The 71,180-nt window shown below is 46.9% G+C and overlaps 2 protein-coding genes across 2 annotated transcripts; both read left to right on the top strand.

Annotated features, from left to right (window-relative positions):
• The first annotated feature begins 13,368 nt into the window (after positions 1-13,368).
• Positions 13,369-20,187, top strand: LOC116914341 (circumsporozoite protein-like). The gene is made up of 3 exons (XM_032918561.1): positions 13,369-13,446; positions 15,311-15,715; positions 20,055-20,187. Exons 1-3 carry the CDS (start codon positions 13,369-13,371, stop codon positions 20,166-20,168), a joined length of 597 nt encoding a protein of 198 aa, XP_032774452.1. The 3' UTR covers positions 20,169-20,187.
• On the top strand, positions 20,153-70,364 carry Prag1 (PEAK1 related, kinase-activating pseudokinase 1). Its single transcript, XM_032918771.1, has 5 exons — positions 20,153-20,476; positions 23,034-24,817; positions 50,829-50,986; positions 61,907-62,664; positions 68,869-70,364. The coding sequence occupies exons 1-5, from the start codon at positions 20,186-20,188 to the stop codon at positions 69,982-69,984; spliced, it is 4,107 nt and encodes a 1,368-aa protein (XP_032774662.1). The 5' UTR covers positions 20,153-20,185; the 3' UTR covers positions 69,985-70,364.
• The last annotated feature ends 816 nt before the right edge of the window (positions 70,365-71,180 follow it).

The following is a 71,180-nucleotide window of genomic DNA, read 5'->3' as shown; positions in this document are numbered from 1 at the left end:
AGGGCGATACCACAGCATGTTGCAACACTCTTATGCCTGAGGCAAATGTGTGTGAGGTAAATTCCTCTTGTAGGCACACACCATACCGTAACTCAGCACCTACTGATCTTGGCCCTTTGATGTCTTCATATGTATTTTTCTCCTTACTCTGGTGGGTAATTTTCAAAATGAACGAAGAGTTTAAAGCACTGAAGTTTGGCTCCCAATTTCCTATGGGAAAGATTTTAAAACCTTTTGCACACAATTATCTACAGAAGCTCTATTGTGAAAGAACCATGGAGCAGACACCTGGGGCTGCTGCAGTCTCTGTACCCAGAGCTGCCTCCGCTCTCTCCATTGTGTAGATGTGGATAGGGAGGGCTGTGCTCTTCTCCATGTAGAGAGACTCAGACCCAGAAGGGCAAATATAGAGACACTGCTGCCTGCTGGAACCTCTGTGACAAATTGCCATGACCAACCTGCACTGGTTAGAATCACATTTTAGAGTATATGTTTCACACAATAAGCAAAGGACAGTTCTTTTACTTCATCCAAACTAAAAGTAAATATGTTATAATTCACTGGGGTTGGGGCGAGGGAAGTCAAGCTTAAAAAGAAAAGGAAAATGATTTTTTAATCAGTATCAATTAAAACTACCCAATTCGAGAAACAGGCCAAATAGTCATCAACTTAAGAATGGATAAATGAATTTTAGTAATTTCTCCTGTAGAATACTACTTAGCAAAAAAAAAAAGAGCAAACATTTTTATGCAGGGCACAGTAAATAAGTCTCAGAAGTGTTAGTTAGACTTAATGTAAGAACCCTAGCTTGAAATGCTATATGCTGTACGGTCCTATTTGAATAACTTCTGGGAAAGGGCAAAATTATCAAGACAGAAGCAGAAGATGTTCACGGGTGTGGGAAGACAGAAGGAGTCTGACAAGAAAGGAGGGAAATTTGGGGGAATCTTTACTAGATAGGGTGGGCATATGACTGTCCCAACCTAAGAAGGGTGATTCCACTTAAAGTAAATCATAAAATGATAACACCTAATGGTTAATTTGGCGTCCATAAAATATCTTAGCACATGTGACCTAGAAATAGGGTGCCTAATAACACCAGAATCTCAGAGAGGCGATGAGTTTCCGAGTTTTGGAAAACAACCCAGGGTTGCTGGCAAAAAGGGAAGGCAACTGTGAGAATCTTGCTGACCTTTCTTCCCATCTTCCTCTCCCAGAGCTCCAAGCATCTATAAGCATCCAAGCCTTTAGGGGAGAAGAGAAAGGACAGGGCAAAAACCCTGTTCCCTAAGCAATTCTGCCAGGTGAGTTTTGCCAGCAGCCCTGGGTTGTTTCCGAAAACTCAGAAAACTGAAAACACGCAACTCAACTTAAACCTTCTAGGTAGCCGCCTGTGAGTATGGGCAGTTCCCTAGAGGAGCCTGAGGTGGTTAACTGGTTTACTATCCGCACAAAGTGGGCAGCACACAGTTTCTGTTTCTGCACATGCTACTGTTTAAGTGTGGCCTGTGGCTTGCAAACTCTTGTTGGAATTTAACCCCCATTGTGATGGAAATTTAACCTACTCTTGGTTATTAGAGATAGGGCCGCTGGGAGGTGATTAGGATTAGATAAGGACATTGGGGTGAAGCCTTGTTAATGATTCCTCCTGTTTGTAAGAGACAGAAACCAGGAAATAGACACACACGCATGTGCCCTGCTTTACCATGTGATATCCCACATCACTTTCTGACTCTGTCAGCTGGCAGGCTATCGCCAGGTGTGGTCTGTGAGTCTTGAACCGGAGCTGTGAGTCAAAATAGACTCTTCATAACTTACTCAGTCTTTAGCATTGCATTATAGCAACAGAACACAGACTAATAGAGCTACTTTCGGTGGTACGTCAAGACAACTAAAAAGACGGGATTTTTGTTTGCCTTCAAGGATTGAAACAAAGTGTATGTGTGAGAGTTCCTAGCGTAAAGCTATCAAACGTCAGGGCAGTGATATGCCACTTATAATGGCAGCCAAAATTTCATTTAAACTCAAGGAAGCATGGGTAGAGAAACAGTCGTAACAGGGTTGGGAAGAGACAGCTGAAAAAGATAAGCCAACCCTGACTGAAGTGAGTATGTCAAATCGCACCCAAGTGACCTGAACCATGAACCATCTCCAGAGTGTCATTAGCGCTAGGAAGTGTCCTTCCTTCTTCAGATTCACCAGGGCCTAAACCTATTTACTTCTTAGCTAAATGCACCATGCACTGCTACCTGGCATATACTACTGACTCACTGGCACTGTAGTCCTTCCCTTCCTGTGAGAGCTGCAGAAAAGCTCGTCGTTCATCACAAGCACCATGCTAACATCCACTCAGCCAAGCATCGGATATGCAGTGCTGAATTCCGCCTTCTCTGGGCCTCGTGTGTTCTTCTGAGCTGAGGTCACTCATCTGACACACCTCCCTGAACCAAGTCCTCTTTTCTGGATGATAGAGTTTCAAATAGCTTACTGTTTCTCAACAACATGCAGCCCCTGGGTTGAGTTGGACTTTCAGCTCTGATGGATGGAGTGCTTTGTTTTCTCTTTGTTTTCTAACTTATCACCTTGGTGTTGGCTTAACCTGTGATGATAAGGATTGCATAGGAAAAGATGAGGTCAGTCAGAACAGTCCTTTTCAGGGGTGTGTGTGTGTGTGTGTGTGTGTGTGTGTGTGTGTGTGTGTAATCCCTTCCTAGTTCTTCCTGCTGGAACTTCTTCTGTCTTATATTCACAGAAGTGTTTGTGTGCTTAGGCAGCAAATAAGTCACATAAGGCAGAAGATAAATTGTGCAGCAAGACCAAGTTAGAGTAAACCAAGTTCTTGTCAAAGGTTGGCAGGAAAACCTCCAGACTCTAAAACCACCTCTGAGTGGTTGCAAATCAGCATCTCTGACCTCTGGTTTTTTTGTTTGTTTGGGTTTTTGTTGTAGTTGATATTGTTGTTGTTGTTGTTGTTATTGTTTGATTGTCATTATCATCAAGACAGAAACAAGATGGAGGCCTGTAAAACATTTAAAGGCAACAAAGGGGGGTTGGGAAGTAGACCCTAAAGGAGTCTGATAGAGATGACTGAAGTTCAGGGTGGACTGGCTAAGAGGGTGAGGGTATGGGGAATGGAGGAGACAAAGGACCTCAGATGAGCATTGCCAAAACAAACGAACAAACAAAACCCGGCTAACAACATTAGGTGGGAGAGCAGAAAGGGAAAAGAGGGTTCTAGAACTGATTAAAATAGAAATCATGAAGGGAAAAGACTTCAGATCCACTTGCCAATGGTGACTCATGAAAAAGAGATGTCACCTAGGTGCCCTTGTCTGATAAAGCTCAAGGAAGACCTGGAGATAACCTGAGAAATAATTAGAGATTGTGAACTCCTTCCTAGAGTCCAAATGGGAGGACAGATTAACTGTTGGCTGTAGGAGACAGCAATTTTATTTTGAAAGAATAAAATTGAGCATCGCTTCACTAAACCACTAGAAACTTTAGAAGTGTTTCGTTTCATTTCGTTTTGTTGTTTGTTTTATTTAAGACAAGATCTCACTTTATAGCCCTGGTTGAATTAGGCCAATAGGCTTCAGATTCACAGAGGGTGGCCTGCCTCTGCTTCCTGAGTGCTGGGGTTAAAGACACGGACCACAGTGCTTCAGAGCACCTCAGTGGTAAGTCCTAGGTTTTCGTTATTGTTTGTTTGTTTGCTTGCTTGTTTGTTTGTTTTCTATACTACAGACAGCCCAAGAGCTGGGTATTCCTAGCAAGGACTTCAATCTTATGTCTAAATTCTCACACTCGTGGTGTTTCTATTCTCTAGAAAAAAGCAAGTTCCACGGTTTTGGTCATTTGTTTATAAAAGGAGAACTTTGGGAGTTCTTGTTTTGTTTTTGGTTAGGAGTGGCTATGTCTTAAGATTTATATGTAAAACGGCTAGAGAACGAGCACAGCAGCAGAAGCACCCATCACTAAAACTGAGGACATGAGCTCGATCTCCAACACATGCCCGCACACAAAACCACACGCGCACAAAGGCAAGCACCAAGAACAATGTCTGTGGTTGCCATGGCCTTGGGGATTGAGGAGATACTCAAAACACCTTCTGAGAAGGCATGCTGGTCTTACATCTAGAGTAGCCAAAAGAAGATCTGGTGTACACCCTAACAGGACAAGCTGGGTGGCCGTGGTGGCGCACACCTCTAATCCCATCCTTGGGTACACAGCCATCTTGAAGCCAGGTGTGGCTACGTGAGTTCGCATCTCAAGACTGCAAACAACAGAGAAAAGGTCACTGCATCGTCAGGAGAGCCTAACTTCCCCAGGTGAGATAACTTCCTGTTTTTACCTGTGGGTGCAGACCAGGGAGGTGATGAAGGGAGATGGTCGATCGTGGAGAAGCCTCCGGTGTTCTGAGAACTTGGGAGCAAATAATGAACCTGCTTGGACTCTCAGAGGGGTTTGTGTCTCTGCGGCTTGCCTTGAGCCTGACACACAGAACCACGCCCCAGCTGAAATAGTCCTTAGAGTAATGTGGAGATTGCCTGATTGGAGATCGCTGGTAGGATGGAAGGCAGGAGTCTCCGTCCCTGATGGGTGGGATGTGGATTTTAATCATCTGGAGGGCGATCAGATTCGGGTGGTCCAAAGTTAAAAACACAGAATTTAAGACCTTTTCCTTTCCTCTCTCACTGGACTTCTCTTTCTTTCTTCTCTCATCTTTTTTCTTCCTTCCTTTTCGATATTGAGAAGACTTCACATGCATCCTCATCCCTGAGAGACGGCGCCATAGTCAGGAGCCCTTACCGCTCTTCCAATGGACATGAGTTCAGCTCCCTTGATCTACATGGCAGCTTGCAACAGTCTGGAGCTCCAGCTCCAAGGGATCCGATGCCCTTTTCTAGCCTCTTCAGGTTCCAAACATGTGTGTGGTGAACAGATACACATGCAGGCCAGGTACCCATTATAAAATTAAAAAATAATATTTTTAAAAAATCAAAATCATCCCCCATTGGCATACACCAACACATTGGATAAGGAAGTGGAAGTCAACAGAAGCATCAAGGAGGGGCATCCCAGAGTCAGAGGGGTAACAGCCATATCATCCCTGTTTAAATCCTTCAAAGGCTTCCTGGAACTAAGTTTAAGAGCCCACTTATCTGAAAATCTAGCCATCTCTGTAGAGAGACTATATGTATAAATTGATATATATCATGATAAGGGGTAAATCTGGTCTATACTGATTGGTTATGGAAGGCATAGATTTTTTTTTCCCCATCCTCCCTCCACCATGCCACCCAAATGTAGCTTCCTTGGAAAACAAGAAATGGGGCCGATGGTCCCCATATCAGTTCCTCCCACTGGTTTGCCCAGCACAGGCTGCCCCATGTTAGAGATGTGACTCTCAGGCCACTCTCTGCAATACAATAGTATTATGGTGCGTGCTACTGGCCAATAGACAAAGCCAGTCTGTGCCCTGACCTGAAAGTCACATTTCTCTTCCTCTGGACACAAGCTCTGTAGGGCCCTGCAAGTGAAGGCTGCTGCCTTCCCAGCCCTAGTCAGCTGAGTCACAATAGATTTTTCTGTTTACTTTAATATTTTTGTCAAGAATCCATTTCTGTTTGAAAACGGATTCCTTTGTCATCAAAACCCTCCTCTCTGTCTTGTGTCTTGTGATGCTGACCCACGGATGAAAACACTAGATATTGGAATATTTGTTTAAAGAAGAATTAGAGATTAGATTCTTGAGTTTCTCGTGGCACGAGTACATTTTCCTCTGCTAGAATACTTCCGTGAGGCATCTTTCTGGAACCTGCTTTCTCATCCAACGCCCCAGACTCCCCTCCACCCCTTCATCCGCCTCCCAACTCCCACGCACCCCACCCGACCCTGAATCCCTCCTCGTCCCCCACAACACACCCGGCAAGCCTGTCTGGCAGCTCTGCGGGTGTCCCCTCAGCCTCTGCTCACAAAGCCTGCTTGTTAATCAGCCCATCACGTGTCTTTTGACCCCCTTACTACCCTGCTTTCTCCACATCTCTTCCAGCCAATCGCCGCTACCTCTTCCAAAGGAGAAAAAGCCAACTTTTCTTTTCAAAAGAGCTACTATCCTAGAGAGTCCTTAACAAGGCCTACAGCTTTTCCAGTAAACGAAGCCGAGCTGTTGTTCCCCTCCCCCTCCTAGACCAGCTGACCCTGCCCCACAAACGTTCTAGCCTTCCTGGGTCACTGCAAAGCTTTCTACCTCTCCATGCTGTGGCCACTGGGCATTCTGGGAAGCCTCTCAGCTACCATTCTTGTGCCCTCTCCTTCTGTACCGGCTGAGAACATCGATCTCCTTCTGATCATAGATGAAGGGCAGCAGTTGGAATGCTGTGCAGAGTTTCTGGGTTGTTTTAATAACCTTGGGATGTGGTAAGTTGAATGAAAATGGCTCTCATAGGTTCATGGGGTGTGCCACTATTAGGAGGTGTGGCTTTGTTAGAATAGGTGTGGCCTTGCTGAAGGAAGTGTGTCACTTAGGGTGGGCTTCGAGGTTTCAGACGCTCAAGCCAGACCCTGTGTCACTCTCTCTTTCTGCTGTTTGAGGAACTAGATAGAGAACTTTCAAGCTATGTCTCCAGCAACTCGTCTGCCTGTGTCTGGCTGTGTGCCATTATGCTTCCTTCAATGACAATAAAGGACTAAACCTCCGAACTGTAAGCCATCCCTAATTAAATGCTTTCCTTGCTATGGTCATGGTGTCTCTCTTCACAGCAATAAAAACCCAAGACTAGGAAGAAAGATCTGTTTTCTAGAACCTTCTGAGGTGAACTATTGACTGACTGGTCTGGCTATGAAAGTCTCCCACACCTCACGTGACTGAAATTCAAATGAGAAGAATACTAATTGTATGCATTATGACTTGGGAAGACACAGTTGTACTTGTAGAAGGCCCTGCCATTAACACAGTGAGGTTGGAGAGGACCTTGCCCACTGTGTAATGTCGACAGAAAGTAGAAGGAAGTCTTCACACACCCACAGGTCCTAAGAGTGGAGGTTTCACTTCCTACCCATCGTCCGCTCGCTCTGCCCCTCACGGAAATGAGATAACATCTGTCTCTGGGCCAAATTTATCTCACTAGAAACTCAAAAAGAGAGATGCTAAAATCCACTTTTTATTTGGACTGGTTTTATTTTGGGATGTACCGTGAAGAGAAATAAGGAATTTTCCCAGATAGGATTTTACCAGTCCTGGTTATGAACGGCAGAAGTGAGTGAGACTCGGTGGTGCCCACAGAACCTAATCCCTGACTGCTGTGGGAATGTAGAGAACGGACTCTAGGCCATTGAACATCAGCAAACTGTGTCCTGTTTCCTCACGAGGAGTTACTGAGCAGCAAACCAACCACAGGTTCTGTAATGTTATAGGATCAGAGATTAAGCTCTTTCCTTCACAGACTTTATAATGATGGTCTTTTCAGTGACCAAGACAATGGGTTTCTCTAACCTATTTCAACTACCAAAAACAGTTGAGAAGCAGATTCCTATGTCAATTGCTAGACATCATAAAGTTTCCTACTTTATTCATTTTAAATACACAAATTCAATGACCCTGAGTAAAATTCCTTACTGTTCTAACAGAACTGTTCATATGCAGAAGTGTACACCTGTTAAAACCATAGCTTCGTGCCCATTAAACTTGAAGTCTCCACTCACTCTCCCCCAGCTCTGACCACCCTTGCTTTCCGTCCTGCCTCTGTGAAGTTGACTGTTCCTCGTATCTCAAATAAACCGAACTGTGTGGTATCGTCATTTTATGACTGGCTTTTTGATTAGGCACCGATTCCCTCAGCACTCGTGAGTGTTGTAACAGGTATTAGAATGTCCCCATCTTTCTGGCCTGAATGTCAGTCCCTTGCCTTTCCTCCTATAAGGAACTTGTGTGACAATGGATCATTCCCAATAAAGGTCAATGATTTATAACAAATTGGTCATGTTTTTCAATCATGGTCAAAAAATCTTGCTTTTAGCTACCCCGGCCCTATCTCAGTCTAGAATCTGCTTCCTATCACCCCAGACTTGCCTTTTCTGGATATTCCATACCAATAGATACCACAAGCAATTGCCCATGTTTGGCCTCATTTACTTAGCTTCGGGCTGATAAGGTTCTAGAGTAGCAGTTCGCAACCCGTGGGTCTCCACCTCTTTGGGGGTTGAATAAGGCCAAAGACCATCCTGCATATCACATAGTTACATGACAATTCACGACAGTAGCAAATGACAGGTATGAAATAGCAATGAAAATAATGTTATGGTTCGAGGTCACCACAACCTGAGGAATTGTATTAAAGGGTCGCAACATTAGGAACACTGAGAACTACTAAAGGAACATCGAGTGTTATACTGTGACCAATAGTTTACTCTTCTTCTTTTGTTTGTTTGTTTTTTATTCCCAAATAGTAATTCCATTGTACCGAGTATATCATATCTTACTTACTCATTCTTGAACTGATGGCCAACATGGGCTCTTGCATGCTGGGTATTATTGCTTGTGGTATGCCTGTGCGTACAAGCCTTTGAATGAATATATTTTCATGTGTCCCGGGTAGGTCCCAAAGTGGGACTGCTCGATTATGCGACAAGTTTAAAGAAATTGTGAAAGTTTCCCGAAGGGTTTGTCCAGGAGGGAGGTTTCTTTAGGGAAGACTGGTGGGCCATTCAAAGGGGATAGGGTGTTTCTTCTTGTGATGGTTTGTATATGCTCAGCCCAGGTGATGGCACTATTAGAAGGTGTGGCCTTGTTGGAGTAGGCCTGGCACTGTGGGCGTGGCTTTAAGATCCTCATCCTAGCTGCCTGGAAGTCAGTCTTCCACTAACAGCCTTCAGATGAAGATGTAAAACTCTTAGCTCCTCCTGCACCATGCCTACCTGGATGCTGCCATGCTGCTTACTGCCTTCACGATACTGGACTGAACCTCTGAACCTGTAAGCCAGCCCCAATTAAAGGTTGTCCTTTATAAGACTTGCCATGGCCATGGTGTCTGTTCATAGCAGTGAAACCCTAACTAAAACACCTCTCCAGCTCTTCCTCCTGTGATGGACTCTGCTTCCCTTTGCTCTGACTACAGCATACAGACCACGTCAAGCAGTGAGAGTCATGATTGTCCCCTTGTGGCTTTGGTACATGTCACTTCACATTGCCTTAGAGAAGAGGTACACTTAACCCATACACGGGAAGGTTCAAATTGTGGAACCAAGACTTGCTCCCACCAACACCCCAAAACTAGAGAGCAGAGGAGCTATCAATGAAAACCGGGCATCCTCTTTTCAAGTCAGGCAAAGACTGAATGAAGGGACGCATAAACTTCCTGTTACAAGGTGCCTTTCGGGAATTTGGCTCCCAAATTATACTCTTACAAGGTGGGTCTTAGAAAACCCTTTGCCTTCTCAGCGGGAGTGTCTGCCACTCATTGGAACATTTTCATTTTAGAAACAATGTTTGTTTCCTACTGACTACTCTGAAAAGTATCCAAAACTGATAACAAAATTACACAGATGTTACTCTCTGAATTCCAAAATCTGCTGTATTAACAGAGTCAGGCTCTGGCTTTTGTTCAACGAGAGAGTCCTTTATTGTTTCCCCCTGGGTCTGATATTGGCAGTCTTTGCCTTCTGTGGTTCGTGGACGTCTGATACCCTCTTTCTCAAATGGCAATGGATGTTGCGGGGATATCCCTGGCATTCTCTGGCTCCTATGGATGGCACTACTTGTGCTATCTTTTCCCTGTATCTTCACCCTGCCCTCCTTTGTGTGTGCCTGCTTTTGTCCAAGTTTCCCTTTTCAGAAGAATATCAGCTACACTGGATGAGAACCCACCCTCATGAACTCATTTTTACCTTAGATTTTTAGAGAACCTCGTACCAAATAAGATCCTGCTCTGAGTTCTAGGGGATAGGGTTGCAACACATCTTTTGGTGGGAAAGGGGCACGAAATATTTTAAAAATGTTTCAGCAGCAACATTTTAAAAATGGCTTCTTTTCAAAACATATTAATGTGTCTGTTACCGATTTGTACATCTGATGAAAATTATATGTGGAAAAGAAAATGTGACACCCTCCCCCCAATACTGACATCTGGGCTCCATGTAGTGTGTGGGCAGAAAGAAAGATCATAAAGGCTGAGAAGTGAACTTCTAGTTCTCAGGTTCCTGTGGCTTGTGATTTAGTCATCCTACATATGTTATTTAAATACTTTCCAGTTTGGGCGGAAACAAGCAAACAACTATTGAGTGCTTAGTATATTAGAAATTTTTCAACTGTTTGGTCTTGAGTAGAACTATTACCTAGGACCAAAGCTAGAGAAGGATCAAGGGTTTGGCAAATTTTACTTATAAATTGAATTTGGGCTAGGCATGTCTTCAAACCCAGCACCAAGGAGGCAGAGGCCAGTGTATCTCTGAGTTCGAGACCAGCCTGGTCTACAGAGCGAGTTTCAGTACAGCATAGGACTACACAAAGAAATCCTGTTTTGAAAACCAGAAATTAATTTGGATTCTTTATGTAGGAATGGGGATAAACTTTATTTTGGGATGGGATTCTAGAGATCAACTCTAGGATCCTGCATGATTAAACAAGCCCTCTGCCACTCAGTGCACCCCAGCTCAACCCAGCCATTTAATGTAGTTTAGTTTTGTTCACTTTGTGGTGGGATGGGTGTCTTATTGCATTGCAAAGACTGGCCTCAAAATCCTGGGCTCACGTAACTCTCCTGCCCCAGCTTCCTTAACAGCTTTGGGTTAATATATATCCTTGTCCCCACTGAATGAATTTTTTTTAAATATTTTTTCTTTTTCTTTTTCTATTTTCTTTTCTCGACAAGGATATGACAAGGGATGAACCAGTAAGTCTTCCTCGGATGAGGAAGAAATAGTTCTGGATTGGTGACTATAAGACTCTGGGAGGAAATATGTGGAAGAATCAGGCTATAAATACTTGCCAGATCGCCCTTTCTCTAGTTTGTAAAGAATGTCACTTACAAGGGGGACAGAAAGAACCCAGGGTATTGTTATTGTTATTGTTGTTGTTGTTGTTGTGGTGGTGGTGGTGGTGATGGTGGTGATGGTGATGATGTGCATGACATATGTGTATGTATGCACAGTGTGTGCATAGTGCCATGTGAAGGTCGGAGAACAACTTTGTGGAGCTGGGTCTCTCCTTCCAATTTTCCCTGAGTTCCAGGGGTCAAACTCAGATCACCAGTCTTGTGCAAGTGTCTTACCTGCTATGCAAACTTGGTGCCAGCACCATCCCCTCCAGGAGAGTTCGCCACAGCAACTTTGGGGAAGACCTTTTTCTTCCCCTCTCCCTTACTCTCAGTCTCTTCTATGGTGATCTCGGGACCCTGAATACCACCAGCTGGGGCCTGACATCAGGACCAGTTCTCAGAGTGTACCTGCTCATGGCTGGCTCTCTTAGTTAGGGTTTTAATGCTGTGAACGGACACCATGCCCAAGCATATTCAAACCACCACACTTGATAGCATTCTCCTGGTGTGCGTGAGAGACTCCTTTTCTCCATGTGGATCCCTGTCTAGGCCAAGGTTTATAGCCCTCATGTCTACTTGGGTTCTTCCTACTGCAATGTCATTTGCAGCTTTCTACTGTTATCCATAAAATGACTGAGAGTTGAAGCTTATCCCAAACTATCCCCACCCACAAGTAACCCGGGACAACTCTTCTTCCCTGATTCTCTATTCTTCAAAGAGTTCTATTCAGACAGGACTGTAGTTGGGATTTTCAAAGTTTAGAGGAATAGGGGCTAACATTATTTTTTCATGGTCTCTTCTAGGTAACCGTATCCCCCAACCCTCCACGTCTCTGTGCTGTTTTTTGTTCCTTATCGATGATATGGTTCCTAGTTCCCCTGTCAGGTCTTCAATGCCATCCTTTCCTCTGCCAGATGGCTACTGGGGATTACATGTGAGCTCTCTGGCTTGCCAGACGAGCTTTCTACCCCTGAGCGATATCCACTGACTTTTTTTTTCTCTCCCCGGAGCTGGGGACCGAACCCAGGGCCTTGCGCTTGCTAGGCAAGCGCTCTACCACTGAGCTAAATCCCCAACCCCTCCACTGACTTCTTATTGGTACTAAGGATACTACCATCCTGTCCGTACACAGAGATCAGAATTCTGCTGGGAATCTTTAATTCCTTGTCTTCCGCTACACAGTGGTTCTGTGAGGTTTAAATGAGAGACCCCACATACATAACTGTGCACTTTTTGGCTTGACACAGCCAATGCTTCATTGTGTAAGTTAGTGAATATGGCACTCCATCCATCAATGCTGTAGTCATCTCCAAGTCCGAACCTCTCGAAAGAAGCCATCTTTGCCCTCTTCCTTGCTGTGCCCCTATCCAAGGCCACCGTCTCCCATCTGGACCTGGGGTAGGAACTCTATCATGCTTCTTGTTTCTAATCTCTTTCCCTACTTCCTAGTCAGTCTGGAATACAAGATCCAAGGAGTCCTGAAGAGAAAATACCTTAGATGACATCACACTCTGGCTTAGACATCTCTGTGCTTTCTGATTGACTCACCTGAAAACCAGCTCTTTCCACCCCGTGTCACCTTACAGTTGCACTGTGTCTCCTGTCATCCTGCTCCAGCTGGACTGCCATCGAAGTCTTGGGCCACTCCCATATCCATTCCTTTGTAGATACCATCCCTTCAGTCTGGAAAGTCCCCATTGTCCCTTTCTCACTGTGCAAAGGTCCCTTCCTCCATGAAAGGGCTACTGTGTCTCTTTCTCTGCCCCGCCCCAACTCACTCCATTCCCTTCTGAGAGCTTCCATTTGTCTCTTACTGTTTCCCCTGTAAAACCCCATCCATAGCTTCCTAGGGAGAAGCAACTTCAATAAATATTCATTGACTGAAATTGAACACCTTTCTGACATTAAGGTGAGAGGCATTTTTGTTTCAGCCAGATGGAAAAAGACCATGGATGAGAATTCTTTAGCCCAGTCTTCATGCTTTCTGAGCCTTCTCAGATATCCCGGCTGGTGTTTTCTTAACATAACTTAATGGTACACACTTCCTGATTCTGCCTCTTGGGATCTTCAGATATAAACTACTTTACCTTACCCCAAAGTACCCCCTGTCTCAATCTTGTCTCTCAATCTCCTAAAATTTAACTGCTCTCTTGTACAGAATGATGCCCAAGCACTAAAACACCCAAGAGAATTGCTCCTATAAAAGGTCTGATCTGTATCTAAGAACTCAGGTCCTGAGTAGAAAGCACCATGAAAACCAACCAGTAAGCCGCCAGATGCTGAGCACGCACAAATTGCACTGCATTGCAGGGTGCGGGGTGCAAGTCTGAGCGGAATGGCCATCACACGCATGAGCTTACCAGAAGACACAACCCACTTCAGAGCTGCAGGAGGAGCGCTGTGCAAGCCGGTGGTACTTCGTGCCCGTCTCAGTCACTTTTGAAGATTTGTTTTTCATTAGGCAGGCTGAAGACTTCCCTGCTACCGGCAGAAAAGAAAAGAAAAGTAAAAAAGCCACGCTATGGATCAGCAGCGGCAGTATTGTGTATTTATCTCTTATGAGTGCAGCAAACCATTTGGGAACAGTTTATGGAGCAGAAATTCCAAATTAACCCTTCCCTTGCTGTGTCATGATATAGAACCATGGCGGTCTCACTGTCCCGCCGTGTTGTAAAAACTTTGATTCTTTTAATTGGATTCTTTAGGTTGTTTGTGCATTAAGGATGCATTAGATAAAGGGAGTAAAAAGTGTGAAGGTGTCTTTTATGTGCTTGGCATGGCCTTATCGTGGGAAGTGTCTATGCCCCTTGGAGAGGACTTTGCAATGAAAGAAATGGACAATGTGGAGTCGGGCAGCTCTGAATCCTGAGAGCCATGAATAAGTCAACAACCCATGTGAGAGGGCCCAGTGTTACTGAACTGCAAGCCCCTCTTGGTCTGGACTGTTTGTCCAGTGCAGACCATTTTGTACCTGCCTACTCGTTGGCACCTTCCCCTCTGGTGTCTAAGTAAGTGGGTCCCTCGGGAGAACATAACGCTGCTGGCGCCGTTCCACCAGAGTTTTCCTACGTATTGGTTGATACGATTGGTGGGTAGGGCAACATGTCCGACTCCCAGTGGAGTCAGGCAGCTCTTGGCTTCCCATCTCAAAACTACAGCTTTTCACCCGGGGAGCCCTGGCAAAGGATAGGCCCCTTCCGGACCTGTTTCATGCTGTGTCGAATGTGCTAACCGCGCCCTGTGACGGTGCCTGGCACGATGTCGGTTCTTTGTAAATGTTAGTATTACTTCCATCCATCTGCATCTTCTTTTCCTTCTATCCACACTCATATGCGTAATGAGGAATGATGAGTAAACTCTCCTTGTGGTCTCTTTTCCCTTCCCACATAGAAGCTATCCAAAACATGTCTTCCCCTCTTGCAACTTCTATATAGCCCTGCCAGTGTTAACACCACATGAAGAAGAGGGCATGGGGTGGGGTGGGTGGCTGGGGTGGTACCTTCCTTCTCTCGGTAGAGTCATCCTGATTAAGGGTGTATCTCCAAGTAGGAGTTACACTGCCATGTCTCTGTAAAGCAGAGGTGCAGAGGGAAGCAACCAGATGTGCTGGGGGAGGGGGGGGGGAGAATTCCATTTTCACTCAGGCTTAGCCCTGAGAGGTAACTTCAATGCCTGGGTTCTCGGGGAACACCCAGGGCAAGGTGCAAGTCTGTCCTACTCAGGCAGCTGGAGGAAGGGAGGTGACTGGCTGGTTCTCCTGGGAGTTAAAAGATTTCTCGCCCGAGGAACAATATCTCGAACTCCTTGTATCTCAGCCAGTGACTCACGCACTGGAAACGGGTGTAAACACAGGTGGAGGAGCTGGGTGCCCCAGCATGACTGAAGGCCGGTCCTCCAGGCCAACACTTGCATTCCAATGTTTAACGCTAAAGTTCAAAGAGACGTGCTGAGCCATTTGATTTGAAATCTCAGTATTGCCAGCCCTGCTCCTAGGATAACAGTAAGTGGTAGTGACGACGCCCACGCCCCTTTCACAGCCCACCGCCCTTGATCTTATCATTGTACTCCCGACCCCCTCTCTTCCGTGTTTCGTTCTTTTTCTCCCTCCCCACCAGGGTCTCCCAGGGTCGTCCGGGTGAAGGGATGAGAATGAATCTACTCCGGCACACCTATCTGTGCATTGTAGTTAAGGAAAGCTGGGAGCATCCGAGATCTTCCTAGCAGAACTGCACTGAGCAGGGATTGAGCTGCGGACGCTCTTGGGGGCTCAGCTCTAGGTCCAGGGGCGCCAAGGCTCGGGCTGGGGGCGGAGCCTCGCGGTGGCAGGCGAGGGGGCGGGGCGCAGTGCGGAGTTCCTAGGGACCTGGGCAGGGGGCGATCTCCCGCCCTCCAGGGCTGGGGACGAGCAGAGTGGCGGGACGCGCAGGCCCGGTGGAAACGCGGGGCAGCGGCGAGGACTGCGGGGGTGCGGCGGGAGTCGGGCGGGCGGCGTCACCCGAGGCGGAGGGGGCGGAGCCGCGATAGCAGCTGCCACCCGGCCGCCGGGCCCAGGCAGAAGTCAGCCGCCCGCGGCTGGGCAAGCACTGCGCGCAGACACGCTACAGACAATGCTCCGGGACGCCCGGCGGGGCAGCGGACCGCTGGGCCACCGACGGCGAAGCTGCGGAACCGCAGCTCCCCAGGTGAGCCCACCACTCTCTCTCCAGATCCCGCCGCTTTTTGTCTGGCGAACGTGGCGGCCCAGGGGCTTTCGCAGAGTCTCTGTGGTGGCGGGGCGAACCAGCCCCTACTGGCGTCCCCCGGGGTGACAGGCGACCGATCGGAGCGTGTGGAGAGTCCGGACCTCGTGCTCCGGGTTGTGCCCTCGGTGCGGGCGCCGAGACGGGAAAGCTAGGGAGCCGGAGGGGGTATTTTCAATTCATTCGAGAAATGCCCGCTTTGAAATCGGGAAACTTTTCCTTGGAGTTCCGGGAAGGGTGATAGACTGCTGTAATGGTTTTACTGGTCTTGCTGGTCTGGCTGCTCTGTTTTGTGTGTTGGGAATTGCTTTCTGCCATGAGTATTGTCCAAGGAGCAGAGGGGCAGAGGCCGTTCGGGCTGCTCCGGCCAGACCCGGAGATGACGAATTGGGGGGTCCAAGGAAGCCACCTTCAGGCTGCAGCTGATCTCCGAAGGAAGGTGATATCCGTTTGATGAACCGTGGTGATCATTCCATACCTGGAGCTAGTTTTCAACCTTTGCTTGTGAAGCCTCTCTGCAGCCGGGCGCACACACCCACATGCACCCACAAGCACTCGCGAGCACGCTTGCACTTGGAAAATAGAATCTCCACTTGTGAGTCCTGGGAATGGGACTGGAGGCGGCTGAGCTTTCTCAGTCCACAGCGCTCGCTCACTGTTTCTGTCCTCCCAGGTAAAGCTCAACCGTGGTTTTGCACAGCCGGTGTGAGGAGTTTTGCAGGGCAGTCAGGCCAGACTCGGGTTGTGAAGGTTTGACTGATCACTGTTCTCGTCTCTCCTTTACAACCCCTTCTGAGGAGATTTGACAGGAAGCCCTGGGGAAAGCAAGTTGGCTTTCCTAGGGTCCCTCAGAACTTTACTCCCCTTATTGGTTCAGACTGTGCAGGCTTCACGTCCACACTCCTCCTGCTGAGTTAGGATTGCTCAGAAAGTAGGAAATAAAAAGATACGTAAATATCCTCAGTGCCGGGGCTGGGGTGGTGTGGGGGCGTTAGGGTAGTCACTTCCTGCTTTTTGCCTGGACTACTCTGGTCAGTGGAATATAATGCATTAATCTATATGCTGTTCTTCCATCCATCCATCCATTCATACTTACATACATACATACATACATACATACATACTATACCTTTTTGGGTTTTGCATCATGTTTTTGTAAAATATAAGAAACAATATTATTTAGATGGAAAATTTTTGGAATTCTATCGAGTAAAGCATGAGCAAATTTGGGTGCAAATATGAGGGGTATTTAGAGCCCAAACACTTAGGATCTGGCCAGTCTGATCCTTCAGATTCTTCTTGAGATGGGGTGGGAGTGTATCTGACAGCTCAGCTTTGTAAATCCTAGTGCAGAAGTTTGCAGAAGCAATGCTATGTTATCGTGACTAGGATCACAAAGAATGCTGAGCTCTTTTCCTGATCTTACACTGCAACCTCCCACAGAGAAACCGGAGAATCTGCATAATCCTGAGGGCCCACCTACCCCCTGAGGTAGGCATGTGAGCTAGGAAGGTGCCATTCCCAGGCTGCAGAGAGCTGGCACTACCCAGGGCTCTCTCTACTCCTGCTTTGAGTGTCATTTGCATGGTTCACCATCTTCTTTTCCTGAAAGCAAACGGGAGAGAGTTCCAGGCATAGAAGTGTTACTTCAGAGGCTGTTCTAGCTCCAAAGAGGAGATGGGGGAGACTAAGGAGCCAGTTTTAACAGGACTCAGTGAGTCAGGGCAGCCCGTGGTTTCCTTTGTTACTCTTATTCAGCCACTTCCCCTAAAAAATATCCTTTGTGTTTCTGGGCAGTTGTGTGTTCCGTGTTGTGATCAGCCAGCAGAAAATGTCAGAGTTGTGGGAGAGAGCAAAGACAGTGCTCATGAATGAATGAGTGGTCTCAAGGTAGCTTCTGGCAGGACAGTACAATAATCAAAACTCTCCAGGCTGTCAGAGGCTGATGGCTACAAAAGGGGGGAGCCTTAGAAAGTGGGGTATCTGGGTGTTCTGGGTTGCCTGCTGAAGAGGAAATGAGATGCGGCCACCCCGAACTGTGTCTGTGTGACTGTGCCGCAGCCTCTGAGGAAGTGGTTGGATGCCAGCCTCCCCAGCTTCCCAGGAAACTGCTCCACAGAGCTCCTGTCCAGGCTCTCTCCCCGAAGCACACTAAAGGGCGCTGGAGCCTTCCCTACAGTAGGCGTGGGCCTGAATGTGACTTTGCTGCGACCTGGTAGTTCTAATGGGGCTTTACACACAAACCCAACTTCTCCGAAGGCTAAAACAAAACGCCTTCCACCCATTCCCACCACTACCCCCTGCATCCCTCATAAAACTTAGCAGCAATCATTTAGCTCTCCGAGGCTGGTGACTACAGGAGAGAGACATAGCCTGGTTGTGATTCCTCTGCTTGTTGAGAGTCTGTGACCTCTTTTGGAAGATCTGGCAGAGAAGGAACGGGCTATTTGGGTGGACTGGAAGAAGAATCTAGAAGAATCATTAAAGACCCTGTACTGATGGTAGGAGCACTCAGATTTCAGACTGTGTGTGTTTTCATCTTGTTTATTGTGGAAGCTGTTTCCTCATTAACTGGCTGGAGCAGGGGTACATTTGGCTTCTGTACCCATTGGATAAGCACCTTGTCTGTGAGTGTGGGAGATGAGAGGGGGAGTGCTTCCCACAAGAAGTCTGGAATGATCTTCCGAGCCTTAGAGCCCCTGGTGATTCTCTCTGGTTAGCCCTGTTGATTGCTTAGAGAGAATTAACCTCGGGCAGATTCTCACCTGAGGAGGTGGAGTATAGCCCCCAAGGGCAGTGCTTTCCCAGTTCAAGGAGAACCTGTTTATCTCAGGACCTCCACAAGATTTCCTTCCTAGAGCAGTCTCCTGAAGGATGCTGGAGCATCCTCAGTTAAGAAACAGAGCAGTGAGCAGTAAGCAGACACTGAGCAAGGTGAAGGGGAGGTGGGCTGGCTTATTTTCGGAAAGCAGCAAACTTGGTGTAGATGGGCAGGCCTTTCTCTTTGCTCTAACACCTGCACCTGTAGAATGGAATTCATGGCTGCCTTCCGAGGTGCTGTTTGGATTATTTGGGTAATGCCGTAGCCCTTTGACCTCTTGCTGAGGAGTAAATTTACTGAGCTCTATGGGAGCAAATGGGGCTTTTATATTTATTTTCAGAAGCAGCGAGCTGTTTTGACACAGTGACTACCTGTCCCCAGGGGTATGATAGGGAAAACTTTTGGATAACCTCTTCTCTCATAGTCTGCCCAGTCTCTCTTAGCCCAGGACTGTGGAGTCAGGCATTTCTGTCTTCTGTTTCCAACTTGGCATGTGGCCCCCTGCTTTGTTTACCTCAGCGCAGAATTGAATGGTGTAGATTAAGCAAGGGAAGGGGGCAGAATTCCCGTGATGCCAAACATCCCTGACAAGGTGCCCCCGTGGGGCAAGCCAGCACCACACCTCACCCACTTTCATCAGGAGCATGGATAGCAGTTTCCATCTCAGAGTCCCTGCCTGCTTCTGTTCCTCTTTAGTTTTTTGTTCAAAACCTGCATGCTATTACCCATAAACCCTCGATTTTATATGTGGTGCTACTTTGTAGTCCCAGGCAGTGCGGCAGGCTTTGGAAACCCCAGATTCTGAAAGAATGTAGGGACAGGTTCAGGGCCCTTCTCCTCTCAAAATCTAAAACACTGTATTTTTTTGGGGGGGGGCACTGAAATGGTGTGTGTGCGCATGTGCACGCGTGTGTACACGTCCATGCCCATACTTGCATGTGTGGAGGCTAGACATGACAGCAGGTGTCTCCATCTATGGTTGTTCACGTATCGCTGTTAGACAGGATCACTCACCTGTAGCTCACTGATTGGCTAGACCGGCTTGCTGTCAAGCCGCTGGAATCTTCCTGTTTTCGTCTCCCCAGAGTGGATCACACATGCGTACGTCGTGTTCAGCTTTTCGGTGGGGGCTGGAGATCTGAACCCAGATCCCCACACTTGCATGGCAAACATTTTTCCTACTGAGCACTTTTTTGAGGCCCTGGGATGTCTTTTGTGCTCTCTATTTGAGAAAGGGGGCAAGGATTGTTTGTACAGTTTCTGATAGAGCTGCTTAAGGAATATCGAAGATATCAAAGTTTCTGACAGCTGAGCACCGGCCCCATAATAAAAGGACTGCCCTCTTTGGCCACCTTCCCTTCTTTCCTTCCTTCTTCCTGGTCTCCGTTTTCACAATGGGCTCTTATTGCTAATGCACACATCTCCAATTCGTCCCTAATTGGGCAATGATCTGCCTTCCAGGGAGTTGATCTGGAACTCATCTCTGCACCCCCTGTAAGACCGCAACAGAGAGCCGGGCCCAAGATGAACTCGCACCTTATCAGCCGCTCACAGTGCTCCAGACCGTTTGACTGAACCCCGAGAGCCCGAAAATGTCTGCGTGCAGTGACTTTGTGGAGCACATCTGGAAACCCGGATCCTGCAAGAACTGCTTCTGCTTGCGGAGTGACCATCAGCTCACAGCTGGCCACCCCAAAGCTAGAGCCAGCAGTCTACCCGCTGGAGCACGCCTGCCTGCCAGGCCTGAGATTTGCCGCCTAGAGGATGAAGGTGTGAATGGCTTGGCCTACTCGAAGCCCACCATTGCGGTAAAGCCCACCATGATGACTTCTGAGACCGCCGACCTGTGGACTGAGACCAGCCTGAGCGCTGAAGTTCCAAAGGTGAGGCTGACTAACCCAGCTGGTATTTTTACAGGGGCTGTTCCTATTCTAGCACATGGTGGCTGGCATGCAGCCACGCAGGGCTTTTGGAGCAAGAATTCCTGCAGGATAGTTGCCTACTTGCTCACCCTAAAAATGCTACTCCCTGACAGCTGCTGTTTGGCTACTCCAATCATCTACCTTTCTATGTCTTCCTTTAGGCTAACATGTATTCGTCTGCATACATCAGGATTTCCCCCTGATTTGGAGACTTATAAAAGGGAAAGCAAAAACAAAGACAAAGAAAAGCTTTAAACTATTGGCTGTAACATTAGATATTTATAGAAGCAACAGCCATTGTACAGTGACTGGCATCCACCCAGTACCTTTCCACATGAGTTTCTGTACCATCCACTGGTGACCAGTATTTTCACCGCACCCTCCACCCACTTCCCTTCCCCGTACATCGTAACGATCATAAGCACAGCTATTTAAAAGATAAAGCCTTAAAAAAATACAGCCACAATGCTCAGTCACATTTAAAATATTAGCAGCAATATTATTATTCCTTATAATAATGATTTTGCCACTCAGCCGGTGTTCACACTTGTAGCTTCTTCATTTGTATGTGCATGTGTGTGCACATGTGTATGGGGTGTGTGCATGCATGTACCCGTGTGTATGCCTGAGGTCCTCCAGGTTTTCTTCCTCACTTACTTTCTACCTTTCTCTTCATTTGGTTCTTTACCTTTAAAGATTTATTATTTCTATTGCATGGGTATGACTTGTTTGCTTGAATATGGGTATATTGTGTGCAAAGGCCAGAAGGAGGTTTCAGATCCCCTGGAACTGGAATTCCAGATGAGTGCTTAACACCACCAAAACCTAGGTCCTCTGCAAGAACAAGTACTTTTAACTGCTAAGCCATCACTCCATCCCCCTCTATTTTAGTTTTGAGAAACTCACTAGATTGACTGGCCAAGGAGCCCCCAGCATCTGCCTGTCTCTGCCCACCCCACCACGCCAATCCCTGAGGTTACAGGTGTTCTGGGGATCTATACCCAGGATCCCTTCTGGCATAGCAAGCCTTTTGCCCACTGAGCCACCTCTCCAGCCCCCATACTTCCAGTTTTGACTTGTAGATTTTGCCAGCTTTATCTCGGACCATAAAAACATTTATATCCTTAGAGGTTCAACCTTTCTTCTTCTCCCGAAAGAAAGCCTCAGAAAGGTATAATTACGGAGAGGGTGTGTGGGCCAGGGCTGCTGGAGGCTGCTGTCTGTGGACCTGTCTCTGAGACTATATGCCTGAGACATTCTAAGAACCCTTGTTCCACAATGACCTCTTCTAGTGTCGTGGATTTCCTCAGCCAATGTGATACATGAGCCAGGAAGGGTGTGTGAGTGCAAGAGAAAACAAAGGTCAGTTTTAATTCAAGGGAGGCTTATGTGAAGAGAGGCATTTCCTGGGGTGGCAGCAAACTCATGTCCTTCTTAGAGCTGTTCCGTTTTCCTCGAGCTGGCTACACCCATTCACTCAGCCGGTCTTGACACCTTCAACTTTCACCTATATAAGCCAGTGACTCTTTGTATTCTGCATCCCCCGGGGTAAGGAGCCCTAGCCAGCCTTGCAATGAAGCTCTCTGTACACATGGGAAAGGGCAAGAAGGAGAGGAAAACGGGAAAGTAGCTCTGTTGACGGGATGATTGACAGGACGGTGAGCTCACATCTTTGCCTTATTGCCCCGCTAATCCAGCCACTTAAGCAGTGGGAGCTGAGGTGACCCCCATAAACTGGAAGAAAGGACAGCTGTGTGACAAGGCTCAAAGGAGAGCCTAGCAAAGAGCCAGGAAGCCTGGACCCAGCCCAGAAGCGATCCCTTTGTCCCCTGGCCTGTACCAACTCATCAGGTGTTTAAAAAAACCATACGGGGCGGGGGTGGGGCGCTACAGAGATGGTTACACTCACGTGTGTGCTCACAACAGACTATGACTCTAATTCCAGGAAATCTGATGCCCTCTTCTGTCCTCCTTGGGTACCAGGCACGCATATGTAGCACTGAGAGATACATGTAGCAAACGCAGACTAATAAAAATAATTTTTTGAAAGGCAAAATATTGTTTCGACTTGTTTCTTCAAGAATGTGTCATAGCTGGATTTTCCAGTGACCAGATGGCACTAGGACGCATTAAACAAAATTTCAAAAATTTCCAATCCAGTGTAATTGTTTCACCCAGCGCTTGTGAATTCACTTTTTCTGGTTTGGGTGTTGATTTTTCTTACCAACAGACATGAGTTAAAAGCGTTACCATTCCTGAGTGGGATGCATAGCTCAACATCTGGAAAGACAGATGCTCTCTGCTGTGTGCCCAGTCATGATGATAGCTCCAGGGAGGCCAAAGGTGGGCATGGCGTTACTTGCTTACCCTCTGGGATAGACCTGAGTGCTGGGATGGACCTCTGTGCTGTCTGAGACAGGTGACAATGTTATCACTTGCCTCATACTTTGTTTCTCTTCTCCCTTCTCTGATAAAGTGTAACTTTTTTTTTTTTTTTAAACCCTTGGGGGCTGTGTAGGTCAACTGGAGACGAACCCCAGGCAAGCTCCTGCTCCAGAAACAGGAAGACGGGCCAATAGTTTACCTCGGCAGCTTCCGAGGAATGCAGAAGGCTGCAGGCCCTCTCGCCTGCACAGATAGCAACTCTCGTTGTCCCCCAGCCTACACCATGGTCGGACTGCATAACCTGGAGGCCCGAGTGGATAGGAACACCGCCCTCCAACCAGTGAATTTCCAGGAAGAGAAGGCTGGGAGGGAAGAGATGCCCTCGGCTCAGGAGAGCTTTCGTCAGAAGCTAGCTGCCTTTACAGGGATGACATCCAGCTGCCCCAAGGGCCCCAGACCCTGCACTTCTCCACAGCCCTTGCGGGAGTCCCTGCCCTCAGAGGATGACAGTGACCAAAGGTGCTCACCCTCAGGAGACAGCGAAGGTGGGGAGTACTGTTCCATTTTGGACTGTCGTCCAGAATCCAGAGATGCTGTGCATAGCACCGAGGGCTCTGGCCGACGGCGAGGGGACTGCTCACCCATATGCTGGGAGCAGGGAACATGTACAAGACCAACAGAAGAGGAAAAGCAGGCTCTGAACTTCCCCAGAGAGTGTTGTGGCCAGGGATCCACAGCAAACCCACCCCACCTGGGCCCCAAGAAGCTGTCCCTTAACTCAGAGGCTGCCAGCTCTTCAGATGGTCTGTCCTGTGGCAGCAGCCGCAGTGGTGCCAACAGCCCCTTTGCTCCACACCTGGAGAAGGACTACTGCTCTCTTGTGAAGGAGCCAACCTCGGTGAAGCAGCAGGACTCTGGCTGCCACTTAGTTAACTCTGGCAAATGTGTGGGTCAAGCTGTGGACCTCCAGCCCCCAGCCCTTCCTAGGGAGGCTGTGCAGCCCGAACCCATCTACGCCGAAAGTGCCAAGAGGAAGAAGGCAGCTCCGGTGCCTCAGAGGCCCGAGCCCAAGAAAGAGCAGGTAGAATCTGGCCAAGTATGGACAGGTGATACCTGGTCTCAGAAGACACCCTCTGGCTGGAGCCAGGAAAGGGAAGGCCCAAACACTGCTCCTCAGGTGGCAACCACTATTACTGTTATCGCTGCTCACCCAGAAGAGGACCATAGGACTATTTATCTGAGCAGCCCAGACTCTGCCGTGGGGGTGCAGTGGCCACGTGGGTCTTTGAACCAGGACTTACATGGTAGTGGAGAAGAGCCTTTGGTCGTGCAGGGACTAAGCTCAAGGGAGAGCCATCCACATAATATGACAGAAAACTCGTCCAAAGAGAAGCCTGCCATACCCCCCAAGCTGTCTAAAAGCAGCCCGGGAGGGTCCCCAGTGTCACCTGCAGCCCCCCCTCTGACTGACCACAGTGATGGGAACACCAGTGGCAGCAGTGTCGGACCTCAGCCTTTGTCTAGAGTCCCTACTAACCTAACTTCTTCCTGCCAGACCAATGGTGTTGCCGCCGGTGACCCTGCCAAGTGTCCCCCACAAGCCAACTCTTCAGTCTTGGACCAGAGGCGGCCAAGATACCAGACTGGTGCTTGGAGCCGCCAGTGCCGGATAGAGGAGGAGGAAGAGGTGGGGCAGGAGTTGTTGAGTCAAAGTTGGGGGAGAGAGTTGGAAAATGGTATTGCAGACCATTCAAACTCCTCTACCTGGCACCATCTCCATCCCATTGATGGCACCTCTGGGCAGAACGGCAAAACTAACTCTGGGATGAGCAAATCAGCTTCCTTTGCGTTTGAGTTCCCAAAGGACAGAGGCAGATTGGAGTCATTCTCACCCCCTCCCCCACCTCCAAAGTCAAGGTGAGTACCCTGGGGCCTGATGTGGAAAGAGTCATAAAAAAAAAAAAAAAGAAAGAAAGAAAGAAAAAAAGGAAAAAAACACTAGTCCTAGGGCCTTTCCCAGAAACCTTTGCTGTTGCTGCCTCCCAGGAAAGCCTCAGTTCCATCCTGGAGTGCTGCCTGCCAGGCACCAGTGTCTGCCCAGAGGCCATTGTGCATTATGTAAATTTCCCAGAGGCCCAGCTCAGCCTTGAGAGGGCTGGAGCTCACGCTTGGTGTGTGTGCTCTGCAAACAAACCTGGAAGCAGTGTGTGTGGACTGTCTGTTTGAAATGAATCTTACAAAGCAAAGAAGCGCCAGGGGGTTTGGGGGATATGGCTCTGTGACAGAGCACTTGCCTGGCAGAGGTAAGGCAACATGATTGGTCTCTAGCACTGGAGAGAGAGAGAGAGAGAGAGAGAGAGAGAGAGAGAGAGAGAGAGAGAGAGTGTGTTGCGGGGGAGACAGACAGACAGACAGTGAGAAAGAAAGAAAAAGGAAGAGGGGGAGGGGAGGGGAAGGCAAGGCAAGGCTGGGGTGGACACAAGTTTAGTACAGAGTCCATGCTTAGCCTGAGTGAGGCCTGGGTTGGATCCCAGCCTCCCAAAAGCAAACAAAACAACCCTAGCAAATGTTGCTCCTTTTGCTACATTCTTATAATAGGACCCCTCCCCAGATCCCTAAGTATCTCTTGCAGTGTTTTTGGAAAAAGTCTGAAACTTCATTTGTTGTAACATAGACAGCAGGGGTGGGGGGTGGGGGGAGTCACCCTACAGGAATTAGTCTAAAGCCAAGCATGTGCGCAATAAACACTTACTGTTGGATTGGCCTTAACGAGGTCAAGTTTTTTTAAAGGAAGCTTTGCACATGGTAAAGCACCTCTGATGTGGGTTTTTCAAGGGAACGAGAATACCCTTTGCTGTCAGCATGCTAAAGCTCACAGCTTTCTCCATTGCCCTTCCACACTATTGCTAGTTTCATACGCCTTTCAAAGGCTCCAGGAGACTAGAGGTCTTCGCTAAGCTATTGAACTGTGAATGAAATGTAAATTCTGAGGAATTTTTCCCCCCATTTTGGTGAAAGCAAAACTGATCTTGATCGAGAGAGGAGTGACCCGCTATGACAAAAAGCCCTCTCTCTACGCCTGCCGCCGCCGCCGGTGTTCTGTTTGAGTGGCAACCTCTGGGTTGCTGTCGGAAACAAGGGAATTGACCACAGAGAGAAGCCACTGTGACACTTGGCTTTGAACATCAAGGTGGTGTTTTAGGCTGTGATGTGATCTAACAGGGCCTTGTTCTCATGACCACTGCTCTGTTCTGCTGTTCCATTGGCCACCCACCATGCAGTATTGACACCTTCCAGAGTCTCGCTGATTGTAGACTCTGTCTGGTCCCTCAGCTACAGCTCTAACCACCTGAAGGAATGGATGATTCAGCAACCAAGTTCGTATTATAAGGTGTATATACGGACTTATTATAAGGGGAAAGCATGGATTTTTCAGGTGTTAGACATAATAGCTCATTTTATTCTTAGAATAGTCCCAGGAGACATGAATCATCATCTATTGTCCACAGATGACAGAATGCATTGAGACCTGACGGAATCTACCTGAGGTGAAAACTGTCCCTGGCAACTTAGCCAGAACACGTAGTGCAGCTCCTGACCTTCCAGCGCACGTAGAACAGAGCAGGGTATGAGAGCAAAACCCTCCAGTCTCGCCTGTGTGACTCAGTCCTAGGTGAACCAGATTCAACCTTACAAAGCCAACCTTCTATTCTGTCTCATATTTATGGGTTGAGGAAGCTGCATGTGGTCTCCTTGAGTCTCTTAGATGGGATGCTTATACTTGCCTAATTCTCTCTTTCAAAATTAATTTTTATGTTTATTTATGTGTGTGTGCTCATGCCCACTTGCACGGGGGTTGCAGTCAGAGGGCAATGTGCACGAGTCAGCTCTCACCTACCATATCCTGTGGGTGCTGAGGCTTCGCAGTGAGTTCCTTTCCTCACAGAGCCAGATGAGGCTCCAACCCCATTATTGAAATGAAATGACTAGAATTCACTGAGGAAATTAATTACTATCCAAGCAAAAGGCACTGAACGGTGTTCAGTGCGACAGTTGCACTCCTATCTTGTAGGAATCAGTCTTGGAAATACCACTGAAGTCTTAGAAAAGTAACTAAAACGTCTCACTGAAGAGTCATAGGACTTGGTGAAATCTTGGTAACCATAGCAACGTGACTCAGGAAGGATTTTAATTAGCATCTAGGATGACTCTAGAAACCCTTGGTCCAATATATTACAATATACCCTTTGGGTTATTTGTAGTTCAAGTAAGTGGGAACCTCAGAGATTATGAGTTCCATTCAAGAACAAATAAGCAGAAAGAACCTCAAAACCATGGCATTCAAGAATAAGAGAAGCTAGTTCACCTGGGGAAACATTCTCAGTGTCCCCGTGTTGCTGGAATTGTCTTTTGACTCTTACATGTCCCCTGTGAGTAGATGGAGGACAGGCTTGGGACCATAAACTGGCTTTGAGTTCTGGAACTCAGAATGTAGAATTCTTTTAAGGAAGAGACTGCCAAGAACCCCCAAGTACTCTGATCTCAGAAGTCAAGTTGTAGGCGAAAGAGAATGTTAGGGGCTGCACAGCCCCAGCTGAGTCAGGGCTGAGTCCCACCAATCATGGGACACATCAGTAATTATGGAAGATGATATCAGTTTTCCGAGATGGAAATTGTTGGAGCATCTTCAGGCAACATGGGAGAGTAATCTGATTTCCATGCTCAGGGTCAGACTGCTTCTAACGACCAGCTTCGTTGTGTGTGTTATGTATGCTTAGCACCTAGACGAAGGTTGCTTCACACATGACTGAGTCATGTTCTACTTACATAGTGTGGAGAAACAGAAATGGATTCTCTTGTTTTCTGACCCCTACCCTGAGGGGAGTGACTTGGCTTTGTAATGTCCGATATTGAGTATTCAGTGAGTAGCTCGTCTCTCTTATTTAACCTCGTACTGTAATGTCTTGCAAGACGGGCTCTCCGAGCTTATTTAATGTGCCTTCCTTGTGTCCTCCCCTCATGGGATGATAAGGCTGAATCTGGACTTGCTCTTACTCACTGCTACCAAGGCAACTGCCTACATCCACAAACTCACTCGGCTTTAGGGTGACGGACCTTATCTGGTTTCTGGGTCACCTTGTTCAGGGCAGGATTATAAGGGTTGACAAGGACTTCTGGTTGTTGGCGAGGAAACCGAAAACTGGTTCTTAAGAAGTGTGGGCTTCGTGTGTGCGTGCACACTTCACCTTCGGGAGGCAGCCCAAGGAGTGCAGCAGCATCTGGGAAAACAGTTAGCATGCCCAGGAATCCAGTTGCTTCCAACCTTTTGTTTCCAGGCAGATACAAATCTAGTTTGACATGACTTACAAGTTTTGAGCCACAAGGGGCGGTAGTACACAGCCATTTTTTTTTTTTTTTTTTCCGTTAGAGCAGCAGACAAGCGGTTCTCAAAGAGACCCCAAATAAGAATGCTAGGCCCAGGCTCAGAGGTGAACTTGACGGTGGAATCAGAAAACAAGTGGGTTTATGTTTCTGTAAGGTCCAGGTCCAGGAAAGGCCAAGAATCTAAGAAAAAGTTTCTCTACCAGAGTGGGAGTTTTTTTGTTATTGTTGTTCTGATATTACCACCTTTCAGTTTAACCCACTTCATGGTGTTATTCTTTCCTCTTTGGGGAACCGAGAGATGAGGCTGTTCCTTGTTCAGTCCCCTCCTGTGTTGGAGGGACAACATCACCAGGAGAGTTTTTCCTATGCATGAAGGCAGCCACTTTGTTAGGTGGAGAAATGAACATGTCTTCACTGTGTGGTCTCACCTGAAGCATGGTCACTCAGCATGACCCCAAGGATGGGAAGAGAGTGGCCGAGATGGCCACTTATCTTCAGTGTTCATATCCAATCTGATTAAAGCTCCTAACACTTTATATCAGCCCCACTCCATATTGTAGGGATTCGTGGGGATTGACACCAGGACATAGGAAGTCTCGACTTCATGGGCCTGTCTGGGTGGCAGTTTGAAGTCGTTTTGTGTTAGGAAACTCGGTGTATGGAGACTCTTCTCTAACGATCTGCAGCTTTTCTGGCTGTGTTTCAGTGAGAGGTGGAGTTGGGTTACGGAGAATGCGTGCTGGGCATATTCCATGGGAGAAACCGCACACCCTCCGCGCACAGCGTAACAGATGGAACAAGGCCATGTGTCAACAGTGAAGTTTATACTCTGCTACACCACAGGCAAGCCAGCAGTTGGCCTCTTCCCATGAGTTTGTAGAATCTGGAAACAGGGACTCACAGACATTATAAGCAGGAATTGTTAAAATTAATTCTTGTCTTTTTATCCTATAGTGTTTTAACAATTGCTGACTTGGTCTATGTATATCTTTGTGCATGTGTGTATAGAATACAATCTTTAAAGAGAACTCCTATGCAATTTTGAGCTCGTGCCCTTGACTATGCCTAGGAGTTAGAGATTCTTTGAATCACTGGGCATCTACTAATGACCTTGCTTTTTCTATTAGGCTGTGTACAAGATGCTAAAAGTCCAGCAATAGAAGGGTTTTTTCTTTTCTTTCTCTTGGGTTCTGAGGATTGCATCTGACTGAATTCAGTGATCAGGCATGCAGGGTGAATTTAATGAGGAGGTATACAGTGGGAGTTGAATTAGGTGTGCTATGTGAATTTGGTGAGCAGGTGTGCAGGGTGAATTTGGTGAGCAGGTACACAGTTGACTGCCTTTGATGAGACCAGTTCTTGTAGATCTGGGTTCTCCCCGTGGCCTGTACTCTCTGTTCAGTAACAGAAGCATAAACTCAGTTCAGTGTCCACGAGTTATAGGCCTCTCCTTCATGCCCTGTCGACTTCATTTTTTTTAATGCATAAAGAGAAGCACCGAATTTCTTACTTGACACATAGTAAATGCTCAAGAGAAGTTGACAGAAGAAGCAAATAACTTGGGATATGAAATGTTCTGAGCCTAGGTCCCTCGGTAGCCCAGCCCTGTTCTTGCCTCAGTTCACGAGGGCAGCACAGTATGCCCTGCATTACATCATAACTCCGGCCCATGTTTTAATCTCTTCAAGAGACTCCGTCCCGAGAGTGTGCAAGTTACTCTCATGAGCTCCTGCTTAGAATTTCTATCACAGTCTTTAGCAGAGAGCCATTTATACAGTTGATATTCGGTGAGGAATTTTTTAAAATTATTATTAGGGTGACGGGGAGATGACTTCATAGTTACCGCACTTGGGAGAGGCCTGGGGTCAGTTCCCAGCACCCACTCCAACACCCTCTTCTGAGCACCATGCACACGATGTGCATAGTACACTCGGGCACATATGTGTGCACGTAAGATAAAATAAATAAACATTCAAAAATCACGGCTGTGTGTGATGTGTGTGGGCACACGTGCCATGCTGTGTATGAAAAGGACAGAGAACAGCTTTGTGGAGTTAGTTCCACTTTCGAGTGTGTTCTGGGCGTTGAACTCAGGGCATTAAGATGCCCTTACAGGTTGACTCATCTTGCCAGCCCAGAATCAATCAATCAATCAATCAATCAATCAATCAATCTCTCTCTCTCTCCCTCCGTCCCTCTCTCCCTCTCCCCCCTTCCCTCTCCCCCCCCACCTTGAGACCGGTTTCTCTGTGTAGCCCTGGTTGTCCTGGAACTCACTCTGTAGACCAGGCTAGCCTCAAACTTAGAGATCCACTTGCCTCTGCCTCCCAAGTGCTGGGGATTGTGCCACCACGGCCCAGCCAGACGTTTTAGTTCATAAGAAGGCTGTGGCACACTATGGATTCAACAAGTTTCTATCTGGCTTTTCACTGAACACCCGTTGTGACTCCCTGACTGCCCCTGCCCAGTGGAACGTTGCCACCTCGACTTGAATAAGCTGAGGTTAATAATTGTCCATGCTTCAAGGTGGGCAAACACAGTGGGGCGCAGCGCATTCCTTCTTGGATTAATTACTCTCCGGTGCTTTTACCTTGCAGTCTTGCACGTGACCTCTGCTACTTACTGGGCTCCTTAACTTTTTGGTCTTTTGGTTTTTGTTTTTAAGGTGAGCAGGTATATGCAACCAACTCCTCCTTACCATCGAATGCTCCTTTCAAATAGTAATCATCTAGAAATTTCCCGCCAGCAGCGAACTACAAGAATTCTAGGGTGACGTTGCTTCTCCGAGTATAACTTTTTCATACTTTCTGAGAGAAGTCTGGAAGCACAGACTGAAGCCGTTTGACGGCCCTCTGTCTGCATTTAGTAGCCAAAGGAACTCGGTTACGGAGATGGCCTGACTGCTCCCGAAGCATGGAAGTAACCAACTGCTGGGTGGTTCTGTTAGCGCCCCAAGGCATGTTGGGGGAATTGTTGATTGGATTAGCCATAATTCGTTCTTTCATGGCTGATAGAGGAGCTGCAGGCCATCCTTGCTGTCCTCTGTGCAGGCAGCAAATCCATTCTGATTGTAGACATCTTCCGTCTCTGGCTTGGGATCCCCCATCATTTGTTTCTAGCGGCTTTGGACAGATCCCAGGAAATGTTTCGAGTTAAGCAGGTGCACGCTCTTCCCTTGTAAAATTCCCCACTTCTACTAGCTTATGCCCTGGGTGCTGGATGACTTCCTGCGTGCTTTCCCAGCGAGCAGACTCTTTAGACGCAGTTGCTCTTTACTGGGTGACAAGGGAAACCTCTACATTGAAGTCTGTTTTTACAAAAAGATCTTTCCCTTTTGCTTATGTTTTATTTCTTACAGTGCATTTGTGTGGGGAATGCATGTGTGCACGTGCGTGTGCATGCACTTAGCTCTCTGAGGCTGCATGTAGAGGCCAAAGGCCAAGGTCCACCTTAACCGCTTCTCCACCTCAGTCTTGAGACAGGCTCTCACTGAAGCCGAGGCTCACCGTTTCTGCTAGACTGGCCACCCAGCTTCCCCACACCACATACACCATTCCAGCACGAGCCTCCCAGGCCTGTGCCACAGTGTCCAGTGGATGCTGGGATCCCAAGCCAGGTTCTCATTCCTGGTCAGCAAACCTTACCCAGTGATTCCCCCTCCTTAGTCCAGCAGCCTTCTCTTTTCACTTAGATACCGTTCTTCACCTAGTTACTGTTTCTGTCACTGGCAAATGACTCCTTGACTTCCGGAAGTTTGGCTTCCAGCCACTTCGTACCCATTTACCTAAGTGTTCTTGTTTTCTTTATGTGGCCCTGTCTGTCCTGGAACTGGCTGCGTAGACCAGGCTGGCCTCATACTCACAGAGATCCACCTGCCTCTGCCTCCTGAGTGCTTGGATTAAAGGCATGCACGCCCACTGCCTGGCTGTTTTAAAACTTTTTTAAAAGTCTGAAACCAAGACAGGGTGTCACTGTATGCTCCTGAATTGTGGGAAACTCATCAGGATGGCCCCTGCCCTCTGGGAGCTTCGCCTTGGCAGTCAGGATTAATGGGAATAAAATATACGCATCAATACAAGAGTTATTACTATCAGTAGGCATGGCAGTAAGTAACATAAACTCGAAGAAAGTGAAGAAGAGTCTAGAATTTTAAAACAAATCATCATTTAAAATAATTCATAGCTAAAATGTATAGGTCAAAGCAAAAGTAAGCTTTTGTGGCCCAGTGCCTTCTGTCAGGCGGACAGGATCTTCTATGCCAGTTCAGATCAGTTAGAATACTTCCCTAGCACTTTATTGAGAACCTAGCCTGTGAAAAAGCTTGCTGCAATTGATTAGTAGTGTCTGCAGGGTGTGTAGACATGGGAGGTTTGACACTTGTGCTAGCTATTTGTGAAATTGGCCTTAAAGCCTAAAGTTGACCATCTAAGGTACAAAAAGGCTGGTACTCAATAACCACTCTCTACGTTAACTTAGGAATTCAATGATTCCTTTACTTTGGGGGATGGGGGTCTGTTTTCTGTCTAGCTGAGAGTTCCTAAGTTGAGTGTTAGCAGAAAATGTAATCTTTGACATTCAGACTGCAATGTCAAAATGTTTTGCTTCTACTCAGAGAGTGATTAGGATGATCTATGAATACTAACCTTTTTGGAGCCCCGTTGTAAGAAATAACATTTATCACTAAGTTACTACCTATCTCTTAAGGTAGTTCTTCTCTTTCTATACCTTAACTTTATTTTCCCAGTCCTTAAATCTGTTTAGCAGTGTGTGTTCATCCCTTGCCTTCCTGGCTTTCTGTGTCCATAACTGGAGGGAGTGGGTATGGGAAATGTGTCTCAAGGTGGGAAGGAAATATTATGAATTCTAACTAGATAAACAAATACCGTGATTTTTCTAATACATTCTGGTAACGAGATAAACCATCTTTTATCATGGTACTCAGCAGGGCAAAGGGCACATCTATAAGAGTCAATAGAAGACCAGGGCAGCTCCATGCCGATGTGTCACACGTACTTGGTGTTACGGCTTGGGTAAAGAATGTTCCCATGTAGTGGAATGCTTTGTCCTCGGTCATTTCTGTGGGTGTAACATTTAGGAGAAGAGAGCTATCTAACCGAAGGAAATGTGTCACTGGGGGCTGAGCCTTGAGATTTATAGGCCCATTCTATATTTCCTGTGCCCTGTGCCCTTACTGCTTCCTGTCCCCTCCGTGCTTCCGACTGCCCATGGATAGACCCAATTGCTTCTTGCTCCTGTTGCCACAGTTACCTGCTACCTTGCCCTGCCCTGCCCTGCCCTGTCCTGCCCTGCCCACTATAATGGACTCTATCTCAAACACGAACCCAAGTAAGCCTGTCTTTCCTTCAGTTGCTTTCCAAGTATTTGCTCACTCTGACAAGGAAAGCATGAATTCACTTGACAGCCTTCATTCACAGTTGGCTTCCTCCCTCCCTCCCTCCCTCCCTCCCTCCCTCCTCCCTCCCCCCTCACCACCTCCTCTCCCCTCCCTCCCTCCCTCCTTTTCCTTTGTTGCCTCTCTTTCTTTTGTATGCATGTATATATATGGAGGCCAAAGGTCACCCTCAGGCATTTTCCCTCTGGAAATCATACACCTTATTTTGTATAAGACAAGATCTCTCCCTGGGACCTGAGGCTAGCCAATTGGTCCAGGCTGGCCAATAAGTCCCATGCATCTACCTGTCTCCACTGCCCCAGGTCAGGGTTTATCAATTGCCTCCAGTCATAGTTTTCTATGTGGGTCTTGATGCTTGCACAGAAAGCACTCTACTGGCTAAGCTATCCCCCAGCCAGCATCACGTATTATTTTTGTAAATATGCCTTATCTATTCCTGTCACCTCCAAAATTGACAGTAGAGGATTTTTCTGTAAATTCTAAGCATATACCCTTGATCCTTTGCTCATACTCCTCTCAAAGCATGTCCACATCCCCTACAAAAGTGTGCAGAAAGCCCTTTCATGTATAATACACCAGGCCCTTATAGCTCAGGGCCTGAGACGTCGTTTATATTGATGTTTATTTCATCTCTATACAATGAAGACTGGTTATGAGTGGATCCTGGACCATTTAGTGGTAGGGAAAGTGTAGATTGTTTCTTAGATGATTTTAGCAAACTAGTTTATCATAAGGAAAAACCACACTAAAACCCTGCTTTCTGTCATCATCATACATGAAGATGGGCTGCAGAAGGAATAATGACATCATGAAAGAGGAAACCAAAAGGCCCCAAACCCACTGAGTCAGGAGCTCTAGCATGCACGTGTAATCCCAGCACTCCTAGGGTGAGATGGGAGGCCAAGACAGGAAAGTGCCGAAAGGCTTTTGGACCGCCCGGCCCACTGTACACAGTGAACAAGAGACTGTCTCAGTCAAAGGAGAAAGCCAGGACAGAGACCCGACCCAAGGTTGGTCACAAGTGTCAACATGCACACCACAGCACAACTGCAGCTACAGAGAGAGAGAGAGAGAGAGAGAGAGAGAGAGAGAGAGAGAGAGAGAGAGAAATTATGGCAATAGCCACAAACAAATGAAATTGAGAAGCAGCAACCTTGCCATACACCAGATTTACACATCAGATATTACCAAATTTTGACAAAAGGGAGGGGAGAAAAGCTATTCATGACCTAAATTTCTGGTAAAATTTAAGGCTGGAGCAACATTGGGGTTTTCGTTTTGTTTTGCAAAAAAATCTGATGTTATTAACCATTAGAACACACCATATCCACACCATGTTTACTTTTGAAAAATACACACAGGGGGTCAATAAAGGGTCATATACAAGGAAAACCGTTGTAGTATTGCTTCTAGTGGCAGGAAGTTTGAACCCTTTTAGATACTCATCTCTTAAGAAACAGGAATGTGAAATGTCATTGAATATGAAATGGAACTGCTTAATAGAAGCCAAAAGCAGGGAACGAAAACACTCTCTCTCACCTACACACACACACACACACACACACACACACACACACAATATCATGGAAGGACTTTAACATCAGAGTAAAATCACTAAAGGACCAAAGACACACTACAAAATGCTGCCATGTAAACGAATGCTGGCACAAAGAAACCATGGGGCATGCCGTGCCTCTCTGACTGTGAGAAGGTTTTCTGGGAAGTGAACCCAGGACCTGGTACATGCTAGGCAAGTCCTCCATCACAGAACTGCATGCCCAGTAGGCCTTTCTTAAAGCTGAAGACAGGGCTTCACTAAGTCAGAGACTGGCCGGGAGCTTGTGGTCCCTATGTCTTAGCCCCACAATTTGCTGGGAGAACAGATCTGTTCCCCCCAGCCTAGCTTCTCTTTCCACCAAAAGGAAAGCTGACTTCTTACCTTTTTAGGTGACTTTTTTTTTTTTTTTTAAAGCTGTGGTAAATTATGCCCAGTAGAGCTTTCAGTCTTTTATTTTTTTTACCTGCAAAACAATATGGTAGATGTTGTCATTAGGAGACAGATTTGAGCACTACCCATGGGTACCAACCTTCCTGAACGCTCAGGTCTTTTACAAAGTAGCTTAACATTTGCGTATGACCTATCCAAATCCTCCCAGTCATCCTAAATCATCTCCAGAGGTATTTAAACAATGCACGTAGTGTAAATGACTTGTAAAATGGTTGCTGTACTAGGTAGCAAACAAAATGAGAACATTTCCAACAGAAACCACTTTGATTTCTAAGTACTGTCTCTCCCTGGCTGGTTAGGTCTGCAGAAACGGAACTCGTGGGTTGAGTGTTGACTACGCGCTCATAATTGTACAGTTGATCTCTAGAACTCCTCAACTTGCAAGATCTGAAACTACAGCCATCAAACAATAACTCACGCCCCCCCACACACCCCCAGCCCTGACAGCAACCATTTTATTTCCTGTCTCTGGTTCTGAGCTTCATGTAAAAGTGGGGTGATGTGCTGGATGGGCTGTTCTGCCTGGCACAGCATCTTCAAGTTTCATCTGTGTTGTGCTTTGATAGAGCGTCCCCTTAAGGCTTGAGGTTCTGCAGGGTCCCGTACTTTGTCTATTCATCTGTTAATGGGCACTTGGGTCACTTCTGTCTTGTAGCTGTTGTGAATAGTGATGCTTTGTGTATGATCTCCTGCACCCAGCCTTTGATTTTTGGAGGTAGCCAGGACTTGGAATTGCTGAATCATCTTATATCTAATTCGAAAACAATTTTTTTTTGGAGGAGCCGCCACACAGTGATGTCCCGTAACTGCTGTCCCCCTCTTATTCTCGCCAGTGGTAAGCAAGGGCTCAGATTTCCCCACATCCTCCCCGCCACATTACTTCCCAGTGTTGTTTGTTAGGCGTTTATATTGCAGCTCTCCTTGTAAGAATGAAGTAGCATCTCATTGGAATTGATTGGCATTTCTCTGATGATTAATCATGTAAAAAAAAAAAAGTATCTTTCCCTGTGCTTTCTGGCTAATCTAAACTTCTTTGGAGGAATCTCTATTTAGAGCCTTCTCATGTTTTAAGCTTTTGTTACTATTGTCATAGTGACTGGGTCATGTGCCCTGTGTCTTGAATCCTTATTAGAAGCAGTGTTTGCAACTGTATTTGTCCCAGCCTGTGGGTTGCTTTGTCACTACATTGACTCTATCCACTGATGTATGACAGGCTTTCATACATCACAGTCCAACTTACCGGTTTCCTTTGAGCAAGCCTGGTTCAGTTCCCGGAAGTCATTGCCAAGCACAGTGTCATGAAGCTTTGCTCCTGTTCCCCTCCTGTGATGTGACTGTTTTAGGCCTTCCATTGAGGTCTTTGATCTATGTTGGGCCAGTTTTCATTAGTTAGGGTCCAAACTCATCCAATGACTGTCTGTTTCCGTCAAAGGACTTGCCCACCCTGCTGAGTATTGTCTGAGAAAGTGTGTTCACATAAGCCCCACCGTCTCAATTACCATAGCTTTGTGATACGTTTTTGAATTAAGAAGTACAAGGCTTCCAGTGTGGTTCTACTTTGACTAGATCACTTTGTCTGTTTGTTGTGTCTCAAGAGTTCCTATCGATCCTAGGATGAGATCTTCAGGTTCTGAGAGGACCTAGCATGAACTAATTGTGGCCCTAGATGCATGCTTCTCCATTTATCTAGAAAAGTAGTAGACAGAGGCAAGAATGGCAGGTGTTTGGAGTGATCCAGATGGTTGTAGCCAAGACTGACGGGTAGGGAAACGGGACCATTGAGGTAAGAGATTGGTGAGGAGTTGACCAGGGAGTGTGAAGAGAGCCTGTAAGTAATTCTGATCCTTCTTGGATAACAGACTGGACCAACATGAGGATGGGCAAACAGGTCATCCTATTAGCTTTGTTACGAGGAACCTTCCATACTGAAATGAAGTAGAAGGAGTAGAAATGGAATCTGCTATAAATACACACTTGATTTGTTTTTTTAAGGAAAAATAGTGGGGTATGGGTACAGGGTCAGGAAAGTGGACTTGAACTATTTATCAACCAAGAACAAAACCAGACTCACCAAAACCAGTAAATTAGAAACAAAAATATTACCATCAGGCCTAGGTAATCTTCATGGACGGATTGTTACAAGGATGTCTAGATTAAGACAAGAGCCACAGTGACTCACACAGTGACGAGGTTACTACTGGCTTGATTGAGTCAGCCACTGCACGTACTTGCTTGCTCATGAAGATGTGGTATGAAGAGGAAGATCTTGCCCTAGGGAGCCTGAGGTATTCGAAGGGGATTCTTTTCTGCAACAATAAGGATAATACACCAAGGTTTGTCCTGTTCCTAGGTTTCCCTATACTGAAAACCAGAAAATGAGTGATGTGATTGGCTGGGGGCAATGAGTCGAGTAACCTGATTGACTGGGGCTGTGTTGGCATCTGGACCTGGAGCTAGACTATAAATGACCCAAATGTCAATCACACAGATTCAAAATGAAGTCTGAATTATGAGCAAATGAACTCTTTATGGTTAACTTAGAGTAGTGTGCCCTTATAGCATTGTCTTGGTTATCTTTCTTCCTTGAGGCTCCTTAAATGGCCCTAATGAAAACAGAAGCGTGGAGAGAACTCTCTAACCCTTCTGATTCTGAGGTGGCAAAGGAACAGGTTGATGAACTGGCGGCTGCTGACGTCATCATTCTGTTATCTGTCCATCCCAGCATCTGGCTGTCCGTCCATCTCACTAGCATTTTCTCTATGTGTGGTGTTACATTTAGTATTATAAATACTAACCTCTGAACCTTCCCAACACTCTTAAAAACAAACATTGTTTCCCAAGACACAGCCAGCAATCTTGGGAAATCTCACTGTCAGCCTAAGATACCACACCGGTGCCCTTTGAGGTGACTCAGAAATCCATCCAGGAGGTTAATCAGTTGCTTGGATAAAGCTGTTCTCTCAAGGGCCCTGTACAGGGCAGGTCATGGGATAACCCTTCTGTGACCGGTGGTTGCTTAGTGTTTAACTGTGTTTGTCTCCTTTCCCCCAACCATGGTTTTCATGCGAATAGAAGTGTGAAGCAGACTTTGTAGGCTGTAGGCTGGAGCCTGTGCTCTTAGAGGATTGAACTGGGGGTGAAGGGTCGTAGGTTGGGCAATGGAGTCTAGCTGTTGAGGTCTTTAGCACCCACCATTTACTCATCAACGGCTTTGTCTCGTCTCTAACCTTCACTGGAATCACATCCCAGGAAGCTGCAACTGTCTGCCATTTTACCCCTGAACCTGACAGTCCAACACATCTATGAGAAAGCCCATACCTGTGACGTAATCCTAAGACTGCTTCTTGGAAACCTAAATGACCCATCTTTAACAAATGCTGTGTCATTTAGCAGCAAAATGTAGCGACAGGGCAGATGCCTGCAAAGTTCTGTGGACCGATTTCAGCATTTTGATCGTTGGCTAAGTCATAGGCACACCGTACATGTTGTTTCTTGGGGAGTGCCAGGGTGCTAGCTAGCTTGCTGTCTGTGGATGATAAACCACTCCCAGAAAACAACTTCAGGTGGGAGAGGATTCTCTGTGGCTCGGGGTTCAGAAGATTGGGAAGATGGTCCACTAGCTTCTTCCCTTTGAGCCTGAGCCAATTCAGAATGTCACGACAGAGAAGCTGGCTCCCCTTCCGTCAGTCAGGAAGGAGAGGGACAGTGAGGAAGAGGCTCCATCTCTTAAACTTTCCACTGCCTCACAGAAAAGTGTCTGGTGATGGACTCGAAAGTGGGTTAGCACATCAGTGAGTTCAGAGACCTAATCCACTCCATTCTTAAAGGTGCCATCACTGGACACGGAGGTGCTGGGGACCATGGGTATATGGATTTGTATGGGACATTGAATGTGTGGGTGCTAATCCAGATCAAAGTATAGTAACAAGGAAAACCAGTGGTGCTTCGCTCAATACACTCACTCAGCAATGCACACAGAAGACTTCTGTGGTCAAACACATGAGGCCTGTTCATAAACATCAAGCTGTTAGCTATGCACAGAATGCTGACTAGGTGTCCCTTCCTTTATCCTGTCCTGTCACATTCTGTCTGGTGACAATGCCAAGTTCCACAGCTTAAGTCTTAGTCCCTGATTGCCCCCGGCCTCATTTAGAACCCAATGACAAGACCCTTGATATTTACATGGGCTTCTGATTGTAAATCAGGCTCCCATAATTCCTCCCTCGGGCTTGATTGATAGGCTAGAGCAGCTCCAGAAATAGATCCATTTACAGGTTTATTATAAAGATCTCCCAAAGGCTACTGATGAACTCTAGGAGGAGTGATGGCTGGGGTGCACAGCTTCTGTGCCCTTTCTGGGGTACCACTCCCAGGAAATAGATGTGTTTGTTTCTCCAGAAGCTCCTTATGCTCCATCCCTTGGGGTTATAGAGGTTTTTATGATGCAAACATGGTTGATTAAAGCATTCCCTATCAGTGATTAATTTAACCTTCAGCCCCTCTCCACCCTCGGGAGCTTTGGAAATGAGGCTGAAAGTCCAGCTCCTTAGTCCTGCCGTGGTCGTCGTCCTCCCTGCAGCCAGGTTCCATCCTCCAACTCCCAGAGGCACTGTCAGCCATCAGCTAACTCGCCTGTCTATAAAATGATACTTAGCATTTTGGAGTCTAAGAATTTCAGAAGTTGGGTGGCAGGGAAACTAGAGCGAAGATTAAATATACATTTTACGCTATTACCGATTCCCTTGAATCAATTATGGCTTTCTTTCCCTGCTTTTAAAATTCTCATTCTTACTTTTAAACTGTGTGTGTTAAATGCAAAACCAGTCTTTAAGTTTGTAAAGGCTCATGAGAATAGCATGAGGGTATTTGTTGCACATGCAAATGAACAAGGCTGCATTGTGAGGATGTCATCTGACCATAGATGAAACCAATTTTCTATACTTATACATGCAAATAAATGAGCATGAAAGATACCCCAAAGCAGCCTGGTTCTTCAAGTTTCTTTTAGTCCTTGGCACTTTCAAAATAACTCTTTGAACATCTTCACCCAACAGCGCAAAGAGGGGAGATAATCAAAGGTTCAAGGCCATTATCTTCAATTAGATGGTGTTTACAGCTATCTTGGAATACTCAAGACCCTGTGTTTCTATTTTTTTATTTTTTAAAAGCACCAAAGTCAATAACAATAAATTCTTTTTACATTTGTTACCAGCCTAATTGCTGGGTTTTTTTTTTTTTTTTTTTAAAAGACGATACAATGTATTGAAATACAGGCTATTTTAAGACTGTTCTACTTTGTAGATAAGAGAAAGTTTTCCCTGGTTTGATCAAGAGTTGCCTGACATTTCTGCCTCCGGCATGTTTTGCCAAGCAAGAGTCACTCTGTCTTAAGGAGAGCACATCTTCTCTCAGATGCCAGGGAGATATCGAGACAGAGGCAGATAAACTGAATCAAGAAGTATTTAATAATCACTCTGTGTTCCAGCATGCCCTGCCTTTGACACAGCTCCGAAGCCATGGCCTGGTTTGGGGGTGGTAGAAAGCTTGTTTTCCATGAAACAATTAAAATAATTTAACCAGGTTTAAAGAGATATGCCCAGCGAGGTGATCCCCACGGTTCTGTGTGAGTTCCAGAGAGAGGGGCCGCCTGCCCGAGAAGACTGGAATAGCGGGGGATTCGTGGGTAAGTGGAGCAGTGCTCACCTAAGGTTGGGAAGCTCAAAGGGAGCAGGAAAGACTTCCTCTCTGCCTGGATAGGGAAAAGGAAATAAATGCTGGGCACTTTGGTGACTAGTAGAAGAATTCTGTTTGAAAATTTAACCTATAAGGGGAAGGGGTAGTATATTGGCCAAAATGGACCTTTGTGTGTGTGTGTGTGTGTGTGTGTGTGTGTGTGTGTGTGTGGTGAGGAGGGTTGTATGTGTGAGGGTGTGGGTAGATGGAGATGGGGGAGTGCATCAGGCAGACTAGGAGTCAATACTGGGAGCCTTCCTTTTTCACTTTATAATAAAAAAAAAAATAATAATAATAATAATAATAATAATAATAATTATTATTATTATTATTATTATTATTTCAAGCCAGAGTACCCAGAGCATTAGTTACTTTCCTGTGTTGTGTTAAAATACCATGACCAAGGCAACTTATTTTAAAAAAGGGATAGAGTCATAATGGTAGCTTTGGAAGCATGGGGCAGCAGGCTGCAGGCTTGATGGCAAGATGGGCATCTGAGGGCTCTCATCTTGAACCAGGAGCATGTATGTAGCAGAGAAAGCTAACTGGAAATGACCTGCCTCCAGTGACGTACTTCTGCAAACAAGACCACACCTTCTAAACCTTTCCGAACAACTTCACCATCTGAGGATCAAGTGTTGGGGGGCAGGCATTTCTCGATAGAACCACTGAATTAACCATTCACCTAGGCCAGTGGTTCTCAACCTTCCTAAGGCCACAATCCTTTAATCCATTATTTAGGTGAATATATTATTCCTTATATTGTGGTGATCCCCCAACCATAAAATTATTTTGTTGCTAATTCGTAACTATAATTTTGCTGCTGTTATGATTGAAGCCACTGAGTTAGATGGCCATCAAGTTCTGGAATCCACCTGCATCCATTCCTCTGCCCAGCACAGGGTTATAGACATATACCAACGTATCCAGCTTCTGCCCTCTGGTGGGTTTTCTAAGGTGTTTGTAAATCCTAGAGAAGAATATTTCAAAAATGAGACCGCCAAAGAAAGCCTGTTCTTCTGTCCCATGCAAGTGACAGAAGTATGGCAAGCAAGAAAAAGTATCCCTGTGGGCACTCTGTGTAGGACTCTGCATTCGGCTGTCGCAATGATAACATTGTTCTAGAAAGAGGTGATTGTTCTAGAAAGAGGCGGAGTCAGGATTGCAAGACTTTCTAAAGATGGCTTGCCTTCTCCCTCAAAGAGCTTGAGAAATATTTCCCTGCCGTTTGCAGGTCTGTCAAAGCACAGGAATTCTGCCAATCACATTCACTCCTGCATCCAACACTCAGCACAGAGCAGGCAACGTGTGTGTGTGTGTGTGTGTGTGTGTGAGAGAGAGAGAGAGAGAGAGAGAGAGAGAGAGAGAGAGATCCTAGGAATGCTACTGCAGATAGACAGCAAGGAGGATGTGTTGCAATTAACGCAGACATCTGAGAGAAGCAGCAAAAGGGGTGTTTCTATTCACCAAGCAAACCCAAATGAATAACTTAAGATGGGGGTGGGGAGGCTTAGTAGTAGAAAGTAAGTAGAGAAGTGTAATGTATTTTTAGAGCCAGCCAAATAAGACAATTGGTGATTAAAGGCGCGGGTCAGAGGCAAAGCCGTCCCTGCTTTCCTGTGCTCTCTCAGGAAGTGCATTTTATAGAAAAGTCAGAGAGGAACTAAGGGAAGCAGAGCCAGCCGGGAGCTGGGGACTCACAGCAGTGTCAAGAAAGCACTCTGGATCACCTCTGGAGCTCCATGCAACCCGAAGTCACTGGCTGGCCCGTCACGGGTCTCGCCCGGCCACCCTGATGAGGACAGCATCTCAGGCTGGAGGCCAAGATGGTAAAAGTCGTTTGTTCATTGGTCATTGAGGCGTTAGCGGATTGTTCGAATCTGAAGCCAGTGCTTACCTCCACTGAGTGATTTTGAAAGGTGCGTGGAAATGTGTAAGAGGTTTCTACTTCTGGGGCAGGGATGGTAGTCTTTAAACTTTCTGTTGGGTCTTTTCCATGGTATCACTAAACTTAAAAGACAGATGTGATCGATTCTAGCGATCGGCGATGCGCTTGTCAAAATCGAAGGAGTTTCCTTCAAACTCCAATACCGGAATTATTCGTGGTTTCAAATGTGTAGCTACAGAGGCAGGAAGCTCTTCCCTAAGTGTATGGGAAGTAAACTAAATCCAGCCGGGAGAATGAGCTCGCTTCCTCCGTCCGTCACACTGTGTACTGTGCTATCACCAGGGGCAGCGATTGTGAAGCTGGAGATGTGGCCCCACGCTGCACACTGGCGCATGGCCTCCGTGAAGGGTTGCAGCCATTCTGAAAGCTCTCATTCTGGAGGCTCTGGGGGTATTTTTAGATGAGGCCTGTCCCTATGAATGAGGAAGTCTGGCAGATGGCTCTTCCGGCTGAGGTTTTATTTATTTATTTATTTATTTTAAGCTTTCTCCCAGTGTAGTGTAGAGATCACTCTTACAAAACTTCACCCTCTCAGGACAATGGAGGGAAAAGCCATTCTAAAAGCACCTGGTAGCAGTCGCAGAGCGAGACGTGGGTGGCTGGATGCCGCGCCACTGAGTTCTGTGTTTCACACAGAGCTGCCATGACCCTGCGCACAATTGACAGAGGGAGTTGGGAAAGGAAGTCTGAGAAAGCAAGAATAGGTCGTGTGTCACAGCACGGAGCGGACACCATGGGGTCTATTTCCCCACCAAAGAGGAAAGACTGGTGTATGCGGGTTTTGTCCATAGAAGTTACTTCCCGAAGTCACAGGACGTCAGATTTCATTTGATAGAGGGGTTGCACCAGCTTTGTGAACCAAAATCAAAACAAATTAAGTTATTGTCATAAGTATAGCCTCGTTATACATCGTTAACCCACTCCTGTTGGCACTTGGCCTTACATCTGACAGAAGGCTCTGCTGAGGTTCGCAGGCTACCTTTGGGATTTTAAGCTTTTCTTTTTCTCAGAGCCTGAAGAAGCCTTGTACACACAGACCGAGGAATCAAAACCATCTTGATTGTAAGTCTGGGCTTTGATGGCAAGCTCGCCTTTCATTTTAAAATTTGATGTGGTTTGGCTCATTCCCTGATTAAAGTGGCAATCTTCAAAGAGGTCAGATGGCCCAGGTTTCCAGGGTGGCAGTTTCGGATGCTGTTCTGGGAGCGTGCCATTGCTTCTGGGGTTTGGATGCTCCTTATGGGAGCTTTTTTTTTTTTTTTTTTTTTTTCAGCTGTGGACATGAAACCCAGGGCTTCACCACGGAGTGGCACCCCTAACATTTAACTCAGTGTGTGTGTGTGTGTGTGTGTGTGTGTGTGTGTGTGTGTGTGTAATGTATATCATGTATCAGGAAGTATGTCCCCATGTGTACTTAAGCACTCCTAGGGCCTCTTGAATTTCAGTGACCAATGGGAATCTGAAGGTCCTGAGATTTACAGGGAAACAGCAGGCTCATCGTAAGAAACTGCACGTTCTACCTCTGCCTCATACATGAACATTTATCTAGTCTCCTCTTGGGTACCTCTGTCTTCTGTGCATGCGTGTGTATGCGTGTGTGCATGTGTGTGTGTGTTGTGTGTGTGTATAATAGTAATAATCACAGTAATGTGCTGTGTGTCTACTGAGTGAGACGCTAAAGCGGTGACTTCTCCTTTACATGGACAAGATTCAGAAGGACTAGCGCCGAACCTCAATCCAGATCTGACAAGCACAGCCTTCCACCCAGTGACTCCCTTGAAGGGGAAGCAGCTATCACCAAGCCTGTGGTTTCCTTGGGAAAATGTTGATGCCCATCCAGGTCTTACCAGACCCTTCCTTCCACCAGGCTCTCGTGGGTTTCCTCCACTCGAAGGAGAAGTGTTTGTTTCCCAGGCATCAAAGATTTCAAGCAATGAAATTCACATAATCATTAAACTAGTACTCATGTGTCTTCCCTGAGGTTTTCTTGTTTTTTCGAATACTAACATTTCGCTGTTGTTTTTAGTTTCTTGTTTTTCTTATTTATGTGGTGTTGGGGCGGGACCTAGGACCTGGAGCTGGCGCAGCACACGATCTACCACTGACCTACTCTCTCAGTCCTAGGTTTATCTTAGTAAAACCTGACTGGTCCCGTGGAAGAGTCCTCCTTATCCATTGCTCCAGTCGGCTTTCTGTGGCTACCCAGTGCGGTTACTGTCTAAAGCCAGCGAGCTTCGTCCCCTCTTCTTCAGTGACTTTCAATAGGTCTGTTATGTGCTTTTAAGATGCCTGACGATGGTGCCACATTGTCCTTGGGCCTTGATATAAACTGCTTTTAATCTTTAGCATCCTAAGAATTTTTTTAAACATTTTCACATAATCCCATTTGTTTGTTTGACAGCAGTGTTTTGTTCCATTAGAAGACTGTACTGCAATGTATGGGGTCCTTTATTGATGGAGAGCTTTGGTCTGTCCTAAGCATTCTTGTACATGAGTGAGTTTCCCTAAGGAAGCAGTACCATGGTTCTAGTTTAAAGTGCAGTTAGCGTTTCCACCCAGTGTGCTGTAAATATGAAACACGTGGAAGATCTTAAAGACTTGGGATAAAGGAAAGGACATTATAATTTTGTATTAACTGGATGTAGTGGTGTCATGCCTGTGGCTACAGCACTTGGGAGACTGAGGCAGGAGAATTGACAAGGGTGAGATGCCAACATGAGCCATACAGCAAGTGCCAGGCCAGCTGGAGGTATACAATCCCGTGTTGAAAGAGAAATAGTTGATATTTCTCACCTGTTGAAATGACACTTATTCAGTTTGTTACACTACAGTGCAATACTCAACTCAGTAGCAGAGGCCTGTTGTATTTTTTAAATGTAACGGGGTTTGAAATTACGTGTGTAGTTCGCATGATATTTCTAGCTGGAGAAGTCTCCTCTAGGACAGGAGTAGTAACTGTCGCCTCCTGTAAAGAAAGGTTTACAGTAAAACATCACCAGTCTTATTCATGGCTTTGGCTTGTTCCCCTCTACAGCAGCAGAGTTGAGCAGTCATAGTCCACGTGGTCACGAAGCTTCAAGCCCTCAGTGACTTGAGGTTCACGGAAAGTCATTTGTCGATCGGAATTCTAGAGTAGCTTTGTAAAAACCAAGGCCCACACAGAAACTATTTAATATTTTACCCAACACACATAAGCATGCCCCCCACAAACAAATGCTCACAAAGACTCACTGTGTATATTTTCTACTTTGATGAACTATTTGGCCAGTAAACGTTTTTGTCCACTGGAATGATTTCGTCACCTTCTAGTGATTTTAATAACCAGTCTTTAATAACTAGATTTGTAACTACTTTAAGAAGTAGGCCTCAAGATAGATACCAAGTTACATTGGATTAAATTTTCAGGATACATTAAAGTGGTAGTGGTGGTGATGGTGGTAGTGGTGGTGGTGGTAGTGGTGGTGGTGGTGGGGGGTGATGGTGGTGGTGGTGGTGGTGGTGTGTGTGTGTGTGTGTGTGTGTGTGTGTGTGTGTACTAATCTATGGTCCTACAAACAATACAAGCAAATTCCTATTCTCTTACATCTTTGAACCACACCTGTTATTGCTAATCTCCCTGAGTAAAGCGAGAGCTTATTTTGTTTACCGTCTTTTTACTTAGTGAGGTTGACCCTCTCTTTGTGTGTTGACTGACTTCTAGAGTCTTCTCTTATGAATTGTTTGTTCATTTATCTTGCCTTAAAATGTTTTTAAACATGTTGTATTCAAGTGTATGGGCGTGTGCTAACCATTGCACATGTTTGGGGGACAAAAGACAAGTTTTGGGAGTCAGTGTTCTCTTCTACCTTGTGCGTTCCAGGAAACGAACTCGGGCCTTCCAGCTTGGCTGCACTCACCCTTCCCCTCGGAGTCATTCTGCAATCCTCAATTTCCTTCCCAAAAATAGGATCATTGGTGTTTTTCTTGGCCTTCTTAGGATATTCTGGACAGCAATTTTATGGGGTATAGGGGTGCACATATGCTGCTCCTTCACCTAGGGGTTGCCATCGTGCAGAAGGTTGACATTTTAATTTTTTTTTTCACTGAAAATTATCCAACCTTTCACCTACAAGTCCTTCCTACTTACCCAAGGCCAGAAACATTTTCATCACATCTTGGTTCCGTGATTACCAGAGCTCATTCTTTACTGATGTCACTGTTATAAAAATAACACCAGGTAATTAAAAAAGAAAAACAGGACTTAATTAATTTTGTGCTTCTAATTTAACCTGTATAAAAAGAGAAGAAAGAAGTTGTGGGCTAGTCTTTAAATAAATATAGATATTGAAATCCCTAAATTACATAACAGTAAAATACAGCAACAGGTGATAAATTTATGCAAGTAATCTTATCATAAATAAATGTATGTGAATAAAAGTGTCTGTCAGATCCCACAGCAAGCTCATGCCTTATGTTGACATGTTCTTGGGCCTGATTTGTGTTGAAGCATCACTGTTGGTCCTGCTTTCTAATGAAGCATCCTGCATCCCGCTGTATGACGTAGCACCATCCTTGGTCCTGCTTCCTTATGGAGATCTGTCTGCATTCAGAACTCAAGAGCTCCTTTTCCTTCAAATCTCTCGTGTGTGTGTGTGTATGTGTGTGTGTGTGTGTGTACGTTCACACTCAAGGGTATCAGTGAGTCACTTAGGTTTGTTTATGTTTACACACCTCATCAAGTGTTTCCTCAGTGTGTGGAGTGGGCACCATGCCAGCTCAGGAATCAGGGTGCTGATGTTTCTCCCTTGGTGATATTTCTCTCTCTCTCTCTCTCTCTCTCTCTCTCTCTCTCTCTCTCTCTCTCTCTCCTCCTCCTCCCTCCCTCCCCTCCTCTCTCTCTCTCTCTCTCTCTCTCCCCCCCTCCCTTTCTCCCTCTCCTCTCTCTCTCCCTACCTCTCCCTCTTCCTTTCTCCCTCTCCCTCCCCCCCTCTGTGTTTCTGCCTTATTTCCTCAAGATAGGGTCTCTCACTGAAACAGAAGCTTCCTTTCTGTGACAGTGGATAGACAGCAAACTCCCAGGATCTACCTGTTTCTGCCTTCCACAGAGAACACCTGGCCCTTTATGTAGGTGATGAGAATTTGAACTCGAGACCCCATGCCTATAGACCAGGTGCACTTATCCATTAAGCTCTCTCCCTAGCCCCTGACTGCCTAGGTCTGGGGACTGGGAAAATCTAGACAACATTTTGGAGTGGGGTTGCTTTTGAGTCAGCTTCTGTCCTTCACTGAGTTGTCCTCTCACGCAGTGACTTCTGATTTGTGTCTGAGTTCCACAGTGACTGAATACTTGAGAAAACCAACTTGAAGGAGGAAAGGTTCCAGTCCATGATGACTTGGATCCATTGTCTGCAGGTCTGAGACAAGCAGAACATTATGGTTGGTACCAGGAGGCAAAGCAGCATGCTCACTTCGTAGCAGCCTGGGAACAGGAAGATAAAAGAGGGAAAAGCTAGGTACAAAACATACCTTGCAGGGGCATGTCCCCTAACCTGCTTCCTCCAGCCAGACTTCATCACCTAAAGGTCCCATTTACTCCCCAAACCACATTAAGATCTCACTTTATAAATGTATTCATCCATCTATAATATCAGAGGCCCCATCATGCAGTCACCTCCCAAAGTCTCTACCTTTGTACTCTGTTGTACAGAAGGCCAAAGCCTTAAACCTGCAAACTTTGGAGTTTACAATCTATAAACTATGATGCCATTTCTGAAAGATCCAATGAAGACAAAAATATTGTTAATCTTGCCAGAAGCTTAAATAAAGATCATTGGTCCAACAGCATGATGGGGGTGCTGATGTTGTTGTTGGTGTTGTTGATCTTGGTGGTGTTGATGGTATTGGTGTTGGTGGTGATGGTGTTGGTGTTGGTGGTGATGGTGTTGGTGTTGGTGGTGATGGTGTTGGTGGTGGTGATGGTGTTGTTGGTGGGGGTGATGGTGTTGGTGGTGATGGTGATGGTGTTGTTGGTAATGGTGTTGGTGATGATGTTGTTGGTGGTGGTAGTGGTGGTGGTGATGGTGGTGATGGTGTTGGTGGTGGTGATGGTGGTGATGGTGTTGGTGGTGGTGATGGTGGTGATGGTGTTGGTGGTGGTGATGGTATTGGTGTTAGTGTTGTTGGAGGTGGTGCTGATGGTGGTGGCAATGGTGTTGGTGTTTCCCTTTGCTTTCATTTTTTATTTCTTTGTTGGTCTTGTTTTGTTTCCTAGATCTTGACAATGGTTCTAAAATGTTAAGATTTACTCAAGCCTGCACTGTAATGGTTGTTTAATATCTGAAGGCTTTAAAACAAGTGAATATGGGTCTCAAGGTTGGAAATGACATGATTTCTGAAGAGCGTTTTCTGTGATAGCACACAAGCTTTCTGTAAACCTTTCTAATAAAAACACGAGAATCCAGCCACAGAGATTCCTCTCTGAATTCTCTGAACTCTGGGAAGGTCATGGACATTAAGTAAGGCAGTTCTGCTGTGGAATCAATACTGCATTGACTGTTTCCTACAGCAGATACGGTGGCGTGGGTCTTCTGTAGTAAGACAAAGGTGCCATCAAGGAGTGTCCTCTCAAGCGACGGGGGTTATCACCAACAGGAGAAGATGAAGACTGACCGTGGCTCGTTCTTATTTCAGGACAAAATGTCAGGCGACAAGTGAAAACTCGTGTGACTCTTGGAAACAGGGGGGTGGGGTCTGTGACCTGGACACTCTACCTGGTGCTAGCACACTTGTCTTGGGACCAGGGCTTTGCTCTTACAGTTGGTGCTCACATCTCTGACATGCTGCTAATTCTGTCTGAGGAAAAGAACAAACCGTCTTAGAGGAAGCCTAAGGATTACATTGATTCTGTTTAAGAATTCCACTGGATGTCTAGCTAAACTTTAAATAAACTTTGTCTTGGGTCTAAGGATCGATTTAGGACACGGAAGGCATGGTGGTGGGGTAGTGGGCAAAGAAAGGATGCCTGTGTTTTTGCTCTGGTTTGCAATGTAGTGCAGGGCTTGTGAAGAGACATGCTATTTCTGCAGCTCTTTTTACGATCTCTGTCACTAGAAAGTGGACTGGATGATGCTGTCCCCATTTTTTTTTTCTTTTTAGCCACATTTTACCGAATATAGATTAGATGACATAAACGGCAGGTGGGATCAGATGTAAAGGCAGTTCCTCCCAAAGTGGGACTTTGGTGCTTGTCTAAATTCATTGACTCTTTTCTGAGCCCCTCTCAGGAAATACTTTCCATTTGTGTGCATAAGGTTTCATAAGAACCCCTATTCTTACTCCCCAAATTGTTTTTTCATAATGTCCAGTGTTGGCCAGCATTGGAGAGCATGGGAGGTCTATGCCCGTCATTGGGTCTCTCTAAGGAAACCAACTGAATCGTGTCCATTGCTTGTCCCCTCTCCAGGCACCTGTTAAAAATGAACAAGAGCAGCTCTGACTTGGAGAAAGTGAGCCAGAGCTCTGCAGAAAGCCTCAGCCCGTCCTTCCGAGGGGCCCACGTCAGCTTCACCACGGGCTCCACAGATAGCCTAGCCTCGGACTCCAGGACTTGCAGCGATGGAGGTAATGATTCCTGACAGACAGTCTTACACTTGACAGATTCTGGTGGGTGCCAGCATTTGGAAGGCCAGCATCAGGCTTTCTATGCTGGTGCCGCTTTGTCAGGAAGTAGAACCTGCCCAAGTTTATTCCTTCATGACCTTATTAGACCACCCTCTGTCATCGGAAGTGTACAGCCTTGGTTGCAGGGCAGGAGGAGGCTACAACCAAACATGTGTTGAGGGTTGACCAGGTGGAACTATGGATGAAGCGATCGCTGTGTAAGCATTCAGGCCTGAGTTTAGATTCTCAGCACTGGGCCCCAGGGATGCAAGGATTAGAGAATTCCTGCACCTTGCTGACTAGGTAGTCCAGCTGACCCAGGAAGGTGCAAGTTCACTTTGGAAACCTTTTCTCAAAAACTAAGGTGGATGCATGACCGAGGAAGACCTGATGTTAACCTTAGGCCGACACATGTGTATGAACACACACATACATGTTGGAAGGCTCCTGATTCTCTGACTAACAAGTCAGCTATATATAGTTCTTTCTGTCCACCAGGCTCCTTGGAACCTCAGATGTTGTCTTGTTTTATTTATATGCATATACATGCATACGTACATGTATACAATACTGTTTGCATACATGTTTGTAAAGTAGAACATGAAGGCTTTGTAAGGCCACTGTCCACTATTCCGTGTTAACCATTGAAGAATAGTAGGTGGATATGTCCTGCTGGGCAGCTTCACCGAGAAGGAGCTTGAGGTTTTCTGCACTTGTGGATTGGTGGTCGAGTTTATGACCTTTCACCTCTTGGGCATGCTCAGTGTGTATCCTCTCCCGTTCTCCTAGGTTGCATTAGTATGATGGGGCCACACCTGTGCTGGCGTGACTTCCTCATTTTACGGAAGTACTTTTTCTCAAGGGACATTTTTGGGGAATATACCCCATGGCATATTTCTGTCAGCAAACGTGGGTTAAAAGTTTTCTAATGAGAAACTCTGCTAGCTCTCACTCCAAAACAGGAAATGTATTTGTAGTGATTTGGGGGAAATGGAGCAAAAACAAGATTGTCTTTTTCTGAAGTTCTTCTCTACTCCTATCTCTCCTTCCTTTCCCATCCCACTGCAAAATTTCAATGAGGCAGATTATTCTCCGAAAGCCTGGGTATCTGAGCCATTGTCCCCATGCTGTTTGTCCAGCTCCAGTTCACTCTTTTGGGAACCATGACCTGTTCTAAGAGGGCCACGTACAATGCATCTCTCCCTCAGCCACCACGTGACTGGTATCACAGGAACAACCAGACCAATGTGCCTCAGCGTAAACCACAATGTCTGTTCTCAGACCCGGGAAAGCTTAAAGCATGTGTGACACATAGGTGGACACGGTGTCTTCATTAGGGTTTTACTGCTGTGAACAGACACCACAACCAAGGCTATTCTTATAAATGACAACATTTAATTGGGGCTGGCTTACAGTTTCAGAGGTTCAGTCCGTTATCATCAAGGCAGGAGAGGCAGCATCCAGGCGGGCATGGTGTAGGAGGAGCTGAGAGTTATACATTTTCATCGGAAGGCTGCTAGTGGAAGACTCACTTCCAGGAAGCTAGGGTGAGGGTCTTATAGCCCACACTCACAGTGACTCACCTGCTTCAACAAGGCCACACCTACTCCAACAGGGCCACACCCCTCTAATAGTGTCACTCCCTGAGCCGAGCATATACAAACCATCACAACAGGAAAATCAGATTGCCCCAGAACACAGAGTTTATAAAGACTTCTAGAAAGAGTGTTGAGGGATGAAGATTCTGAAACATGCTTTTGAGAAGATGGGATGTTGACTCCTGTCTGCAGTGTGATCAAACTTGGGGATGAAGGAGGGGAGGAGCAAAGAATGTTCCTGGGTACCAAAACAGACAGAGGGAGCCAAAGGCACAGGTGGGCAGTGCACACTGAGAAAAGAAGAGTCACTTGAGCTGCTATTCTGGATTCAGGGGAGGGAAATCGGCACCATTTGCTGGGAAGTTGGACCATATAGTGCAAGAGTGCAAGGCATTCAGAGCTGTGTGTAGAGTACGATACAAGAGAGCCACCTGCCCCTGTGAGAACAGTGGTGGCGCCTAATAAAGTTTTATTTCCTCATATTACTTTCTGAATAACGTAAATTGAAATGAATTTATCTTCGTGATTGTCTCACACAAATCAACTCTCCAGTGGACAAGAACCTCAAAATTTAGGTTCCACCTGACAAGAAGGTGTGTTGACCCTTTACAAACCAGCACTTGTTCACTTCTCTCTCTCTCTCTCTCTCTCTCTCTCACACACACACACACACACACACACACACACACACACACAAACACACTGCTGCTGTCTCATATGGGTCTCAATCAGGCCTAGCTTTTGAAACTGACAAGAGAAATTCTTTCTTTGGCTTCTCACCATGGGTCTGGTCTAATTGCTTTTGGACTCTTTGGTTTGGTTTGATTTGGTTTGTTTTGGATTGGTTCCTGGAACTGCAGGCCTCACACTCACTGATCCACCTACCTCTGCCTCCTGAGTGCTGGGATTAAAGGCATGTGACACCCCAGCCTGGTGCTTTGAGACTCTTACAGAACATGCCTATGACAGGCCCACAAGTTCTTATCTGCTTTTGTCTTATAACTGAAACGCCTGAGCCTCTTGACTTTTTGACATTTACAACAGACACTGGGGCTATGAATCAGAAGGAACGAGGCCTCCATTCAGGCTGAAGTTGCGTGAAATGAGAATTAGCATCAGCCTCACTGGCCAAAAGAAACCATTTCTCTGTAGCAAGAGCTCACTGGTGAAGTTATGCCTATCTTCCTGGTGTTCTGCATCCGTGGTGTAGCCTGAGGAAAAAAAGTCGTTCCAGAGCCTGTCACCACCTTGGTTTATGTAAATTTGCTAGGAATTTGTCAAGGTTGGTGGCCAAAGTTAGAGCTCTATCTGCTGTCTGGGTTTAATAGCAAAAGAAACATTTAAATTGTATAAGAATATAAGGCCTGGCCGTAACACACGCCTTTAATCCTAACACTCCGGAGGCAGAGGCATGCAAATCTCCAAGTTCAAGGCTAGCCTGGTCTACAGAGCTAGTTCCAGACATCCAAGGCTATGCAGAGAAACCAACCCTGCCTCAGCCCACTCCCTGCCAAAGAATATAGTTCAAACTTGTTACATTTTAAAGCAGGAATGTATCTAAGGTTTAAAGTAACAAAATGGTATTTTTATATCATTGTAAACCTTTCCCATTTTATACCTTTATCAAGTCTCATATCCCTCCAGCACGTCCATTATGACATTTTGTCTGAGGAGCACAGTTTGTTGAGCACAGAGTCACTGTGTAGAAGGCCAAAGCGGACTCAGTGGTTGTTTGGATCGTGCTTGGTTCTGGAGGAACAAATGCAACCCTTAGGTCGGATCTGTTGTGGAGAATAGATGGGTGGTTGTGAGGGGACAACACTGGGTAAACGGCCCGAAGACCTTTGTGGCTGCCTTGAAATATACACGCCTAAAGCTGAGGATGGTGGGGCAGGCCTGCAGCCCTTGGGAAGTGGAGGAGAGAATATTAGGAGCACGAAGGCCATCTGCATCGATGTGGTAGTCCAGGCCAGCCTAGTCTCTAAGAGACGCTGACTCAAAACAACTACAAAAAACAAACAAAACAAAACAAATAAAAACAGACTTAACGTCACATTAAGATCATTTCCCTCTTTGGCTTAACTGAGTGATTCAAGAGACCGAGGTCATAATTGGCTGTTCAATGGTAGCCACCAGCATCAGCAACAGAAAAGAGCAGAGAACTCTACACAGGCAGCGGACATGGAGCCTCACCCAGTCCAAGAGGCAGAACCATGCTGCTGGGTCTTATTTTATAGCTAGGAGGTCAGAGCTAGAGGAAAGCAACCAAGTACTGCGGCTTTGATCAGCTTGGTTTTGTCCACAATAATACCAGTAAGTTAAAAAAAAAAAAAAAAAACACACATACGTGTGTGTATGGGGTAGGGGGTGTTTATATATATGCTCTGCCGATCATTTGATAGATATTTGATATAAACTACAAGCTGGGCACAATTTCAGATGCTGAAGATCCAAAAATAACTGCCCAGTCCCTTTCCTCACAGGGCACATGGCTAGTTCCGCACATGCAATAGGCGCTGTGGAGAAAGTAGGCCAGGAAGGGCACGGGGCTGGGTAGGAAGGCCTGTCAAGGAGAGAGACAGGAAGTCCAGACACATTAGCCTGTAGTTCATGTGACTGGCAGTCTGACCTCCAGCCAGCACTTGCTCCCCGTCTCCGACAAAGAAGAGGTCGTATTCTTCAAAGAGATCCGCAACACTGTCTACCTAAATTTAATGTGTGCTCTATTAGCCAGGCTTATTAGATCTCTTGATCTTAAATCCATAGGTTCAATCCAATGCATTATGTAAGTAATCTGTCCCAGCATAGTATACACCCCCAGCCCATCAAGAACTGAGTCCGGGCTTCTGTCCCAGATGTTGGTGAGGCACAGAGGTTGGTTCCGGAGGAAAACAAACTCCATTTAAATACTTCCAGTATCCCAAATAATCCCTGCCAGCAAAGAGGCTTCATCTTAAAACAGTTTCCTTTAAAATCTCCAATTAATGCCGTCGTATTTCCTTCCATTAGTGTGTCATTTAAGGTATTTCTTCGGTAAGCTATGTATTTTCGATTAAATAGCAAACAATATAGAAAGGTATGCAGCAAGGAGCGTCTCTCCTGACACCCACCTCATCTTGTGTCCACTGCCACTGTGAACATATTTTTCTCTGTCATTAAGAATCAAAGTGTCCTAACATTGAGTGGTATACATTTTGTACTTGGAGTCTTTCAAGTCAGAACCATTAGCGGTCGATTTTTGAAGCCGCTCTATTGTTTCGGTTGTTAGCCACCAGTTAAATCCTTCTCTTGCCAATGTATAATTAGGCTGTTTTGTTAGAAAATTCAAGTGGGGCCCTGAGACACACACTGGGGAGATTTGGTTTACATATCCTATCTGTGAGACAAATTCTGTGTGTGTGTGTGTGTGCGTGCGTGTGTGTGTGTGTGTGTGTGTGTGTGTGTGTGTGTGTGTGTGTGTGACAAATTCTTAAAAGAAGTAAAATCAGTGCTTTCAAATTTGGATGCGTTTCAAGTAGTCACCCTCAATTCGTCCTCTAGAAAGTGCCCGTTTGCTTTTCTAGCAGCAGCACAGGAGAAGGGACTTGCATGAGGTTTCGGTTTAACTACCTAGAAAGACAATGCTCACTGCTGTGTCTCCACTGAGGTTGGAAGATCCCAATCTCAGAGCCCCGGCTGGGCTGTTGGCTGGTGGAGGAGGCCCCAGGGACTTGTCTTCCAAACTGAGACCTGCGTCTTTCCCTTCCGTGCAAACCACACTGTGGCCTTGACTGTTGCTTTCCGGGATGATCGATCGAGTGGGTCTGGAGAGATTCCTCACAAACGCCACATCTTCCATCCAGCTGCAAAATGCTAATGACATGCTTCCAGTGCGAGCCGCATTTATCTTCCTGGAAAAGCGAGGCGTCCTTTAAAAGGAGTGTTCTGCCCGGTCTCTTTCTTTTTCCATGTGGTACTGAGCCACTCCAGATTCTGGAACCAAATGAAAAGCTGCACGACTTCCCTTGGAAAATCGTGCAGCCGGAGGATGCCTGAGTCCCTGCCTGCCTATCTGTTGGCAGAAACCTCCACACAGCCTCTTCCTGCGTGGCGCGGTGCCTACACAGGTGGTTTGGCTGTTCTTTTCTCATCTCTAATGAGAGAAATCAAACTTCCCTAAGGTTGGGTTGAGTGTTCTATGGCTGATTTGTTTCTGTCTTACACTTAGTAGGTGCTTAAGAAATAGTAACGGGTGAGTGGGTGAATCTTTGAAGCAGTTTGCTCAGCTACATCAGATTGGCAAGCGTCAGTCCATAGAATAGTCCACGTTTTTCCACGCAAAACACACACATATACAGACACACACACACACACAGATACACACACACACACACACACACACACAGGGACACAGACACACAAACACAGAGACACACACACACATACACAGAGACACAGACACACAGATACACACAGACACAGTCACACAGAGACACGGACACACAGACACTCACATACACACACAGATACACACACAGAGACATACACACACACAGACACACACACAGAGACATAGACACAGACACAAACACACACACACACACACAGACACAGACACAGAGACACAGACACACACACAGACACACAGACACAGACACAGAGACACATATACATAGTCACATGCACACACAGAGACACAGACACACACACACAGACACAGACACACACACACGGACACAGACGGACAGACACACACACACAGACACACAGATACACACAGACACAGTCACACAGAGACACAGACACACACACACACACACACATAGACACACACACAGACACACACACACAGACATAGACACACACACAGAGACACACACAGACACACACAGACACACAAACAGAGACACATACACACAGACATACAGACACACAGAGACACAGAAACAGAGACACACATACATAGTCACAGGCACACACAGAGACACAGATACACACAGACACAGTCACACACAGAGACACAGACATAAACACATAGACACACACACACACAGACACTCGCATGCAATGTAATTGGCTTTGCTTTACTTATAATTGGAACGGTGGCTAACATAAATGTAAAAAGCTCAACAATGCTCACTCAGATGGCTCAAAACAGGGCTGACCACTTCCTCTGTGAGCCCGGCTCTCAGGGCTGAAGAGACAGTGCAAGTACCTATTAAACCCCAGCAAGAAGACAAGACCCTATCATAAGGTAGACCTCATGCTACGTTTGAACTTTTGCCCTCCGTTCTGAGGAGGGAGCAACCTGTTTTCCCCAAACATTGAAATACCGACAACTTCTTCACTTTCTAAATATAAAAGATACCAAACTACTATACATCTCCCACCAGGCCCCACCTTTGTGAGATTCACCCAGCATGCCATACGTGATTCTTTCCTCTTGTCGGAAGTGCATGCACTAAAGGGATGCTGGGTGTTTATCTCTGAGTATGCTATATGTGGAACTGAAGACTGGAAGGAACACTTGGGAAATAGTGTTTGGAACCCTCTGTCTTAGGCAGTATTACTCAGCTGGGAATTTAGCTCAATGTGAGAGTGCTTGCCTCGTTCTCACAAAATTTTCCCAGCCATCCCTGCTCTTCCTTGTAAGCGAGAATTTGGAGACATCGGTCTAATATCAGCATACAAGCAGGATATGGTAGAATTAGTTTCGTGTGCCATTGAATTTGAGTCTTTCTGTCCGTCGGCCAAAGCCGTTCAGGTTTCCTTTCTTAGTTAGGTTTTCCCTGACAGATGGCTTACCTGTGAGCTATGAGAGCATTTCCGTTATCAGGGTCCGTTTGTCTTCTTCTGTCTTTGGTGAGTGCAGACCATAGCGGCTGCTGTGGGTAATGACTTAGGCAACGCATCATCCAAAGGCTGTTTGCCCAGAGCAGCGTTGAAGAAATGGTTCTCCAAGAATAAGAAAATGTCAGGGCCAGTCCCCTCTCACCCTGGAGTGACAGCTAGAAAAATCCGTTCCATGGAGAAGGTCACACTTTAGCATCCATGTCAAAGTAACCTGAGTACATCCATCCTGGGGAGATTATAAGACCCTGAGGTATCTGTTGTTCACCGTGGGACTTTCTCACGAACCGTGGTTCCATACCTGCTTACACGGGTGGAGGCATGTGCATATATATTTGTGTAAAGGTCAGAGAACAACGTTAAGTATCCTCCATGTTTTGTTGGTGGTGGCAGCTTCAAGGTTTAAGGAACAGTCTCGTAAACTGACAAAGTAGTCAAGAAGGGCAAGCCCTCGGAAATCTACCTGTTTCCCCTCCTCAACGCTAGTGGTAGAATTACAAGCTGTTCTCTTGACCTGGGTTCTGGAGCTCAATCCTGGGACTCTTTACCACCTAAGCTATCTCTCCAGACCTAAAATGAAAATCTTTATCAGTGTATACGATGCCCGGTTGGATACAGGAAGTCCACACTTGAAGTGAATCACCCATCACTGCTAAGTTTTGCTAACTCCCTGCTTCCCTTCTGCTGGGCAGGTATGCAATTCAGGGGCATATCTGCGCTGCCCCCTTCTTGTTAGCTGCAACATCCTAGCACAGATTCACAGCCTCTAAGACGTTAAACACATCTGACCGGCCTACATGCCAATCCTTGGTGCTATATATGCATTGGAATACCTAGTCCTCACCAGATTTGCCCAAGCAGCTATGGGATCTAAATCCAGTCAGAATTGTCCAACTTAGTTCCTACAGGATGTCATGGGAACACAGAACAGGGTGGTGGAGTAGTTGTTCTCTCAGGTGCCTGAACACTGCTTCTGTGCAGGGTCTGTAACTGACATCTTGATTCTTCTTGGAGATCTAGGGAATGTGTGTGAGATGGATTGGCTTTTAAAGAGTCGCTCCACTGTTACTGATTAGAAAGTTGACCAGCCTTCAGTACAGGAGCTAGAATTAGAGAGAGGCATGATGGGAGCAAGTTAGCCATCTGTCTAGAGATTGTGCAGGGGTTTCTGGGATGGCTGCCAGACAAAAATGCATGTTCAGAAAGGTTGCAATGGAGGGTTGCTGAAATTTAATGGGGGAATTCCAGATAGTACAATCCAGCCTCCCCCCCCCCCTTTTTGGAGGAAATTTGGCTGGATGTGACTAGTATTCCTGCCCTTTGCCCTTAATTCCTAGTAGAAACATAAAGGGGCATGTTGGTGACAACCAGAGAGTTGACATTAAAGGGGAGGACAGACCACGTCAAGCTTAGGAAATCAGAACAAGGCTTATAAAGGAGAGGCAAGCCAAGACACTGACTGGTTAGCAGCTCCAGCGGCCCCTTGAATGAGGGAGGGAAAGGAACCTTGACTCTGGACGCGCTGCCTCTGACCCCAGAGTCTGATTCAGGCATGAGCTGGGTCGTCAGATTTCACTCCCAACCCGCACTTACAGCCCTTGCACTAGTGATGATACCTTGGCTGATTTCTGGTACCCAGAAGGCAAAGTGACGAGGAAGTGGATGTATTGAAGGACTTGCTTTCTTGCTCCTAAACACAGGGGCTCACTAGCAAAGCCCCGCTGAGCTTGGGGAACCTCATACACAGGTGGCATCACCCCTGACTTTTTAAATTTTTTTAGCTAGGGTGTGAGGAAGCAATACGCCTCCTTCCTCCACTTACCCTGTTAGAATGCAGAGGAAGAGAGTCACCCATAAACTTTGTACCCATTACCCTCTCAGTCCGTGGGAGCAGAGCCAATCTCCTGGGAAGCATGAGACAGGAGACCTGAGGCCACGAGGTTTGTAGAGCCTGCTAAGAGTCAGAGTCCAGTGTAGTCTCCCTGCCTTGCATTGGCTGGTTCTGGAACACTGTCTGCTGTGACTGAGGGGAGACGTTCTAGGCCTGGAAAGCCTGCTGGTCCCGTTGCCTTTTATTAACCAAGCCTCCTGGGAGGAACATATGTCATTCACTTAGCCTTGCTGGCAGGAGCACCCAACACCCCTGCCCTCACTGCACCCGCCTGCCAGTGGGAAGGTGGGAAGGGACAGCTGCTTCGGTCCTCATCAACTGTGATGGACCAGGAAGCAGGAGCTGAAGCCACTGCAGGCTGGAAGAGGGCAAGGAGGACAGTGTGCCACCCCCACACCCCATGTCTACTCTTTGTTTGGTTCTCTTTTTTGTCTTGAGATAGGGCCTCATCGTAGCTCAGGTTAGCCTTGAACTTGATATGTGGCTGAAGATGATTTTGATTTCTGGTCCTTCTGATTTCTAAAATTTCTACAGACTTGCCTTTCTCTAACATTTGCAAAAGCCCAAAGAACTGCATACGAACACACACAGAAACTGCACACTGACATGTAGAGAGGACTGGAGAGATGGCACGGTCATTAAAGTGTTTGCCGTGTTGCATAGGCATGAAGACATGAGGTCCAGAATCCATGACAGTGGGGTGGGGGGGTGGAGAAGGAGAGGAATGACATCATCTATAAATCCAGTGTTGGAGAATCAGAGATAGGTTTATCCCTGGAACTTGCTAGCCGGCTTACAAGCCTAATGGGTGAGCCTCCTGCCAGTGAAGAGAACCTTTCTCAAAAAGAGGGGTAGGTGACACATGAGAAATGACATCAACAGTTGACCTTTGGCTACCACATTCATGCACACACGTGTCCTTGTACACACGTGTACACACACACACAAACACAAACACACACACACACACACACACACACAGAACCACAGGCATAACGGATGGGGAGGAAGCCTGTTCTCTTACTCTAGTGAATGGTACTTTCTTAAGCCCGACTTTTTAAAGAGTGGACTCCAGCTATGTGTGTTCGCATTTACTTTTGCTCTTACGGCATTTCTCTCAAGGCTGTAGAATCACCTCAGTGTCTATCCAGAGATGGCTAGTTCAGGGATGCTGACCTATGGTACTGTATCACAACACTGCTCTTAAGGAGGATAAGTAGATTAAAACTCTCCACAATGTGGACGAAAAGCGGCATTCCAAAGACTGATTTGCTCCCATGCATGCAGATTTGTTTGGGGTACCAGAACAATGCCTGAGAGATTCCTGGCTGAGAAGTCATCTGAAAGGTGCTTAGTGCTCAGGGAGGGGACGCAGGGAGACTTCACGGACAGTGAGTGCCATTTGTGCAGTTTGTAGTTTGTTCGCTGTGCATACAGCATTTAAAGAAATAGAAAGGAGTACGACAAAATTAATCGCTGTGACTGATTAAAAAATAATAATCCCACGGCACCTGAGCCAGTGGTCTCGATCTCCAGCCTTATGACTTCTGCTTCTTTTTCTAGGTCCATCGTGTGAAGCCACCCACTCACCCACCATCAGCGGGAAAAAGCTCTTTGCTCCCGTCCGGTTCCCGTCAGGCTCCACGGAGGATGTGTCCCCCAGCGGTCCTGCGCAGCCTCCTCCTCTGCCCCAGAAAAAGATAGTGAGCCGTGCCGCCTCCTCCCCTGATGGCTTCTTCTGGACCCAAGGTTCCCCTAAGCCACGCACAGCGAGTCCCAAACTGAACCTAAGCCACTCGGAAACCAATGTTTGTGCCCATGACGAGCCTCCTTTTAGCTATTCCTTGAACTCTGGAAACCAGCCCCACCATGTCTTCTCCTCTTCTGAGCCTTTGGAGAAAGCTTTCAAAGGCAGTGTGCCCTGGGCCCCGGCTCTGGGGCCGGCAAACAGCAAAGGCGGTTGTGGGAGCCCCAATCTCCAGGGCAGAGCGGCCACCTCCACCTCGTCATCCCAGCTCAGCGTGTCCAGCCAGGCCTCCACCGGCAGCAGCCAGCTTCAGCTGCACAGCCTGCTGAGCAGTATCAGCAGCAAGGAGGGCACCTATGCCAAGCTCGGGGGCCTCTACACACAGTCCCTGGCCCGCCTGGTGACCAAGTGCGAAGACCTCTTCATGGGTGGTCTGAAAACGGAACTGCGCTTCGATGAGAACAGCTGGTCGCTCTTCAAACTGATATGCAACAAGCCTTGCTGTGACTCGGGAGATGCAATTTACTACGGTGCCACTTGCTCCAAGGACCCCGGCAGCATCTACGCAGTGAAAGTAGGTACTAAGTAGGTACTACCGCTGTCCTTCCGCTCTGTGGTGTGACCAGCTGGTTCTGGCACCTCTCCAAGCTCTCAGAAGCGCGCTAGTTAACAAGTTTGCCTTTATATTTGGAGTCCCGTGATCCCACTCTCTGCCTGACCCGGGGAAGTAGCACCGTGAAATTCCTAGCATGAGTTTGTGTGCCGTGATGTTTGTGGTCCAGCGGCCATAGGGAACAGCTTAGTGCGGCAGAGTTCACTCAAGTCTTCAGGAGGTTTTGACTCTTGAGTGTTTCACAGAGATAGGAAGATAGAGGTGTGATCGTGAGACTCCTTACGGAGCTCATAATCCAATAAAAGAAAAGGACAGTTAAGGTCCTCGCCTGCTCGGCAAGTGACCGCAGCAGGAGCCTTAGACTCAGACATTGCCCTGTGAACCGTGTAAGCACCAATAACATTGCTCAGAATTTACTGTTACCATTAGATTCTCGGGTGGTGGATTAGTTACCTATGTGACTGCAATGAATCATACTTGAGATTTTTCTTTGAAAGAAACTTGCGATACCACCAGACAAGATGGCCGAGAGCCCCAATGAGTAATGTCCAGGAGACCCGTGTCCATTTACAAGCTACCCTTCTGTAAAGAGGGTACAGGGTTAGCTACTAGGAAGCTCTATGTAGTTAACAGATACCAGGATCACAAAAGACTTGGGTCAGGTTATGGCCAAGAGAGCAGGCACTGGTGATGAGAAAATACTGCCAGGCTTGGGGATCCCAGCTACCAAGCAGGCTGAAATAGGACAAGTTCACAGCCTGCCTGGGCTACACCAGGAGCCCAGGACCCATCTGGATAAGTCAGGCTTACAAAGAAAGTGTGGGGGTTGGGATGTAGCTCGGTAGTAGCATATGTGAGACCCCTGCTTTAATCACCAATACCACAGGAAATGAAGAGAGGAGAGGGAGGGGAGGGGAGGAAGAAGGCAGCTGTCCCAAAGGGAACTTCTATGAAATTAGGCTTCCATGGCCACTTCAGGTCTGAACCCAGACACTGCCTTCTGGGTAAGCTAAATTTTGTGCCCTTTCCCCAAATGAAGTTAAAAGATGAAAAGGGCCCATTCCTTTTCTGTCAGGATGGTTGTATTCAGTACATTTACTTCTTGACTTCTACTGAAGCTGTGTTCCTAAAATACCCATCATTCGGCTTGCAAATATGGCAAGTTGAAAATGCGATGAATGCTCTACCTAACCTCCAGTTCAGCTGTCATGGAGTCACCCTCGTTTCCCATTGTGGCTACAAGTGTTTCTTATTGACCCTGTTTGAAATCGAGGGCCATCTGAAGAGGGAGAAGGTGATTGAAAAATTATCTGAATGAGATGAACTGAACGCCCAGGTTATCGTGTGGAGTTTGTGAGAGGAGAGAGTAGACTGGAGTTTAGATGTTCAGGGAGGGTGAGAACTTGGTGCGTGACTCATCCTCCGGTCTTCTTCTCCTTGTCTCTGTTGTGTGCTCTCACCTTGCTCCCTGGTGCTAAACCTGGAGGTCTCAGGCAATCTTGAAGGAACTTAATTCAAAGAAAGTGACAATATTACATAGCAAAAACCAAGGGCGGGGCCCAGCACTGTGTTCAAACCTTGAGCAGAGACTCTTTCCCAATCTACTAGTCATTATGTGAAGTAGCTGGGAATCTAGAGCCAATTTCCCCCAGTACCCAACACATAGTTGCGCTTGCCCAGAGGATCACAGAAGCAAGTACTTCTCCTTATTGCATTGGGAGGTAAAGCCAGGAGAAAAGCCTCAAGATAAGCCTTCATCTCCAATGAAGAGGGTCCCAGAGGATTCCTAGTTGACTTTCCTGGAGATGTGGCATTAAAAAACCGAAGTCTGGAGAACAGCGTCAAATACTCTTGGAGAGATGCTGTAATTAGAAAAGGCGTTATTGCTTTGTAAATGTGCCTGGTCTGGCGGTGGGGGGCGGGGAGCTGTGAGCCTCGTTCGGCTCTTGCAGCTGTTCCACTTCATTAGCGGTGCAGTCTAGACGGAATACCGTCATCTGAGAGCCCTCAGGAGGGGGAGTCGGTCTCCTTCCCAGCTGCCTGTGTGTCCCCGAGCTCTCCATTCATCTGTGCGCGTTAAGCAGAGACCTGCCTGACACTGAAATCAAACGCAGTGTTGCCTCTGAATCCCAGCAAACAATAGCAGATGGGCACCTGCTTGTGCCTGGCTCTGGGACCTCCCATCACAGGTTCATTGGCCTACAACATGGAGGCATAAGCTGGTCCTTATAGCCTGACACATCCATGGATGTGTGGCAGGAAGAGAAGGGGGAATAGCATTAGTTCTTGTGGATTTTGAAGCTGTTTCTCAGCCATGTAGGGCCATAGTTCATAATTAAGGGATCTGTGCTGACTTTGTCCTGATTCACACAAGGAGTGGGCTCTGGTTCCAAAGCTTAAGACAAGACAAAGTTTGAAACTTCAGCCGAGCCCAAGGTCTTTGGAAAGTTCCAGAGCTAAAAACCAAGGGCAGAGTCCCCTGGAAAGGAGATGGGTAGCAGCAGAGGGGCAAGGGGACAAAGATCACTATCTGCATTCCTCATTCTTCTTCTCAACTCTAGAATGATCTTGGGATGCCCCGCCCAAGCCTGGGAGGGGTCTGAGTGGCTGTTCCTGGTTCAGCTGTCTGAGGTGGAGGAGGCGACTGTGCCCTGGGGTCTTTCTGAAGGCCCAGCTCAGTTACTGTTTACCCAGCTCCCTCATTTGCATCTCTGTGCAAAATGTCTGTGGCTCAATTGGGGTTCTGGGTCCCTGTGTTTACTGGGCCTGGAGTTTTTTATACCCTGGAGGAAAGACAGCCTTGGAAACCATTTTGTCAGACCCTGCCAAGGCCTGGCCCAGGCTCAGTCAGAGGTTGTAGAGAACTTGTAAAGCAGTTCTAGACAGCTCTGACCCATCACTAAATGGCTACAGATGTAATGGCAAGAACTGTCACCATAGCAACCTTGTCATTGCAGACTTCACCGTGGGCCAGGCTTGGGGCCCAAAGCCATACCTGCATCATTTAAGCTGATCCCTGGGAGGCACCATTGCCCCATTTAGAGCCCAGAGAACACAGAACGGAAGGCAGATGCCACCGACCACCAGCATTGATGCTCCCATATATGTAGCATGACCTGCCCACAGAAATGTATTTGTCACCCACAGATCAGTGCTCAAAGCGTTTCCCATCCTTTGTGGACATGCGCAGGGCAGGAAAAAATGGGGAAGGCCTGGTGCATGTGGTTCCAGCTGATGGAAAATCAGGACACACCCTGCATGTGTTTTCTGCTCCCACCAAAAGCGCGTGTTTTTATTTTATTTATTTTATTGTATTTTATCTTAGTATATTCAGTGCCTCTCTTTGTCAGACTTCATGCTTTCCGTTGGGAGTGTTGCCTGTGAGTCTGGTGTTTAACACCCTACATACACAAGTGTGGTGCTAACAGGCTCTTGATGTTCATAAGCAAGGAGCCAGTGATGAGCCTTAGAGCGAGAATGTGGGTTATGGTATGTCAGCTATCAGTTCGGTGTCAGCAATGTAGATTAAAATAAGGCTCTCTAAGCAGAGTGTGGACAAGGCAAAGTCACACAGCCATCAATTATTGAAAAATACTGTGACCGGAATCACTGAACCCTTGCCCTGTATTTATTGGAGCCTGGTCCCATATTTGCTAGTTCCATATTTGAGGCTCCTTTATGGACCATAGCTACTTCAGATAAGAATCTCCTGTAGCTTGTCAAAGGCTTCCCAGCTAATACTTAAAACTGGTCTGCTGCCTCCCAGAGCCTATACATTTGACTTAAAGAACTCTTCCCAGGTTCCTATTGGGTTAATAGTTTCAGCTAACAAAGCCTCAGGTTCCCCTCTCTGAGGCCATCTACTGCTTTGAGCTTTGTGGGGTCTAAGGAGCTATTTTTGTGAAAGTCCCATAAGCAACACGGTGCCCCACACATGCGAGGCTCCAGTGTGCGTGTGCTGTGAATTAAAGCGATCCCAGCGTCAATCCTCCACTTGTCCACTGAGGGCTTGACAGGCAGTGACTGCTCAGTACGTGAGTATTTATAGGCAAGGCTTTTGTGAGAACTCACCCCCACAAATTTCCTTTCATTTAAAAGAGTTCCAAGCCAAAGAGATGCCTCAGCGAGTGAAAAACGTTGGCTTTACAAACCTCACAACATGCGTTTGAACTCCAGAATCCACTATGGAGGGAGAGAACCAATTAGGGGAAGTTGTCCTTTGATACCCCCTACCCCCCACATCCACCTCTCACCTCAGCCCCCGTCTCCTCACACACAAATATTATCCTCATACTAAATAATGTTGAACTAAAAAAAAAAAATTAAAAGGATCCCAGAGGAATGCCATTTAAAAGTAGTGCGGATGGGTATGTTGCAAAGAGACCCTGAGGCAAGACACATGAATTCCAAATCAGCTTTATTTAGAGTAATGGGAAGCGATTTCTGGGGTAGATAATACTTTCTTAAAATTTCAATTCTGCCTCCACAATAGAGAAATTAAACCATTAACGTGTTACCAACTCCTTGGTTAGCTTTAAAAAACATAAAAGCTCTTTTCCCCCGGAGGCTGAATGAATTCTTTGATGCAGAATCCCATGCTGTAAGACTACATAGCTACAGTAGAAACCAACGCCTGTGAACAGTGTATGCAACCGAACTTGAGAAAACGTTGCCTGAAAGTCATGTGGTAAACACCATCACAATCGGTCCTCAGCTGCTGGCTCCTTATGATCCGTAGATGGGAGGAGATACCTTTCTCCTCCTCTCCAAACCCGGGCAGAGCACTACTCGAAAAGCAGAGGACGAGAGAGACAGAGACACACAAGAGAGCATCTTCAATCCCTTCCAGTGTAATTACGTGGAAACCGAAGTCTAAGAGGGCCTTCCGGACTGGTTTGAGAATCCTCCAAGAGGATTATTAATTTTCCTCCGGCAGCTCACCCTAGCAGTATGAGCAGAAGAGGTCACAGCTGATAGATCAAGAGATCAGATCGTGGCTGTGTGGATTTCCCACAGGGAAGGTTGAGATTATCTACCTTGTTTATTCCTGTTTTTAACCCTAAGGATGCCCTCCAGCCCCGTGGCTCCCTGTCCCAGGGGAGCTTGATGTTTTCTTCCTGCAGCCAAGGCTCTGGCTTGGAGCAGAGCACAGCTTCCTGCACTCATCTGCATGAGTCGGCCCTTAGGCCATTTCACAGAGCAGGTGTTAGACATTTACCTAAGTCTAGGAAGCAAGGCAGCCTAAGAGAATGTGGTTTTAGGTCAAATCCTAAAAGTGTAGGGATACCATTGTCTCTAAAGTTGGGGTGGGGGAGGGAGAGGGAGGAGAGAGAATCCACTTGATGATGAAATATCAACCTTGCTTTCACTGGAAAGGATAGGGAGTCAGACTGAGTTCTGTACAAACTGGTCAACTTTGTGAGACTCCATGCTGACCACTCTGTGGAGCAAGAGGCATATTCCTCTTATACCACAGAGCCCCTAAAGCACCGTGGGCTTGAATTATTTTCTTCTGTGAACTACACTTCTGGTGTGGATTTTTTTTTTTTTCCTGAGAGGGTTTTTCTATATGTAGTCTTGGCTGTCCTGGAGCTTGCTTGCTTTGTAGACCAGGCTGGCCTCAAACTCTAAGAGCTCTGCCTGCCTCAGCCTTCTGAGTGCTGGGATTAAAGTGAAGACCACCACCCTGCCCATTGTGAATTCTTTGAAAGAAAGAGACAGACAGACAGCAGACAGGCAGACAGACAGGCACAAAAGAAAATGCTGTTACCCTCGTCTCCTCTTCTCTTCTCTCTCTCTCTCTCTCTCTCTCTCTCTCTCTCCCCCCCTCTCTCTCTGCCTTTTTCTGCTTCTACTACCTTCTTGACTCCCCTCCCCATGCTCTGAGTAAACTCTTTTCTGTACAAGAAAAAAGGAAGAAAGAAAATGCTGCTTAAACCGAAGTCTCAGAGATGCTATATTTCCTCCAAATTTTTTGAAGAATTAATTGTATGCTTTAGCACTAACTCTTTAGTCCTTGTGAGCCCCTTTAAGTGATGTTTAATGTACGATATAAATAAGGTAAGAAATAGTTTGCCTCTTGGTCTGAGGATGCCAAATATCCGGGCATTTGTTTCACAGAACTACGGATCCCACTCCTAACCTCGCTTTTCCTTCTTGTGACAGATCTGCAAAACCCCAGAACCCAAGTCAGCTTCGTACTGTAGCCCGTCCGTGCCGGTGCACTTCAACATCCAGCAAGACTGCGGCCACTTTGTGGCCTCTGTGCCCTCCAGCATGCTTGCCTTCCCCGACACATCCAGCAAGGACCCTGCGCCTGCTGCGCCCTCACACACCCCTGCCCAGGAGCAGGACTGTGTGGTGGTCATCACCCGGGAGGTGCCGCACCAGACTGCCTCGGACTTTGTGCGGGACTCTGTGGCCAGCCACCGGGCAGAGCCTGAGGTTTACGAGCGCCGGGTGTGCTTCCTGCTTCTGCAGCTCTGCAACGGGCTGGAGCACCTGAAGGAACATGGGATCATCCACCGGGACCTGTGTCTGGAGAACCTGCTGCTAGTGCATTGCAACCCTCAGAGCTCTCCCGGGCCCTCTGCTAATCCCAGCGTGCCCACCACCACGTCCCGTTGTCCTTCTGCCGCACCCGCAGCCACCACGGCCTGCCAGGGAGGGCCTGGTGAGAAGCACCTGCCCAGGCTTATCATCAGCAACTTCCTGAAGGCCAAGCAGAAGCCGGGAGGCACCACCAACCTGCAGCAGAAGAAGAGCCAGGCCCGGCTGGCCCCTGAGATCGTATCTGCCTCTCAGTACCGTAAGTTTGATGAGTTCCAGACTGGCATCCTCATCTACGAGCTGCTCCACCAGCCCAACCCATTCGAGGTGCGAGCCCAGCTACGGGAGCGTGACTACCGGCGGGAGGACCTACCCCCGCTGCCCACACTGTCGCTCTACTCGCCCGGCCTGCAGCAGCTCGCCCACCTGCTGCTTGAGGCCGATCCCATCAAGCGCATCCGCATAGGTGAGGCCAAGCGGGTGCTCCAGTGCTTGCTGTGGGGGCCACGGCGAGAGCTGGTGGAGCAGCCGTGCCCCTCGGAGGAGGTACTGTGCAACACTCTGCACAACTGGATCGACATGAAGCGAGCCCTGATGATGATGAAGTTTGCCGAGAAGGCGGTAGAACGAAGGCGGGGCGTGGAGCTGGAGGATTGGCTCTGTTGCCAGTACTTGGCCTCAGCAGAGCCAGGGGCCCTCTTGCAGTCTCTGAAGCTCCTGCAACTTCTCTGAGCCCCTAGTCAGACCATTCCCTCGCCACCTTCCATGCCCGCCCCATGCCCTTGCCTTGCCTGCATCCGGGTTACCCTGGGAAATGGTACAAATGACTATCGTCCTTGGATGTAATATTTTATATATACATATGTAATATAAATATGAAAGACTGGGGGTGTCACACGCCAGCCTCCTCTCCTCACAGAGTCCCCCTTCCTCCACCACCGCCACCCCTGTAATTATGTACAGTTCTAGCTTCACGCGAGGTCCCGAGGGACAGTCCCACCGATAGAACCAAGTTTGGACTCCTGCCTCACTACCCCATTATGGAGTCTGCTCGCCCTTTTGTCAAACTGTTATTTAAAAAACAACCTCCACAATAAAAAAACAAAGTCTTATATTAATTTCTTTTTATTGAGTCACAAGCAAAGCCCTTTAACCTCCAAGTGCTTGAGTGCGCTCGAGTCTCTGATAAGTAGAATCTATTATGTGCCGCAGAGGAGCGGAATATCTGCCCTTGATCTCGCGCTTACCCCGTAGAGCAGTACCTACTGAAGCCTGGGTGTGTTGGTAGGAGGAAATGTTCTCTTTCTCTTCCCACACAACAGGATTCTTGGGTGGGATGGGGGTTAAAGTTTAACCCTGCTGCTCTAAACCCTTCTTCAGTTTGCCGAAGCTGACACCCTTGTGCCACCGAGAGCCCTGGCTGGAAATAAAATACACCTGTCTAGTTCAAAGGAAAGACCCCAACACTGACTTTTTTTTTTTTTTAAAGATTTATTTATTATATATAAGTACACTGTAGCTGTCTTCAGACACACCAGAAGAGGGCATCAGATCTCATTATAGATGGTTGTGAACCACCATGTGGTTGCTGGGATTTGAACTCAGGACCTCTGGAAGAGCAGTCTGTGCTCTTAACCGCTGAGCCATCTCTCCAGCCCCCAACACTGACTTCTTAGAAAGCGTGTAGGCCACTGAGAAAAACAAACAAACAGAGACTCATAGGAGGTGTTTGCCATTATTCATCCGCAGCCAGAGGTGGAAGAGTAGCATTTCCTGTTGCATGCATTTCCTTCCTGCCATTCGCAGGCCCATCTGACTACAAGGGAGCTTGAGCAGCGCCATCAGCAGCACCGCCTTTCCAGGCAGGGAGAAGGGATGGGGTGCCAAGTAGCAAGAAGCACAGCTCCCTGCCACACAAGACCAGTGCA

The sequence above is a fragment of the Rattus rattus genome, chromosome 13 (genome assembly GCF_011064425.1).
Source record: "Rattus rattus isolate New Zealand chromosome 13, Rrattus_CSIRO_v1, whole genome shotgun sequence".
Taxonomy (NCBI): domain Eukaryota; kingdom Metazoa; phylum Chordata; class Mammalia; order Rodentia; family Muridae; genus Rattus; species Rattus rattus.
Note: the sequence above shows the minus strand (reverse complement) of the source record. Positions and strands in the feature narration are given on the sequence as shown.

Bases quoted from the DNA above. Each gene is read 5' to 3' on its own strand.
- LOC116914341 (XM_032918561.1), top strand. From the start codon at position 13,369: ATGGCCATCACACGCATGAGCTTACCAGAAGACACAACCCACTTCAGA. The intron at 13,447-15,310 runs GTACTTCGTGCC...GCTCAGCTCTAG, and splicing joins GAGCGCTGTGCAAGCCGGTG to GTCCAGGGGCGCCAAGGCTC. The intron at 15,716-20,054 runs GTGAGCCCACCA...TCTGCCTTCCAG, and splicing joins GCGGAACCGCAGCTCCCCAG to GGAGTTGATCTGGAACTCAT.
- Prag1 (XM_032918771.1), top strand. From the start codon at position 20,186: ATGTCTGCGTGCAGTGACTTTGTGGAGCACATCTGGAAACCCGGATCC. The intron at 50,987-61,906 runs GTAATGATTCCT...TTCTTTTTCTAG, and splicing joins CAGGACTTGCAGCGATGGAG to GTCCATCGTGTGAAGCCACC. The intron at 62,665-68,868 runs GTAGGTACTAAG...TTCTTGTGACAG, and splicing joins GCAGCATCTACGCAGTGAAA to ATCTGCAAAACCCCAGAACC.